Raw genomic sequence first — 72,089 nt, forward strand, 5'->3', positions numbered from 1 at the left:
TATACCTATTTTTAGCTTCTCAGATCATTTCCATTGATCTGTACGCCTATCCTTATAATTTAAAGGTTATTGTTTTATCTATATAAAAAGTCTTGACGTCAAGTACTGAGCATAGAATTCTAGAATTCAAGGTTGACATATCTTTTTTCCTTCAGTATTTTAAAGATGCTACTCTCCTATCTTCTGCTTTCCATTATTTCTGACCAGATATGTGCTGTTATCTTTATCTTTATTCCTATTTACATGATTTTTTTTTGGCAGTCTGGAAACTTTGAATATTTTCTATTTATCACTGTTTTTTAAGCAATTTGATTATGATATAGTTCTCATTTTTGCTACATGTAGAGTTTCCTGGCTTTGAGTTTCTTGAATCTCTGAGTCTAAAGTTTTCATGAAGTTCGGAGAAGTCAAAGCCGTTATTTATATCTTTGAAAGTTTGTCTCTGCTTGGTCTTCCCTCAGCCTTCAGAATGCCAATTATAGGTATATTAGGCTGTTTTATGTTGTTCCAAATCTCTCTGAGCATTATTGCTTTTTTTTCAGCCAATTCTCTTTCTGTTTTGGTTAGCTTCCATTGCTATGTCCTCATGATACTAATCATTTATTTGACAATATCTAATTTGCATTAATTCTCCCTGATGTATTTTTTTAATCTCAGGAGATACGGTTTTCATCCACAGAAGGTCACCTTAGACCATGTTTATACCTTCCATGTCTCTTCTTAAAATGCATCATCTTTCCTCTACCTTTTTGAGCTTACAAACACCTCAGTACTCAAACCCACTGGTGGTCTTCTTTCAGTGACACAGCCAGGCAAGTGACACACGCTGCTATTTGGGAGCACGTCTACTTCCTGGGTTGTCCAGTTTCATCAAGCCACAAGGAACCACTTGGTCAATCCATGAACTAAATACATGGTTTAATGTAGAGCTCTAATTAGGGCTTCAGAAGGTATTATTTGGAGCAAACCAGCTTGATAAAACGTGCTAAAATATTCTCCACATAAAAAAAAACTTAATTTACCCAAACAACTAGTCTCTCAAAATAACCAGCTCATACATTTTTACAAAGGATTCCCATTTCCTGCATCCTTCCTTACCTACTCTCTAGGCTGTTGTTAAGAGCATCGCATTGTATAAATAACCCATATCTCACTGACCACCAGTAACTTCATAACTTCTGTGCCTGGTGAGTGAGTGTCAAAACTAGCACTCAGATTCCCAAACTTCTAGTTAATATTGCTTCTGTGTTCTGGCCAATAGCATCAGAATCATCTGTAAAGCTTTACTTTTCTTTGTTGAAAAGATGTTATTTATTTATTCTAGAGAAAGAAAAAGAAAGAGATAGACAGCACGAGTGGGAGGGGCAGAGGAAGAAGAAGAGAGAGAATCCCAATCAGACTCCGTGCTGAGTGCAGAGCCCTACGAGGGGCTCAGTCTCATGACTCCGAGATCATGACCTGATCCGAAACCAAGAGTCAAACATCCAACTGACTGCACCACCGAGGTGCCCCTCATCTGTAAAGCTTTTAAAAAATTCCCGGTCAGACCCCAGCCCAACTCCACTCTGTCAAAATCTCTAAAGGCAGCTCCGGTGGCTCAGCGGTTTAGCACCGCCTTCAGCCCGGGGTGTGATCCTGGAGACCTGGGATCGAGTCCCACGTCGGGCTCCCTGCATGGAGCCTGCCTCTCTCTCTCTCTCTCTCTCTCTCTCTCTCTCTGTGTGTGTGTGTGTGTGCCTCTCATGAATAAATAAATAAAATCTCAAAAAAAACACTTCACTGAGGAACATGAAGTTGCCAGTTCTACTGCCAATGCTGTTACTCCTTAAAAAAAAATATCTAAGATTGAGACTTGGCATGTCCATTTTTCACAAGTTCTAACATGTAAAAAAGTGAATGTCCCCTCCAGATTGTGTAATGTAAAGCTTATGATCTTTCCATGATGGGAGCTCTATTCAATTCAGATGCCATGTTCAACATTAGCTAATATACTTACAAAGCCATGCATAGTAGACTGGCTTTTTTTCACTCTTCTATGCATCAGTTATTTTTGTTTGCTTATTTTATCAATTATGTTGGATAATTTATTTTAAGTTTCTGGGGCAGTGGATACTCTTTCTATTGTCAAAATGCAGTAAGTGAGCCAATACACATCCATTATTAACATCAGGTGTTAATACCATATGCAATGATATGCTGGAGAATTCTGAATTTTGTAGAAGCCCCCCAAATTTTAAGAGTTGTGGGCTTCCATGTCTCAGATGTACCTGTATCTTACAGCTAACATGGATGTAAGAAGAAACACTACCTGATTTCCTAGCTAGATGGCAAAGAAGTTATCCAAAGCAAACCTCACCAATTCATAGAAATTGAGTAGAAAAGATAAAATTGGAACGATATCAAATGCCTGCAGCTTTAGCATTTTTAAGGATATATAGATGAAAGAGAACACTAACAATAAAACTCTCAGTGGCTAAAAGTTCATGTGCCTAAGAAGATCTGGATGAAACTTGCTTAGAGACATTGGTTGCAGTGATTTGCAGAAAAGCTCATACAATATTCACATGCAAATGAATCCTTCCCAAGGTGCTTCAAAATAGTTTGATCTGCTGAACTGCTTTAAAAAAAAAAATGCCCTCCAATTACATTTACTCTTTTATCTTAAAAGAAGAACTTCAAACAATTTTTACAAGCAATATTATAAATTCCAAATGAGTGAAGTTCACTTGATGGAGGTTGCTGTCTACAACAAAATCTCTTTGTAAACACTTACAAAAGTCTGAGATCATAGATGGACCGGCCTCCTATTAGGCACACTGACGTGAAGTGTGAGCCTTTTAACCAGCATTTATTTCAGGGGCAAGTAGTTAGTTGCCTTTGTGTGTGAGCTTCACAGCCCTTTCGAAATGCGTATTATCCATAAAGTGAAGATTACTTTCTCTACCATCGTTCCTTGTTTCAAGGCATCCCACACTATTACTCATCTATAAAAAGCTAACCTTAATTTTTAGGGCATATGACCAGCCTTCGTGATTTTCCAAACAAAAAGTATGATTTGGCGATCAAGCAATTTATTTAGTAATGCCTCAACAGTCCAACTGTAGCAATTCTGCAGCAAACATTTGTTTCGCTGGCAAGCACTTTCAAGCAGAAGCTTTTCTTTTGAGAACTGCAGGGAGGTAAATATTTGATTTTAGAGAGTTAAGATGGCCCAAGGATTTTTCAAAAGTCTTCTCAGGTCAGCTGATATTTATTTTGGCCATTAAAAACAAAACAAAACAAAAGAAATTCTTGAGCGTTGCGGGGTGTGTTTCCAATCCAAAATTAGTATAGAAAGTTATTTGGTAAATAGATTCTAAACAAGTTTTAACACAATTTTGTTATATATATATATATGTAATTATGTAATATACATGTGTATATCTATCTATATGTATGTATATATGGAGAAAGAAAAAGAAAAAAATAAAAATAAAAAAATAAAAATAAATTTAAATTTAAAAAAAAGAAAGAGAGAAAGAAAGAAAGAAAGAAAGAAAAGAAAAGGAAAGAAAGAAGAAAGAAAGAAAGAAAGAAAGAAAGAAAGAAAGAAAGAAAGAAAGAAAAGAAAGAAAGAAAGAAAGAAAGGGAGAAAGAAAACAGGGAACAAAAAGTCAAAATTTCTAGGACAAAATCTAGCCCCTTCTACAGCTATAGCTTATTTCCTGCCATGCCCTTGCCCTTTTCTTTTTGTATCTGGAATCTTCCCACCTTTCAGAAAAAGACTCTGAGGATTTGTCCTCTGCACACTTCTACTCTCCTCTGGGAACACATCGTATCCCTCAGCTGGAAGTCAGCCTTCTCCCATGTTCTTCATGTATCCCTCAATCACACGCTGCCTTGTGACATCACTTGTCCTGTTGGTTTTGTTTCCTTGCACCCGTGTTTGCCTTGGGTTCCCTCCTGGGTGTTCACTTTTCCTGGCCAATGATTGGCCTTTACAGCTCTGCATTCCATTTCATGAGATCACCCAACAGTGACTTCTACCAAAGAACATTTCAACAAACTTTTGCCAACTAGGAAGTCATACCCACGTTGGTCAATTCAAAGATGGCAAGGTCAAGGGCTATATTCCAGGTGAACTAGCACAATTAGGAAGGGGTCCGCCAACATACATTTTTCTCGAAAATGCACGCAGGAAATATTCTTGCCTTTGCTCTGTGCATCATTTTTCTTCACTGCTCCTTTGTTGTTCAGCTTCCATTAAAAGTCCAAGAACCGTGTGAAAGTAGACATTTCTCAGGTGAGTGAAGGGAAAACAACCAAGTGGACAGGCCACAACCTTTCATGCTGGAAATAGCTAGAAGGTCCACGAACACTCATTGGACTGTGTATGGAGCCCCCCACAAGCCCAATAACTTGGACACTGATGCAGAGTTCTGAAAACTTGCTTCATTAAGCAGAATCCTCTCACTTGGCACAACCCACATCCTCCCAGCCATACCCAGGCTGCATTTTGCAGCTAAACATTGCAGGGCAGGGGAAGAAGTGAGGTATATTATGTAGCTCCTTGGCAGTGATTCCCTGGCAACTCAGTTCAGACTCCCTCCCTGTGACAAAATGAGCTTGTCAACTTCACCTGGCCTGCTACCTCACAGTATTTACAACAGAAGATTTTAAAACAGATTTTGTAAGCTAAACTATGTATCCTGCTTCTCCACCGTCATCTTCGTCCTTTGTTGATGAACTGATTATTCTTCCAATGGCTTCACTCTCACTGATTCTGAAAGACCACAGAACAGGGAAAGAAATTTGAAGACAAATTGGAAACATGTGCAGCTGCCTACCCTTCTGGGCAAAATCCACTGGAGCAGCAGAACCTCAGTTCTCAGCCTGTTGTCTTCAGCCCCTTTGCTCCCCCTCTTAAAGAGCATTAGCATCATGCAGATGATCAGCAGACCTTGTGACATCACCACTGGCACAGAGCTGTGGCTTCAGCTGTTTTGATGAGAAACCTGCCCCCTTGGCCATGTTAGCCTTTACCCTCCATTGGAGGGAGCGGCTCTCCACCCCACTCTCACCTGCCTGGAAGCTAATTTGGGTTCCACACTGAGGTTAAACCCTGTACCAAGTCTCTATTCAAAGGGACTGTCAAAAAAGGAGCCCCTTGAAACCTGGTCTCCAAGATGACCACCGTTTATCTAGCGCCTAAGGATGCTCCATGCCAGCCCCTGAGTCAGGTCTCTCCCCTCAGTGAAAGTCTCATAACAAACTTATTAACAAAGATGCTGAGGTTCACATGACTTAAAGGTCTTGCCTGATTATATTCTATTGGTATTCCTCTATTAAATGGAGCGTCCTGGATCCAGACTTGACCGCCCCATTCAAAAACCTGGCCTCTTTCTCCTGAGCTCTACCTCTTATGAAAGTTGTATTTTGTGGGGTTTTTGGCTTTGAGAGATGCATTTATTTACATTATGTTCTTGTTATAATAGATTTTAAGAAAATAGAACCTGATTTCCTAAAGTGCAGTGCAAGTATTTTTTTATAACCTCCACTTAATTTGAGGTAATACCCATAGACATCCTAGCTTTTATCCAGATTTAAACTGAAATAAAACTGCACATTAAGAATGCATTTTACCAATTTTCCACAATGAACATGTATTGATTTTTTAAGTCAGAAGAAGAGAAAGCCTTGTTTTAAAGTATCATATTTGGATTCAGTAAATATGTTAAAGATATCAGTGACATTCTGGGTGCTGGGTTGATTCCATGCATATATTTAATCTAGTTTATTTTAAACTACAACTCTGAAGCAGATGGTATATACATTTATTTATTTGTTTATTTATTTATTTATTTATTTATTTATTTATTTATTTATTAATGGAGAGTTTGTGACAAGGAACATGGATGGTGCTAGGGCTTCAGGCAGCACTTCCCTCTCGGGACACCACCTTCCACTGAACCCCTGCTTCTCATGCCTGTATGTGCCTAGGAATGAACTGATAATCTTGCCAAATCACAGATCCCAATGCATATCTGGAGCAAGATCTGAGAATTTGTGTATCTACCGAGCTCCCAGGCAATACTACTGGTCTTAAGCTGTACTTTGGGTAGCAACGTGCTCTGTACATTGTTAATTCACATTTTCCAGAAATTTAAGAATCTCTTAATCCTTATTTTTTTGGCAGTACTTTCTGATTTAAATTTTATCATTTAAGCAGCTGAAATGCTTATAGTAAAAATGAGTTCTCGCAGAGCTTCTATTAATATATAAAAAAAAGGAAATGTCTTAGAACTATTCCACGCACATATTACTGACATTATGATGAACTAGATACCATGACCTAAGTGAGTGACATCAACACTGCTTGAGCTGTAGAGAATGTCAGAGTAAAACCATGTAAAGAACTTAATATTCTATTAGTAAATGACTCCACAGGAATCATGTGGCTGCCTAGACACACAAGCAACCTCAGGTTCCATTAAAGAAGAAGGAGAAGGAGAAGAAAGAAGAAGAAGAAGAAGAAGAAGAAGAAGAAGAAGAAGAAGAAGAAGAAGAAGAAGAAGAAGAAGAAGAAGAAGAAGAAGAAGAAGAAGAAGAAGAAGAAGAAGAAGAAAGAAGAAGAAGGAGAAAAGAAAAAAAAAGCATATCATGCTGGACATTGGTCAGAAGCCAATTTGGTGCTGCTCTGGGAGAAAGAGTCAAAGTCATGTTTTTTTCAGAGAAAAGTAACCATTTTGGTGAGAGCAAATAAATTCATGTCATTCACATATTCCACTAATATTAGTTGAGCCCAGACCAAATTCACATCAAATATTGTCTAAATTGTTGAGGCACAAATATAAGTAAGCATACCTCTTAACTTCAAGGATCTCGACACTATCTTCAAAGGACCTGAAATACTTAATGTGGAGAAGTCTTGAGAGAAGGATGAAGACAGGCCTGACTAGCTGACAAGCATCTTGAGGAATTGGACAAGCAGGAAAGACAAACATGTGAAGCTTGTTCTCTGTGACCACATGCAGTGAATCTTTGGCTTATCATATTATCTTCCAAATAACATAAGGAGAATTTATTGTCCCTATTATGGTTAGTTGAGTTATAGATCTAATAAACATCCATTGGAATAAATTCAATCAATACAGAAGAGTCTAAGGCACGCTGTGACAACAGGTATTAACAATTTTGATTTGTTTGATCCACAGTGTTGATACTTTCATATTTTAAGGAAAAATTTAATAGCTTAGATTATCCAACAATGGCTTTTTGAATAACTTTGTTCTCTCTCACTGAGAATCATCAGAGGGTAGTCACATTGCAAAGGAATAATGGTTTGGGGTGTTGGAAATAAACACACAGTAAGGCTCCTCTTAACGGTGAGGTTCCTGATACACACTTATTTCATTAGAACTAACAGTGAAAGGCAATTCTACAGATCCTAAAGCTAAGCAAATATCCCAAAATATTGTCCACAGGTGCTTGAAAGAGAACAGGAGGGATTTGGAAGGTCTCTTGGAGTAGCTGGGCTCTGGGCAATAAAGAAGACTGAAACTTGGTCGATGAAGAAGATTCTCAACAACTGAAGCCCTAAATTTGACAATCTGTTTGTAAGGTACTGTGGAGACAGTCATAATTAGTTCTTAATGAAAGCAGAAATTACAACTATTTGGAATTGTGTTTTAAATTAAGATTTCTATTGGGGTCAACACCAATAGTTCTTGAGTAAGACATGAGATAATAATGTTTCATTATTGTACGTTTGCTGCAGTCTTCTAAACCCTTCTACGAGTACTAGGAAAGCGAGGACAACAAATATAGCTTTTGATCTCCCAAAATCTTATAGATAAAATTTACTCTTACTCTCAATAATTAAGAGGCAAGTGATTCATTAGAGAGACATTTTGCATTGATTCTTTTTTAAGTTTGGATAAATATTGTCATGGACCTAAAAGGATGAGTTAGTTTAGAAATGGTGGTTAAGGTTTGCCTCCTTTCAATTAAAAAAGGAGCAAAGAAGGGGAAATAAGTGATTACCCCTGTGGTTCATGTTCATTAGTATTAAATAGCCTTAATAAGAATGCATACTAAAAAAGTCTCCTTCTTAATACTTGTGAAGTCAATACCTTGAATCGTATCCAAAGGCTTTTTAAGCAACACAAAACTACTTAGTATTCACAGTATGGTCTTCTGTTTCCACAAGGAAACATAAGCTTAAGTCTACAAGTTAGAATACCTCATAGATGCTCGCAATGCAGTTCTCTGGAAGCTACAGTATAGCCTTACCTCATCAACACTGAACTCTATACTCCGCAATTTGGTGAAAAACAGACACATGGATCTGATTCACTCCAACCACTTTTAAAAATTAAGCATTCAAAAATAAATTATGGGCTAAATGTAATTTTCACCTTGTACTACAGAATTATGGAAAAAAAAAAGCAAGAGTTTATCTTTGTCTTTAGGAGAGCCAACGTGAATCCTTAAACACTTGGTAGGTACATCCTCTCTTTCTATCCATTCAAGTGAGCGTGTCTTTGTACCACATGGTGGGTCTAATTTACATTCCCCTTACAACTAATGATGTAGAACAGTCTTCCAGAGGCTTTTGGATGTTGGTGCATCTTCTTTTATGCAGATTCTATTTAAGTCTTATGCCTGTATATGTTGAACTTTTTTCCCCCGTTAATATTGAGTTGTACGAATTCTTTATGTGATTTAGATAGAAACTCCTTTCCAGTTACGTACACTGAGAATGCTTCCTCCCAGTCAATGGCTTGTCTTCTAATTTTCTTAGCTGTGTTGTTTAAAGAGTAGAAGCTTTTGACTTTGAGGAAGATAAATTTATACACTTTAATCCTTTCTATGTTTTTTGTCCTAAGAATTCTCTGCCTCCCTCCAAGCTGCAGATTTTCCTTTGTTTTCTACTAGTCTCTATAATTTTAGTGCTGAACATACATACACCTATGGAAGACATTTAAATGAGCTCAGATCTAATAATCTTTTGTTTATATACCATGGTCTGTTCAGCTAAGCTTGCAGTTCATTCACAAAACTACTCCAAAATATTATGATGACAACACTGGTCTCTTCTTTCACCTCATATTCGTCAGCAAGAGCTGCAAACAAAGTACCATGGACTGGGCAGCTGAAACAACAGAAATTTCTTTTCTCATAATTCTGGGGGCTGGAAGCCCAAGATCAAACTGTTCAAAGGGTTGGATTCTCTCTCTTTGGCTTTCAGATATCTGCCTCTCACTACGTCCTCCTGCGGTCTTCCCTCTGTGTGTGCACACCCTGGGTCTCTCCCTCTTCTCATAAAAATACCAGGCCTATGGGATTAGGACCCACTCTTTTGACCCCACTTAACCTAGTTTGCCTTCTTAAAGGCTCTATCTCCAAATACAGTCACCTCCAAATACAGTAGGACTTCTACTTGGATGGGGACAAAATTTAGTTCATGACAACCACTCAAAATATTTTAATGCCATTCAGAGAGCATGTTCCTAGGCAATATAAAAATTAATGGGAAAGTACCCTATAGTCATAGCTCCATATAGCTCCCTTATACTGAATCTAAGATATCACAGAGCGTAAGTTGTACCCTACTTTCAGAAATAGTAAGATGGGGCAGGAAGAGTGTACTTTTTAATCAATGATATACAGCAGTCTAATGCGAGTGCTTTCCAGATTTGAGATTTATATAGGACCACAAATCAAAAACAAAGCAAAACATTTCAATACCACCAGTTCACACGGAAACTTTAGCATTACAAACTAGGGAAAATCATTTATTTTTTTAAGATTTTATTTATTTATTCATGAGAGATACACAGAGAGAGAAGTAGAGACACAGAGGGAGAAGCAGGCTCCATGCAGGGAGCCTGATGTGGGACTTGATCCCAGATCCTGGGATCACATCCTGAGCCAAACCACTGAGCTACCCAGGTGTCCCAGGAAAATCATTTTAAAAGTAAATAGCAGTTCTTCCAACTGAGGAACACAGGCGCAGACAAGAATGTAGGATTATGAACCAATGCCAGCCGAGAGAACAGAATTTGGGAATCCCTGCTCTAGTTTACTGTGACGGACTGACTCTAAGGTCTCAAGGGCACTAGAGAAAAGAGGGGAAAAAAATTTTTAAGTTCCCACTTCAACAAAACAGACCAAATCCTTTGACTTTTGTGTGTACTGTATTTCCTTTGGGTGAGGATAGAGGGGTCAACCACTTCTGAATTCTTGTTGGTCCCCTGATCATAGGCCACGGTAACAAGAAAGCTAGACCTGTGCCAGCCAAAGGTAGAAGTTAAAGTTCTGCTGTGATGCAGCCCAGCAAGGAGAAGTCTAAGCCACTTCTAACATTCAGCCCTGAAAGTAGATTCCAGGCAAGGCTGGGAGGCTGGGCTAGGAGCAGTTGTATCTGTACAGAGAAGATAGCCAGGGTCAGTGGTGGCTGGTGCAGAAGGGATGCAGCCCCAAGTCACCCAGGATGGGTGGGCTCATTGTCATAAGTAATGTTGTGTGGATTTTTGCACATGGTAATTTCGCTAATTACTCATCTCCATATAACTTTACGCATGGAGCGCTGGTTCTATGTCATAAATGATCAGGACTCCAGGTGAAGCAGACGCAGGCCAACCAAGACTATATCATGTGGCTCCTTGCTTGGAAGGATTCGTAAAACTTGCTCAGATGTAAGGACACCACCTCCAAGAGAATTTGTTGTGCTAACGGATTCTTATTATAGAGAACTGAATCTACATTCATGAGTTTGGTTCATTTCTGGAAATAACTGTCTTAGAGTCCTCTAAGCTTGGGGAATGCTCGCTCTCACCATTCCAGAGCAATCGCGGCTTGGCAGAGGCCGTTCCATCAAGGGGCCCTGGGCCTGAAGAGGACACAAGTTGGGACAGAAAGGCCTGGCCCAGCCCCAGGCCTGAAGATCTATCTCCTAGGCTGCTCTCTGTTCACTGTAGCAGAGTTGGAACCACATGCATGTTATTCTCAATCCCGAGAGACCTCAAGGAGCAGAAGTGGAAACCACCGGCCTGGTAAATCTGTAAATCATTTATCACTGGTTGCCTAGACACCTGGAAGATTAGAAAACCAAAGAGAGCAACGGAATTTGCGCTCGGAGAGGCTGGGGCTTCCGGGTGGAGGTGCGAGGGCACCGTCTACATGTTGGTGAAACATCCTGCAGCTCCGTGCATTCCAGCCCCAGTGGCACATTTAGGGGGGTTTGTAACGCGGCAGGTGTTTCAGGGCAGCGCACACTCAGTCTGTGGACTGCCTTCCGTGTTCTCTGTGACCCTGCGGGCTTACCTCACTTCTCCGTGCCTCGGGCTGCTCGTGTAAAACACCGAGGCTCTACGAGATAACCAGCAGGTACGCTCCCGAGGAGGAAATGTGCTGAACATTGGGCACACATGATGTACTTGCAAATATGAAATACGGATAAAATAGTAAATGAAACATCAGCTGTTATAATTATTTGCAGTATCAACTCGGATCACTTAAGCATAACGACCCAGCGACCCCCACAGGGTGAATATAGCCACTTTTCTAATGATGACATTGGGAGGCTCATTCGGAGTCACAAGGGTTCCAAGGCGGTAGAGGCCGATGTTCCATGTCGGGTCCTTTCCACCATCGTCCACTGTCACAAGCCCCATCTGACCGGCAGGATGACCACGCACGGAGACGGGCAGCGGCTGTGTTTTAAGGTCTGGGAGTGGGAGTGTAAGCGAGCATGTCTGACACACCACGGCCACAGGCCTGTGCCAAGTGGCTGAGAAAGATTCGAATTCAGGTGCGTCAGGTTCTGCAGATGACGGTCTTCCTATAAGACAGAAACAGAATAGAACAGAGATGTGACCGACTAAGCAGAGAGTTCAGGCCAAGGGTCAGGGTGAGGCTGGAAAAAATGTACTGGCTTTTCTGGGGGCCAGAGACCCTCGGAGACCTGCAGCCAACCCTGACTGACATCCTGGCCTTCAGTCCTGGCATGGTGGACCATCCCCCAGAAGGCCGCCTGACACGGTCAGGGTCTTGAGCAGAAACCAGAAAGTCTCTGGCTTCCCCGGCATCGCCCATGATTAAGCAGCAAGGGCATTTGAGTGAGATAGTCGGTGGGGTCCGAGGCCCTCCCATCAGGCTCCGGCTGCCTGCGTGCTCCCATGGCAAAGCCCTTACCTTTATCAGTTGTTGTAAATGTGAGACTAGCGGGAAAAAAGGAGGTAAAAAGGCAGAAATGAAAACTGACCCAAGGCCTAGAACTGTCATATATGAGAGAGAGAATCCTTTGCCTGTAAGATGTGGGTGAGAGGCTTGGCCTTCAGGGGACCGCGCCTGGAGGTGAGCGAGAGCAGCGCAGCAGGTGGCCACAGAGACAACCAGCCTTGGCTTCCCGCTCTGACAGCGGTTCAGGGGCCAGCAGACACGAGTGTGACCCGGTGGGGTGGGGGGGGCAGACACGGTGGGCAGTAGAGTGTCACGAGCCTCACTCTGTAGCAGATCCTAGAAGAGGCAACTCTCAGGATGCTGGGTACATGTCCTCACTTTGTGGGCTGGGCAGAGGGGCGCTCTGATGCACCCTGCTCCCCCCGCCCCATCCTCCAAGCCATCAGATGCAGCGGACCTCATCGGAAAGATGATGAGATGTCTCGGTCCGGATGAGCAGAAAGGCCCAGAGTGAGGGCTCACAGACCTGAGCGGCGTCCCCAGGAGCAGAGACGGTTCCACAGCCCAGAACTGCAAACCCAGCATCACTTTGTGCTGTTTGACGATGCGGCGAAAACCTGCAAGTCAGACCTGAACGTCCACCTCCCTGGGGTGCGGATGGGGATGCGGGGAAGCCAGTGGGCCACCCCACTTTGCCTGTAGAAGGTGGAAGCGTGTGCGTGTGAGGAGGGGAGGGCTTCAGGTAGGAGGTGAGGCACTCCGTGCTGCCCTGAGCAGGGCCAAGGCTCCAGGCTTCCCTTTTGGTGACCTGGACACCTGCTGCCCTACACCCCTGCACCCCTCGCACCCCTGCACCCCGGGGCTCATCTCTCTGCTTAGGATGGAAGGAAGCAAAGGGAGTCACCGCGACGGTCCCTAATATCCCTGCGGTTCTGCAGCCTCTCCAATGGGAGGAAAGGAAATACAGAAGAACAAAGGATTGGGGGGAGCGCAGAGGGGAGACAAGTCCGGGACTCCTGTCCACAGCAGCCGCCAGAGGTCACATGGCCCTCCTGCTCCGAGTGCTGGGAGGCGTCCCGAGGCGAGGGTGTCCGGGCACGTGGTCCCCAGGGGCGGCCACGCCTGGGGGTTTTCCGGGGGGCGGAGCCCAAGCAGTTGGGGGATCCAGACCTCGGCCCTGAGACAGGAGCTGGGGATGCCGAGGGCCGGGGACCCACTCAAGAACGCAGCTGTGCCCCCCTGGAGGGAAGTGGCCGGGCTGTGGCAGCAGCTGCTCCCGGGCCCACCCTGGGGGGTCCCCAGCGAGTCTCGGGCCTTGGCAGCTCCAACTGTCACCCGGCCGCAGGGTTCCAGAATGCATGTCCCACCACACCGATCACCACCCCACAGTCCCCTTCTTCCCCCTTGGGCTCGACAGGAAGCCTCAGGGGCCACTTCTGGTAGCCTGGCACGTCGCCTGAGCCCGGGGCAGGCCTGGCTGGGAGCTCCGCATGTCACACTGCCCTGCTGTCACCGCGTATGGACTCTCTACAGGACCCTTCCCCGCCTGGGCAGGGAGAGGAGGAGGGGGCTCCCTGGCCCCAGTGGGGCTGGCCCTGCCCCACACCCATACATCCCTGCTGGGCAGGGAGGCCTTCAGGACAAATGGCTCTTGGGTGTGTCCCCAACTTGTGTCTACACACGTTGATCAACCAGAGCAGTGCCCTCACATACATGAGGAGCCAGGCTGCCTCAGTTTCTCAGAATGAGCAACATTGGCTCCTCCAGAGTCAACATCCCTGGTGCTGAGAGACGGTGGCACCAGGTCCCCCCTCCGAACCATGGCAGAGGATGGAACCGCAGCCCACTGTTGCGTTGCAGAAGGAGACGATCCCCGGCCTTCACAGGCAGCCCCCGGGGCCGCTCCTCACCCACCCTCCACAGACCGAGCACAAGTTGCACACGTCTGTCCTCCGCAAGCTAAACGGATGCGTTGAGCCAATGGTGACTTCAGTTTCAGGACTTTGTGCAGATGCACACAGTTTGTGTGTGATTCCAGGGCCACTGGGAAGGCCACAAGGGGGTTGGCTGTCCACACGAAAAGCTTCTGGAAGTGTCTGTGGTGGGGTGGCTGTATCTAAAGGAAAGGTGCTGGAATTGTATGCTTTGAGCCGATCTCAAAGGAACCCCTCACCTGCCTTTAGGCACTGAGGAGGGAGGGAGGCCTTGCCTTGTGGGGTCACCCCACCCGTCTTCATGGTTGGCTGTTCTGGAAGCATCACACAGCAAAGAACGGGGCGAAGGAAAGGAGATCTTTGTGAAGTCTGATGCTGAGGAGCAGAAGGGAAGCGGAGTACTGGGGAGACTGGCTGTATGGTTAGCTTTAATACAAATGGCAGTTTATCCAGAATGACCTGTGCCCAGTGAGCTCGGCATCCACCTCCACCCCCCGTTCTCCTGACCGCGGGATGCTGGCTCCTCCGTTGGGGCCCGCGTGTCTCTGTGTACAGGAGGGGGCAGCTGGGGCCCGCACGACAGCCCTCGTCCACCTCAGCCTGCCACCGCCCGCTCTTCCCTGCACTGGCTCTTTCGAAACCAGACTGGCTTTTCCGAGGTGCCATCCCCTCCAACCCCAACAACAGACAGAGCCACAGGCCAGCCGCCGGAAGAACACACGCCCGTTGGATTCCAGCTATTTCCATGCCCTGGTGCCACCCACACAGCCTTGGTAAGGCACCCAGGGACACCTCTGCAGCTGCCGCCAGGGCGCCTGTGGACAGTGGCCTGCGGTGCCACCCGGCCAGAGCCTGGAGGGGAACAGCCTCCCCGCCACCCACCAAGCCAAGGGGTCCCACTCATCGTCACCAGGGGTCTCTTGTCATGAGCCTGGGCTTTGCAGGGGGAGGATGAAGAGCACATTGTGGGCCGGCATCCTGCTGTCCTGGGCACTCGTGACGGACTGCACCAGGGCTCTGGCCCTCCGTGGTGCCTGGGGACCGGTGGTGGGCTCCAACCCACAAACATGAACTGCCATCTGAGTCTATGGATCCTTACCCAGCGCAGGGTTGCCGTGTGGGGCCACCCTAGAAGACACTGGTGATGAAGGAGAACTCGGCAATGGAAAGTGGATGGGGAGGACCATGGAGCCCAACACTTTCCTACCCAATGTCTACTTCTTGAACTGATCAAAGCAGTTTGACTTGTCCAGTGACTTGAAATCCTGAGCTTAGGCAGCAGGCAGGGGCCTCACTGTGGCCCTCTCCTCCTTCCCCTCTCCCCACGGATGGCCTCTTGCTCGTCTACACAAGTCTCTCCATAGTGTCCGGAGACCAGGGCCCCTCCACGCCTCACTGTGTCTCCCTCACGGGCCCACTTCCCCACCTGAACCAGCTGCGTGAGTTCCCTACGGCCACCACGACAAAGCACCACAGAGCAGGTGCCAAAAAACAGCTGAATGTTACTGTCTCACGGTTCTGGAAGCAAATGTCCAAAATCAAGCTGTGAGCAAGGCGCTGCTTCCTCTGACAGCTCTCAGCACTCCTCGGGGCTGGGTGACTGTGGCCGTGTCCCTGCACTCCCATGGCATTTCCCCCCTGCCCCTTCCCTCTATGCATGTCACCTCAGTGTCTAAATGTCCCTGTTTGATAAGAGCACTAGTCCTATCAGGTGAGGGCCACCAAGGGAACTCATTTTAAGGACTCCCTGTTTCCAAATAAAGTGACATTCCAAGGTACTTGGGGTTAGGACTTCAACATATCCTTCTAAGGGGACAGAATTCAATTCCTGACATTATTGGTCACACAGATTCCAAAAATGTTCCCACAACCCTGTGGGTTGTGCATCACTGTCCCCACTGTATGCCAGAGGAAGCCCAGCCTCGGGAAGGGCAGCAAGTGTATTGAGGTCCTAGACATTGGGGAAGGAGGGCACTGAGCCACATCGTCCTGACTTTGAGTGCATATGCTCTGTCCCTTTCCCACTGGGGAAAGTTGGTCACATCCCTATCACTCTTCAAGATTCAATTCAAAGGCCACCTTCTCCAGAGACTGCCCCAGATTCTGTAAGTAACCACTGATTTGTCTGTCTTAGCAAAACATTTTCCCACTTGCCTACATTTAGTCCCATAGACTATTCTATGTGCTAATTATTTGCTCACATTTTTTTTTACCTTTAAGAATGATATACTCTAGAGGAAAACCCAAGCCTGCATATCTATAGGCTCCTATCTGCACAAAACACACCCCTTGGCATGTGTGCCAGAGCCACTGTGTGTGTCTTTTTCACTTGCCCATAATAGAAAGGAACCTGCGTTCTTTATATTAAAGTTCACTGAGGTATGTATTTTCCTAGGTACAATAGCATTTTATTTCTGAAATCAATTTGATTTCTTCCTACTGCTGCTATGGAAACACAATAGTTTTGGTGAGAAAAAGAATGTAGCGTGAGATAATGAGTGGAATGATATCAGGATTGTCAATTCCTTTCCCCAGACTCCTTGTCAATAATGGGTTCTAGCCTCCTCCCAAAATAGGAATATGATCTGTGCTTAAATGTGGTGGCTCCAGAACTATTTAAATTTATCCAGTATGGTTTTCTTTAAGGAAGAAAGTTTATTGTATCTAGAGGGAACTATTCATCTGACCAACATCTATGTGTTACATACTATGTATAGGAATTATGGAAGTGGAGATAAAGATCTGATGAGCCATGGTTTGGATGGTTGAGGCGATGTGATCCAAAAGTGATGACACACTTGAGGACAGTGTGACGGAAGGAAACTTGTGCTAAGTGCATTCATACTGGTGCAACCGGGAGCCCGCAGAGCTCAGAATCTCCACTTAGCTGAGGAAGCGGAGATCCGGTGCTGCAGAGGCTACTGCAGCTAACGCTGATGGAGCAGAAGTGTTGGGGAGGTGATAGCTACACAAAAAAAGAGACCCGGAGGCCTACACGGTCCCTCGGAGTCTCTGGTTGAGTCCAGACCTGTGTGTGCATGACAGGAAACCCTCGGGGACTGGGAAGAACCACCAAAAAGTGGGCAGCTCCCACAAGAGTTGGTGTCCCACAAGCCAGAGTAGAAATCATGAGGGGCATCCAGGAGAATCCCAGAGGGTAATTAGGACTCATCTAAAGCTTTACCAGACCCGCTCTGACATATTGTAAAAGCAAGCCTTGAAATGGTCCAACTGATGTAAAGTAACTTCTCTGTGTCACAAAACAAACCCCAATGCTCTGAAGGATACAACGAAATCCAAGAATCAATAAGACTGACTCTTTCCAGCATCTTATAAGAAATGATCAGAAGTGTAAAAGAAGCAGGGAACTATGACTCATAACCAGGAGAAACAGCAACCGTAGGAAGACACCCAGAAATGACCAAGATTATGGAATCGGAAGACAAAACACAGATGCAGCAGAGACATGATGGGACACTGCGCAGCGAGGGAGTGCAGGAGCTGCCGTCAGAACCTGGGGAGTAGAGGCTCAGAAGCCTCATTTGAAGTCCTTCTGTAGCACTGCCTGTCTGGGACGTGGACGATGTGCATCACTTTCTGTGCCCACTGAGGAAGTGACATCTGCAATGTCCCAACCCTGTCTGTCCTGTTCAGAAGTTGTGTTGTAATTAATTTGGTCTTGGAACTGAAATGCTCTATTGTCTTGACCATCAACTGTTGCAATGATAAGGACTGGTATCAATCTATTTGTGTGTGTGTGTGTATGAAAAACCCAGAGGATGTTACCACTGCAACAAAAAAATGAACACGACAAAAAACTAAAACCTAGCAAATAAATGAAAAACAAACAAACAAATAATTCAGACTCTGTCTAGGCATTATTTTATTGATCTTATCTAAAATATAATAAACCTAATTAATTCACATATTAATTTCTTTGTATTTTATTCTTATATATGAGTATTTTCTCCAGTGATGCCTTTGATTATTTGCTGTACACTGATTTTTCTAGATTAATTTGAATAGCATCATAATTTTAAGATGAGATGGCTAGTCTCTTTTCACCTTGAATAGTGTCTTCTTCATCTTCATTTACTTTTCTTTGGTTTTTCTGATTCATTCTGGAAGGGGTTTAAAATTAATCATCAAATCATAAATTCTATTTTTATATATCAACTCCTTTTTAGTGCACGCCATGCAGCCTTTGGTTCCACTGTTGATTTTTTTTCTCTTCCTTTTCTTTTACCTCATGCATTCAATTTCCTTTTCCTATCTCCATAGGGTCTTTATATTCACTAATCTATTAATTCATCCAGCAAACATTTACCCCGTGCCTGCTATGTGCCAGGTACTGTTCTAGGCACAGGGAATTCAGCAATCGATAAGACAGACAGAGATCCCTGTCTTCCTGGAGCTGATGTCCTCATGTAGAGGACAGATATTTAACCAACCCAACCAACAAATGTATCATCAGATAGGACTTTATCATCAGACAGTGATAATTACCTTGGAGAAAGACATCACTGAGAAGGGAGTAATGAGCGAGCCATGAATGGTAGGCAGAGAGCTCTGGAAAAGCAAAAGTCTTGGCACAGCCCGCATCTGGCTCACTTGAGGAGCAGCAAGGCCAATGCGGTTATAGAAGAAAGAAAACCATGGAAGAAGACACCACAGACTTAGGGGGATAGGGAAGATCAGCTGGGGCCTGCAAACAGAGTGCAGGTGCAGAGGAGCAGAAGTTGAGGAATCAGAGCAGTGATCCCTGTAAAACACGAGGGTGGCTTAGACCATGGAGGAACAGTCAAGACAATGAGCAATTCTGAATATGTCTTGAAGGTATAGCCAGTGGGGTTTGCTGCTGGATTGGTTGTGAAGTGAGCCACGAGAGGAGTAAAAAATGAATCCACAATTTTTGGCTTCAGCGTTTTGGGAAGACTGGACTTCCTTACTGCCAGGGATTGGGAAGTGGACGGAGCAGTGAGAAGGGGCTTTATCTGGAGCTCAGTGGGTGGCAGCGAAGGTTTCCACATCCAGGAGACATCGAGTGGATACTGTGAGCACGTAGATGGAGGTATGAGCAGATGAATATATGAGTCTGGAGTTCTAGAATGGGGCCAGGACTGGAGAAAGGGGTTTGGGTGAGATCGGTATGGAGGTAACATTCAACGAAGGGGATCACCAAGAGGGAAGAGGTCCAAACATTGAATCCTTGGGAATCCCAGTGTTCAAAAGTCAGGGAAGTGAGGAGGTACCACCAAAGACTGAGACGGGGTGTGCCCTCCGCCTGCCATGTCCAGAAGCCAAAGAAGTGAGACTGTTCATAGTGCCGCTGCTGTGCCCCATGGATGAGGACGAGATGGCTCAGCGCTGTGTCTCCCTCTCTGATTTATCCATTTGTCCTTTTGTTCTTTATAAGGTATATAGTTTCTTGTGGGCTACTGGGGATGCTAAGCACATTTTTTATATTCTACCCATATTTTCTTCCTTTAAGTTTTAAAGTCACATCCTTGATCCCTGGATTTTTTTTTTTTTTTAATCAAAACCACGAAGTTGCTTTTCCTTTTGCTGACTCCGAGAGATTAGCTGTTGCTTAGGCTCCAACTAATCTCTCCTTGGTTGATGACCCAATCCGTTCTCAGAGAGAGAGCCACAAGGCAAGTTGCAGACAATATCTGGCCCAATTTCAAGTGTCTGGTAAGATTTCCCCTGGTCGCTTCTGTTCCACTGAGGCTCGAGCTGTGAGTCTCACTGCCTCGCTCCACATCCAGGATGGCAAATGAAATTCAGCCTCTCTGGATGACTCAGCCGGTTCGTCATCATTGCCGGAAAGCATGCTGAGGAGAAAAGGGGGCAGTGAGCCAGGGCCAGGCCGAGCCGGTGGACGTGCAATGGGCAGTTAGCAGCTCTGCTTCGGGCAGAGGGAGTGAGGGCTGAATGCTCACCATTGTATGATCTGGAGGGGAGGAGGTTTTTAAAGAAGATCTATCTGCACCCCTGCTGGCCCACGTTCTTCTTGTTCCCACCTCCCGCCCCGTCAGGAACATACCTGCAAATATGCAGTCATCGTCTGCCTTCTGTCTGTGAGTCCTCAGGATTGTAGTCCTTCTGTGGAAGCACAATGGGGAAACTAAGGGATGTGGGAGGAAAGGGCACTCTGCTCCAAGCCCGTTCCGCTGGTTGGGTTTTCAGGTGGGCACAGAGCTGGGTGCTCTGCCTCAGAAAGGAGATGGAGCCGGTTGAAAAATTTCTTAAATGCAAATACAGATTTTCTGTCTCCAGATCCTGCGTGCATACTGGTCAACAGACACATTTCTCTGCCCTCTTCCACCTGCCTTCGGTCTTGGAAAGTCCCACCACGACGGCACAGGAGGTCACCGTCAGTCTTTGTTTTTGGGATGCTTGTGAGTTTTCTTCCCTGTTCTAATAGAAATTATTGTCTTTCCCCTCCTTGCCACCGCGTCACATCTAACTCACCAAGAAGTCCGGGTTATTAGACCCACAAAGCGTGTTCACTTATTTCTATATCAGCTGCAACTGTGCAGGTCACCTCCATATCCCGTCATCCCTAAGTCAAGCTAAAAAAAAAAATATATCCCAATGGACATTCTTGTTTCCTTTCTTTCCAGATCATCAATTGGTTGGCACATGTCAGAGTGATCTTTTAAAAACACAGAGCATATGATAGCAACCACCATCCTGACACACACACACCAACTTAGAACCTTCAACCTTCCTTTGTTTCCTGCCTCATGTGGAATAAAATGCAAATTCTTCAACCTGGTGCATAAAGCCCTCCTCATGGGTTCCTTACAAGCCTTCTGAGCTCCGCAGAGCGGCCCTCCTGCTCCGGCCCTCTCACTTCCCACTCCAGGCACGCTGGCTCCTCCAGGCACTTGACAACATTACTAAGCTCACCCCCTCCTCGGACACTGGCATTGGCTTTTGCTCTGCCTGGGACTTTATTCGATTTCTGCATGATAGTTACTGTTACGGGATATTTTCCTGGTTTCTTTACAGTCCTTCTGCTTTCTGTCTCACCATTCTGATTTCTTGTCATTTCATTAGCCTGCTTTGTGTGTCTTTTTCAACATTACATCCTAATAGTGTAGGATGCTGTCTGATGTAAAAAAAGAAATAGATATTTGTTGAAAGAGTGAATTGATGGATGGATGATAGATGGATACACGGATGTGTGGGTAGATAAATAAAGTTGGGGTGAAAAATCACCTGGGAGCAGGTTGACTAGGTGTCACATCAAAATGACTACTTAATTGAACTTTCTTGTGGAGAACATTACAACTCCTTAGTTTGGATTGTTTGGACACTCCAAGATTACATATCAGTTTTTATTGTTGAATATGTCACCTCCTCCCCAAAACTCAAGTGTTAATTAAGTCTGAAAAATGGTTTGTCCCATAAAAATCTGCTGATCTGATATTATCATCAGGTAGTTCCGGGACAAACTGATGGGGGACGGAGCACACTACCCAACTACTCACATCTACTGCATATTTACTGCGAATTCGACCTTCTACAGGACTGCCTTTTGCATATGGAAGATACCCGAAACAAAAAGAAATCGAACATATACTATACACGCGTACAGATGCCAATGCCTAGCCTTGTGGAACTAACTCGCAAGGTGGTTGGGGAGGCAGCGCATAAGCTCTCGTGACAAATTAAATTCTACTTTCAATAGTAACATGAGAACAGTTTTTCCGAGATAGAAAGTGTCCGTGTGGACTGAGTTGGTGGAGAAATCCAGAGTGTCGGTGTTGCTGGGGACGGAAAATACTCCAAGTGGGAGATGTCTGTGGGCAAAGACAAGGGCGTCCTTCCCCCTTGCCAGACCTGTCTACGCCACAGGCGATTAACAAAAGATTACCTGGTTTTCTTCCAATTAATTTCACTCAATATGGATTCCACAGCCCAAAGCACATGGTTACCACGATTCAAAAAGCTTCCATCGCCACGGTCCTCTGTCTCACACGCCGTTCCTTACAGGCTGATCCAGCTGCTGTCCCATCCACATCTGTACCAGTTTTAGGCGCGAAGTATGGGATCGCAGCACTTCTGGGTTGCCATGGCCAGACTCAACCCGCGAGCCTCATTAGACCAGAGCGACTGTCCCGGGCAGGGTGACTAAGTTCCTGCTGCATGTTGGAGGCTAATGGCCCTGAGGCGGCAGGACCCGAGTCCCTGCCAAGACCAGCTTCGGGGCCTGGTGCTGGATGGAGCCTTCTGCTTGCCCAACATGGGACAGCACGACCGGTTCTAAGGAAAACGTCAAGACTCGTGTATTTACACACTTTCTCTGCCACTTTCTCTCCGTGTGCCACAGGCCACATCACTTTTCTGAGCTGAGCTCCTGTTTCTTCCAAAGTAGGGGAATTTTAGGAAAAAAAAAAAAAAAGCTTCACAGGATTGCTGTCAGGCTCAAGATCACCGTGAAATGGTATTGAGGGCAAATGCTTGTGGTCTCTGAAGCACCTCCGTGCATGTTAAACCCCATATATACTCTGAAGTGACGTCCACACTCATACCAGATGTTAGGGCTCGAATTTGGTTGACCAGGCTAACCAGCCGCTTGCCTGAACTCCTAGGCTTTTCAAAGCAAAGCCAATTGCTGGTCACTTTCTTTCCATCTGTAACCAGCATATGCAGAAGGCCGGGGGTAATTCCGTTGTGGTCTGCTGGGGGCTTTCTGCCTGCGGGTCTCTCATAAAGCTCGTCTGGGTATCTGCTAGGCTCTGCTGATGGAGCAGCAGGCTTTTTTGAGAGTGAAGAGAGACGCATGATTTATTTCCCTGGTATGTCTGGCATGTGCCTTCAGACGCTGGGGATGTACAGTGCACTATTATTAAGGTACAACTGCGCCCTAGAATTCCCCAAGGAAACACTACCGGAAAACATAGATAATCCTGATCTTCCAAAGGCAAGTGTAGACACATGACAAAGGAGAGACTTTGAGGGAGCAAGCACTTGTAGCTACCTCAGCTCCGGAGGACAGCGTGGCTGCTTGAGGGTGATCTGAGCAGAACGGAGTACTGACTCCGATCAAACAAATCAACAAAAGGCCTAGTTGTGCTCTGTGATTATGGTCCTTGTTTCATTTCCATCCTAGAGACGCTGTATGAGCTGTGGCCACAAATAAAAGGGAAATTAAAAACCCCCACCCCCGCCCCCCAGGCCCACCTGGCTAAGAATCTGCACTTTGCAAACAGAGTAGGATGAGAGGCAGGGGTTCTCGTTCCCAGACACAAGTGTGAATGGATTCTGAGTTCAATGGCGATTGGAATCTCGCATCTCTGGGGCATGAAAGGTTTGGGGAAAGGGCTCCACCAGCCCTTCCTGGGGCAGAAGTTTGGAATGGCATGGAAATAGGATCATATGGGCAATCCAGCAGTGTCCAGAAAAGAGAGATGACACATCTGACCTCTGTCGAGAAGAAGACCAACATGCCCCTGGTCCTATGGACTGCTGGGTGAATGCAGGGGAAGTCACAGTCCCAGCCCAAGGAACACAATTCGGAAATTCCACTTGCCAAACAAAAAGTCAGCAGAACGCCTTAATGTAAAATCATTAATATGATTATCTTTATTTTGAAAGCCTAACTTCAGGCAATATTGTCAAGCACAGATGCCTAATTTAGTGTGGGGAAGTTTCTACAATCTATATTTGTATACAAGCCATATGGCAAGACCAAAGTATTGCCCATCCTCTCCTGAGTACCATCCCACACACACACACTCGTGCATGCACACACGCAGATGCACGCAGGGACGCATACACTGGCAGAGACATACACACAAACACACACAGACGCACAGACACACTTCTGACCTGATTAGTTCTGACCCTTTGAATTAAAAACAGAAAAAAACAAAAAGGCATTTAGCATGTTCTCAGTGTTATGAAAGCCAAACTGGATAAAAGATATTGATAAAAGCTGGCTTCTTCAAGAAACATAATCTAAATCCTTGGGAATTTTGAAAGAAAGAAGGAACTATCCCACTGGATTCAGAGAGCGCTGCCTATTTGCCTGGGCTTCTCTGAGGATGTTTCCATGAGCAGCCTTTCCCAGGAAGCAAATCTCTTTGCAGGTGAGACACACCAGCACCTTCAGAAGCAGCCAGAGGATTCATCGAATGCTTCCGTGTCATGGCTGACCTCTCGTGAAATGATCTGCACCAGTCAGGATAAAGCGGCCCCTGGAAGGGCTCTCCGGGCACCTGTTGGCGCTTTATGAATCTTAGGCTGCAAGACGGAGTGTCACGAAAGCCGCAACCCCTGCAGCACACACCCGTCCTCACCGTCCTCCTCTGTAAACCCTGTTTCCATCTGATTCTCAATTAATTTACAGGTTGTGCTCATTGTCTTCAAGTGGCGGATTTACGGAGCATCGTGGTACACTAACCCATCCTCAAAGCACCGTTCAGACACCTACTCTCAGAATTTGCCCGCAGTGGTGTTCTTGCCTGTGAAACCAAGCTCCAATGTGTTGCATTACACGAGGGGGTTCCAGAATCCGGGCTATGAGGCACACTCGCTGCTCTGGAATAAGGTAACGGGTGCATTCCTCACCTGAACCTGAGTTTTAATGTTTTTCACATTATTAATCACTAAAATGCTTGACGCCCCATCTGATGAATTAGTACAACAGGACGAGGTCTCAGACAAACGCCATCCTTCAAGGACTTCCTATTGTGTCTTATTTGTTTTATTTTACTGAGCATCTGAGCAAGGTGTGGAGAACTGACAACGTTCTGGTTGTGCTGCTCTGTGCGTGGACAGCCTTGCCTCTCACAGTGGTTGTTATCTGGCAGGGGGTGCATGTCACAATCACCTGGGTCTATATGGACTGGGGGACATGGAAGCCCTGTCACATTCGGGATCTCTGGCACCAGGCAGGGCATCGATGGCCTCGGAGGCTCCCAGAGTTAGCAGTGACCGCTCTCCAGGTGGCCGAGTCACACCTCAGTGCCACCTCTTCCCATCAGCCCCGCGGGTGCCCATCCACCAGCCCACGGCCCTCTCAGCCTCAATTCCCTACAACTTCCCTGGGTCTCCCAACAGGCAGGCGGAGAACTCTGTGATGATTTCATAGTCACTGAGCCTTCTAAGAATGTTTCTCATTTCCTTCCTAGGAAATCCCCAACATGTCTCCAAACCAGCTCCATTTCCAGGGGGTGCAAACAGTCGGCGGTGTGTTAACGCTCAGCTATGACATTGGGAGACCTCAGGTTTAGGTTATTTAGACATGTGGGATGAGCAAGGAGTCCCCGCCCATCCGATGCTGGCATCCAGGGCCAGAACCTTCAGAAGCAAGCCCACCCCAGCACCAGGGCAGTGTGGCAGTGTGGGGTCTCCTGGACGTTGGCTGCCCTCTCATGACCGGGATGGCAGTGCTCAGACAGGGCCAGGGTGGCCACACGCCGGGCCCCTGGGGGCTGGAATGCAGTGACCTGGAGGTGGCTCTGCGCTGACACTGACCTCCAGACCTGGGTCACGGTCTGTCCCCGAAGCCACCGCTAACGGGACCACATGTATCAGTCAGGGACGGGGAGCATCAGGGTTAATTCCTGGTGGATGGGAGAAAATCGGACATGAGACAGAGAAGGGCTCAAGCCCTGGGGCCTGGTGCTTGTCGACCAACACTTATTCTGGAGCCATAGCAAGACACTGAGATGTCTTCAACTGGGGAGTGACTTCCTCGGGATGTCCAGTTAGGAAGCTGCCCTGGAGACTGCGTGCGGAGACCAGGGGCCTGCTGCAGAACTGACGAGGAAAGCAGGGAGGAGGGTATGGACAGGGACTGTTTCCCACGGAAGGCACTGCAGCACCCGGCACGAGCCCTTTCTGCCCCCTTTATAAGTTGGCCTGCATTTTTGTCACCCTTGGCGTCAACCCCAGCATCTGAAAAGAGGCAGCTCTTCACCCCCGAGTAAACACGGCTGTGGGAAGTCAAGGTCCTGATCGATCCCAAGCTCCCACCCCGTTTACACCTCCAGCACAGTGCAGATTCCTCTCCCCTGCCCCGCTGGAGAGAGCTCGCTCCCTCGTGTGCTGCCGCAGCCCCACGCTAAACCCCTTCCAGGGAACTCCATCACCAACGCAGCGCTATCCCTCGGCGGGGAACCTCGCAGAGAGGGAAAGGCAGAAAGAGCACGAGCAGGCCCAGAGGCACCCAGGTAGGCCCCCAAGCCCTGCTTCCCAGGTAGGTGCTTGCCCAGTACCCTGGTCCCCACGGGCAAGTCAATTCTTCACTCTTTCCCGGTGCTCTTCATACATCATCTGACTATGACAGAGCTGCTTCTTCTTGGAAAAAAAAAAAATTGCATGAATCAAAAGACAGAACCTGAAACCAAATATTTGCTGACAGCTAGAACTCCTTAGTGTGGACTTGAAGCCCATCTGGATTTTGCCTCAAACCACCCTTTCCTCCTCATGTCCTGATCCTCCCTACTCCTGCAATATCAGGTTTCTGGTCCCACAGGGAGGCATTGGGCCTATGAAGGCCGTTTCTGTTTCTGTAAACTGGGAAGATGAGTTACTATTCTTGTGTGCTTCTTCCTCTAGACTGGGAGCACTTGGAGAAAAAAAAATCTTGTCTTTTATAAAATATAACATATTACCCGAAATATAATAGGCGAGCAGTGACTATTAGTGAATTGAATATATTTGTTTTTAAATCATCTTTGGAGGAATTATTCTTTTCAAAATGCACATGAATCACATACACGCCAAACCAAATCTTGTTATTAATTTCTGATAAAGTATCAGAAACTGTTTCTCTGCTCCTATCTGGAACCAACAATAATTGTTATTTTTCCTTCTCACTGATTTTTTTTTTCTAGAAAACGTGATGCTTGTATCATCACACATTGAACACTCTATCCAAGTACTTATTAATTTTAAAGGGAAGTCATTGTTTTGTAAATGAGGTTTGGGATCCCAATAGAGCAGTGACTCATTTTGTGTTTGGGTTATTAGTTTACCCCACAGATCTGTATTTCTTTATTTTTTTTAATTTATTTTTTATTGGTGTTCAATTTGCTAACATATAGCAGATGTGTATTTCGTTTGTAAATCACATGATGCTGGAGCAGCCGTATGAGGTGGTGAGATGAACTCCGTCCCCTCAGCTTGGGCCCCTCCTGGTGATGCTCCATCTCTCCTTGGGCTGTTTCCGGATGACTCCCCTGCTATACATCTGCATCTGCATTAATCATGTTAGGAAAAGTTTCTGGGGTGCTCTCAGTGCTATCATCTCAAAATACATCGTCAACCATGTGTTCTGAGCACCTACTGTGCTAGGCTCAGGAGCATAGATCAGAATGTTGCAGGAAATGACAGGAAATAGAATTTCTGTTTTCAAACAAGGTAGTGAGCATTAGAAGGAAAAAATAAAAACTGTAACTGTGCAATGATCCACATATCATTGACAGTTGGGGAGTGTCTAATATGTCCCAGAATCAGTGAGGACCAATTCCACAGGCACTAATTCTATCAGCCATTAAAGCATCTATAAGATCTGTAACACTGTCACCATTTACAGCTCACAAAAACCCAAACTCATGAGAGAAAAAAAAAAAAATGATTTCCCTAAGTCTCTGCAATGGTGCAGTTCGGACTTGCACATTGCTGGGCCTGACGTGCAAGCCCGTGGCTGTCCTAGCTCTACCTGCTGGAGATCCTCAGGGACACGCCCATAAACAGAGCTGTAGTTCCAGAATGAAACAGGCCAGAAGATTAATTGTAATTCAGCTTCTATTTACAAAGGGAAGAGATGGGAAAGCTTCCTTTTTTTTTTTTTTTTTTTTTTGGAAAGCTTCCATTTTTTAAACTCAAGAGATCCTCCAGGGCACAGGGATGTTGGAGAAGGAGCAAGGATCCTTGCCTTGTCTTCAGAGGCCAGCGGCCACCCAGGAAGGCTCTGTTGCCCTGTTTCTTTCACCTGGACCCTCTCCTCTGCCCTCCCCTCAGGCCACAGGAGTCCCAGAGCCCCTGGAGGGGACCCGTCACCCTTCTCTGACAGCACAGCACCACCTGCAACTGTGCCGTGTGCTGCGAACCCTGTAACAGGCACCACACTGGCAGGCTGAGGGCTGGGCCAGGAATCAGGGTCCGGAGGCTCAAGGACATGGAAAGGCTTGGCCAAGGTCCATAAGGCTGGGCGTGGTCCTCAGGTGGTTCCTTGCCTACAGAAAGCAATAGTTGGGGTCAGATCTGAGGTTCTCCAAGGGCTTCTTCTATCTAGTTCCAAAGTCTTGACGACCCATCTGCCTGGCCATCCCCATCTCCTCACCCTCCCCAGAGGGTTTTTCCCCGGTGGCCCCTCGTGGCTGGTCAGCAGGGCCCAGCCTGGGGCTGAGGCTGAGGCAGGGGATCGGTGGGGGCGGCACCCACCTTGTCTGCCCGGGCACCCCTCTGCTCTGGGGAAGGGAGCCTCGTCTCCCAGCTGCCCAGGCCTGCATCTTGAGTGACAGCTTCTTCAGGCCTGGGGTAATGTCATCATTCCTTGGCCTTAATTCAGCCCTGGTTAAGTGTTTCTCTTAGAGGAACACATCCAACGACAGGTGTAACAAACGGAAACTTCCAGTCTTTTGAGGCCCATGACAGCTGGTGGCTCAAAGCCTCCTGCAGCCATGGTGGGGCTGGGGGGCTCCTTCTCTCCTCCGTGAAGCTGTAAGACAGCTCAGGTGAAGGCAGCACAGTCCCGGCCCGGTGACGATCGCCAAGCATCCTTCCCCGACACCATCCAGGCCCTTCCTCTCCTGCTGTCCGCCCCTGCGAGGCTTTGCTCCCCCACTTCCCTCCCGCGCACCTGCTCCTGGTTCGGACCCGCAGCCCTCTGCAGCCATCAGGCATGGCGAGCCCGTGGGCAGTGTGAGGTCCAGCTCAGGCTCGCCACCTCTGCGCCTTCCTCCTTTCCTGAGCTCCCCCCACCCCCCGCTCCGGGGACCTGGTCCTGCTGTTGCCCCTCTGTCTCCAGGGTGACAGAATGGCAGGGCCGACGGGCTGGACCACACTCTTTGTCCAACTGCAGGAGGCACCTCCAGCCCCAGGGACCTCATTTTACCAAAATTGGCTCAAACGACCAAAGTTGGCTCAAACGTACACCTGTCCAGTGGGTTTGTAGAAAGGAAGACAGTGGTTACAGCTCTCCTGGGTGGTGGGGTGGCAAGTCAGCCTCGTAGGCCTCATTCGTCCGCCCCTCTCTGGCCTCTCCTATCTCTGTAGAAAGGTAGCAAGACACTAAGGATTTGCCATTTCAGAAAAAAAAAAAAAAAAAGAAAGAAAAAAAATTACCGTGAGCAGTTGGGGACTGGCTGGCCTAGGGGAAAAAGTACAGCTGAATTAGGGGGAATGCTGCCTGAAAACAAAGCCAACCAATATACAAGCAGGAGCGCTTACCTGCAAGAGGAAGGGCGTTGTCTCCTACCACCTGTGTCTCCTCGACTCAGGCCTGCGTCCGGAGCCAGAGAAGCGGACACCGGGCCAAGCATCTTTCTGAAGCAGGCAGAGCCGTGTCACCCACCTGAGAAGGGGATGGAGTGGCCTTCTACCGTATGATTTCACCGTGGTTGGGGCCTCGCCGTCCCCACGGGGAAGCCCACAGCGGGGGAGAGACATGTGGTAGGCCCGGCTTGGTCAGGGAGGCAGACACCCCATCCCCTTAGAACCCGTTTGGACACCTGCTCACTCACCGTGGTCACAGCAGCCGCCAGGGGTGCGGGAAGGAAGAGTCTCGACACCCCAGACGCGGGAGGGTTGAAGGAGGCTAAATAAAATAAATGCCTGGAACATGCTCGGTGACATGGAACTCACGTTTAAGATGTTCAATATTTGGGGCGCACGAGTGGCTCAGCTGGCCACGTGCCTGACTCTTGATTTTGCCTCAGAGTCATGATCTCAGCGTCCCGGGATCGAGCCCCAACTCGGGCAGGAGTGGGGCTCAGCGGGGAGTCTGATGGAGGCTCTCCTCTTCCACCCCTCGCCCTGTGCGCTTGCTCGTTCTCTCTCAAATAAATAAATATTCAAAAATAAACGAAGCGTTCAATATTCTGTTGTGAAACATAAGGGTCTCAGGTATGGGAAATACCGGGAGGTTTTTCTTCTTGTAACACTTGCCCGAGTATAACTTGCGCTTCACCGTGTATAAAGCACCATCCTCCGTGCCCCGTTTTCTCCTCGTGTATCGTGTTGGGAGATAGCTCTGTGAACCCCAGTCTGGGTGCTGGTGAGGTCTTCCACCCGCAGAAGGGATCGGGGTACCCGATCATAGCACCGAGATGATAGAGAAGCCGAGTGGCAGGAAAGCTTTGAGGAAAGGGGGAAATGCAGGGACGGGAGAGCAGCCTGCATGTCATCACAAAGCCTCGCCCCCCACGGGGACCCCAAGAACAGGCTGCTGGGGGGCCCTTGCGAATTGGCATCACAAACGAAACTGCACATTATCTGTTCGGATTTTAAGTGCCGAAGGCCTCGCAGAATGTCATTTTTTATTTGTCCTTACAAATAGGGGAAGGTTTTTAGGGTCTGCTTAAGAGGCACAAATAGCAGGAGGGATGGAGGAGAAAATCCGCTGCAAATGGACGGGCCTGTTAATGAGGGGGAAGAGGCGCCCCACCAGCCCGTCTCCAAGGCAACGGCGAGGCCAGGCCCCTCTCTCTGTTCCCCGTGCCCGGGTCCCTCCTGCGCAGAGGGGGATGAAGGAGCGAGGGTGGTGTCGCTCTGTGCCTGTGCACGGTGGCCGCACCGTGCAGGAGGGACCCTGCCCCGCAGCCCGGATGACCCCCCGCCCCAACGGCTGTGCAGAGCCGCAAGCTCCCCAAAGCCACGATGCTGAATGGCTTTGGCCTTTAGGGTACAGAGGGCATCTCCTCTCACAGCTGATGCACCCCCACTGACAAACCCAAACATTTGCAGATGACATTGCAAACCGCTGCTTCCAGCCTCCCCTGGGCAGCAGGGCTGCGGGAGCTCGGGGTCTCATCCTAGGCCCCTGCGGGGGGCTCCGAGGAGGCAGCCCGTGACACTAGGGAGCCCACGCCCGTGAGAAGCTGGCTTCCGGGGAGAAGACAACATTCCTGGAAACAATCAGAGGGAGAACCGACTGCCACATGAGGGGCATGGGGTCTGAGCAGCCCATTCTGTGGAGCAAGTGCCCGGTTCTCACGGTCAGGACTCCAGATACTTCCAGAAAACACTGGGCCTACACGTAGGATGGCAAATTAAGTGACCAAGAAAAAAAAGGCCAAGGACATAAAACAGAGCAGTGCTTTAGGTACAGAAAGGATCAGGCAAGTGAGCAACACCACGGAAGTATAATGGGCTGGACAAATGTATCGTCTCTTTTGTGCCTTTTGAGAATTGTGATTTTTTTTTTTTAAGTTTAAGACTGATCATCAAAAGCCTGATTGCAGAAGTAATGTGATGTGACTAATGATTCTGCATAATGAATGACCTTGGTATCAATCAGCAGGAAGCCAGCTTTGGAGAAAAATCTTGGAGGCCTCATACACGTGGGGCCCCGACTTCTCATTGCAGCCCCTCCACCCCCTTCTGCAGGAGCCCCTCCAGGAAGCCAGGAGGCTCAGAGGAGACTCGCAGAAGTGGACAGAGAGCCCATGATCCGTGCAAAGCTCGGCTGGCTCATTAAAAGGTCATGTAACCCGCCACGATTTTGCAAAATCTCAACCCAAATACCTCCTATGTCTTTCTTGTTGACCGTCTCCTAACGCAGAGATTTTTTTTTTTCCCCGAAAGTTACAACCTGTCAAAACGCAAGTAGAGGTTTAACCATTCAAAACAGAAAACCACCTTCATTATGCGGGAAGATAATCAGGGGCTTGACATTCAAAGAATTCTCAAGGTTTTTTTATATGTATATTATTATTATTATTATTATTATTATTATTATTATTATTGGAGTTCGATTTGCCGGAATATAGTGTAGCACCCAGTGCTCAGCCCGTCAGGTGCCCCCCTCGGTGCAGACAAAGATAAGAGTCACAGGTGTGGGGGGAAACTGCCTCTGTCCAGGAGACTCCGGGACAACTGCAGACAAGTCGGAAGCGAATTGCTCCCCAGGGCTGCGTGGCCGCTTTCACTGCACAGCGCCCAGCAGCGGGAGGAGGGAGCACTGGCAGGCGAAGGGAGCACTCAGGCCTCGAGCATTTCCAAACTCTTATTCCTAACCTGTACGTCCCTCCAGAAGTCAGACATCACCGCAGGCTCTCTGTCCTAAGCCACCAGACGCGCGACCCTTCTCCACCTGTGCTGCCTCGCCTCCCCCCTGGTGAAGGCCCCCCAATATGCTCTGAAGTGTCCTGCAGCGGGATGAGCTCGCGTTTGGTTGCTGTTTCCATCCTCAGAACAATGCCCGGCCAATTGTTCGCACGCGCATGTGTGTGTGTGTGTGTGTGTGTGTGTTCAGTTTCCCAGAAAAGCAAATGACCTTTGATTAAAAAATATAATAAAATAAATGTTATCAGCTCATGGAGGGGGTGGGTGCAAACATGACAAATGAAGGCCCCGGGGGTTTTCTTTTTTTTTTTCTTTTTTTTTTTTTAACAGTCGTATTTAGAGATCTCCTGTTGCTATTCGGTAGCTGGACTCTTCTAACAAAAAGCAGATGAGAACAGGAGGGGATTTCTCTTTGATCGTGAGCCCCCAGCAGAAAACGGACTTCTTTCTTAAACACCCCCAGTGTAAGGCGTGTGTGCGGCCTCCCTGGGCGACGTTGGCCGGGGCGGGACTCAGCGCCGGATACCACACCGGAGAAGGTGTCTCCCATCCCTCGAGGAGAGAGACGGGCTCCTAGACTGGCTGCTCTGATGTGAATGTCGTCAGACTCCCTTCCTTGCTAAGTGACCTGTTTGAATGCAGTGGCTGTCTGTCCGCGCCGTTCTTTCCTGCCAGCATCTATGGTGTCGGAGCTCATGGCAGCTGGCAGATTGAACACGGGCGGGGGGTGGGGGACAGGGGATGGAGGGCCCGGAGATGGTCGGGGCACTGACCAGCCTGGCCCCGGAGGTGGCCTGTCAGGCCCAGGGCTCCCTGTCTGCCTCTGCAAATTAGTCAAAGCCTGCGAACATTCAGAAATCGTGGCCTCCAACTGTTTTATTATTTCAATTTAGCCCCCGTATGCACAGTAAACTCATTCTTCGAGTTTTCCAAGGCAGTGATAATTTTATGATATTCTTTTCCATAAATGTAACATTTAATGTAATTTAATTTTTCACCTCATTTGTGCCTTTATTTCCAAGCGCTTATTATGTTTCCCGTTGCAAAATACTCAGTGCCATAAATTTGAAAAATAAAGAAAAGCAGGAAGAAGAAAATTTTAAACCTCTCAAGTTCCACACTCCAGAAACAATAACTATTGACGTTTTTGTGTACTGCCACTCAGTTTTATGCGCGGATTTATTGATATTTAATACAGACACCATCATGATATGATTTTGCCTCCTGTTCTTTTATTGTAATATAAATTCTTTCATATTATTATTCTAAGCTCATTAAAAACATTATTTTAAAGACTGTTATAATCATGTCCTATAATTTTCTTAGTTATTCCCCTATTGTTGGACAGTGAGACTGTTTCAAATTTTTCGCTGTCAAACACAATGTTATCATAAATACTGGTTCACAAAGCATGTTCAATACTTTGGATTATTTCTTTGGGTCGATTCCCAGCAGTACGATTATTAGGTCAAAGTGTTTGACATTTTCCATAGATTTTGGTACAGATAGCCAAATTGCCTTCCACCAAGATTGCATGATACAATTTGTATGCATTAGTAGAATTTCTGCATTTATAATTTGGAATCTACCTCTTGTGTCAAATTTGTATCCTGATAACAGTTTTGGAAAATATCATCACTATATCTATTTCATTGATTGAAACTGCCTACCTTATGGTTTTTCTAAAGAAAAAAAAAAAAACATTAGTTAAGGCAGAAACGCTCTTATTAGGAGACTATGTTCTTGGGTTTTATTGGTTTTGTTGAAGCATAACTGAGCATCTGACCTAATTATCTCTAGTGGATCCTATCAAAGCAAACATTTCACTTCTTGAAAATTATCTATTTATCAGGACCCCTGGGAGGCTCAGCGGTTGAGCTTCTACCTTCGGCTCAGGGGGTGACCCCAGGGTCCTGGGATTGAGTCCTTCATCGGGCTCCCCACAAGGAGCCTGCTTCTCCCTCTGCCTGTCTCTGCCTCTCTCTGTGTCTCTCATAAATAAATAAATAAATAAATAAATAAATAAATAAATAAAATCTTTCTAAAATTATGTATTTATTGATTCACTGATTCATCTATTCACTTGTCCAGCAAACACTCGTGGTGTCGGGGTGCTAAGACACCACACCAGGTGCCGTGAAGAACAAGGTATGGCCCCACTCTTCAGTCCACTGGGGCTGTTGACACGATGGAGACAGCAGTCCCCGTGGCTCCATGCTGGCCGCTCCGTAGATGTTTGTGAATTAAGTAATTATCGCACACCAACGCTCAGCATGTGACAACGGTAACGTCCTGACGCAAGGCCCTGCTTCACTACGGTTCACAGAGATGTCGCATCGCAGGCAGGCTGGCGGGGGGAGCTACGGACGTTTAAGGTTGGTTTTCTGTTTTTTTGTTTGTTTGTTTTGGTTTGGTTTGTTTTTTTTTTTTTTGAGTTACGGGATAAAAGAACAATGGTGCCCTTCCTCGCTCAGATGTCCATTCCCCAAAGCTCAGAGATGCTAGAAACCTGTGAAAGTTCTATATCGCCCCACGGGGTTACCCCACCATCCTGCTCAGAGCGGTCACACATCCTACCTACCTTACAGATAAGGTAGACGCGTGTGCTTTGGACAGAGACTTTCCTTCTGCCCTAAAACCACCTATGAGTGACAATTTAGTAGAAATGACAGGAAATAGTGCTCCACAGGGAGCTATAAATTCCAGCTTTTCTTAGTTTCCTTCCTGAGAAGGTGCGTGGAACCACCTGTCGCCGGTAATGTTCATGTCCTATTCCCAGCATGGCTTCAAGGGCAAACTTCTTCGTGTGGAGAAGAAATTCTCCTTGGAATCTGTGATGAGACTAGTGAGGTACTAACTGTTGTGGGTTGAAATGTGACCCCCCCCCCAAAAAAAAAACATACACTGAAATCCCACCAGTGTGGCCTTATTTAGAAATAGGATCTAGGAAGGTGTAATCGAGCCAAGTCATTAGTCTTATCCTATACGACTGATGTCCTTATAAGAAGAGAAGAGACACCGACAGGGAGAAGGTGGCCCTGTGACCGAGGAGGCAGAGATGGGGGTGATGAATCTGTGAGTCGAGGCATGTTGAGGGTTGCTGGTCATCAGGAGAATCTAACAGGAGACTACACAACAGGTTCTCCTCTAGAGCTGCTGGAGGGAGCACACCCCACAACTCCTTGATTTCAGACATCTGGTCTCCAGGACTATGAGAGAATAAACTTCGGTTGTTTCGTGTCCCCAAGTTTGTGAGACTTTCTTCTGGTGGCTCTGGGACCCTATGATACTCACCAAACTGATTTCCTCTTCTTGGGCACAGGGAAAGGAGGAGACTATTTCCCAGCCCCTCCGATAGCAGAGGCGGGATGTTGGCCAGAAGGATACGCCCCGTCCATGCCTATCAACGCTATGCAGCACTGCCTTCCTGGTGCTCGCTCTCTCTGAAGGCAGCAGAGCCACGAACGGAAGAAGACACCATCCTTGATGCAACTGCTTCAAAAGCTCAGCCAAGAAAGGCATCTGACGTGCACGGAGCCGTGACGTGAGCCAGCAAGAAACTTCTGCTGAGGTCTGGTGATGGCCACGATGCCTCCTTTCATTTCTTTATCTTTCCCTGCAGCATTGTTTAGCTGCCGGAGCTTACCATATATCGCAATGCAGTGCTGCCATCATTTAAAATGGGACGTACGTGCCCTTGCTTAACTATTCAAGTAGCAGAAAGTGGGTACCAGAGACCAAAAGACGAGGATAAGCTGTGCGATGGCAGGTTCCCTGGTGAACACTCACCTGCAGCGTGGGAGGCAGGTGTGCGTGCCTCAGCCTGCAGCTCCAGGACAGGCGGTGGGAAAGACGGGAACATTCGTGTGAGCTGCCTGTTGCTGGCGTGTTCACGGCACATGGCATGAGGGAGGCGGGCTCAGGACAGCATTAGTCCAGAGGGGTAGACACGTGATGTATCAGACAGTAGACTGTTAACGGTGGATCTAGGTGCCCAGTATGTGGGCTTTCATTGTAAAAGTCTTCCAACTTGTCCACGTGTTGGTAACATTTCAAACCAAATTTATCATTAAAGAGAAAGAGGGAAAACTTAGTCATGTTGCAGAAGAAATGAAAAGAGTGAGGGAGAATCCAGAAATTCAAAGATTGCAGTTTGGGAAGCTAACGGGCTCCACGAGCTAACATATGAGGGCTGGAACCTAAAAGCTCTGAGTAACACAATCTCAGGAAAACTTCTAAATTGAATACTTGGTGGAAGGTCAGATTAATAATGTATCTTAATCTATGATTATAAGGAACCTTGGAGTGGAGATAGGGACTCGGAAGAGAAAGAAGGATAAAGGAAAGAGGGACACCGGGGTGGCTCAGTGGTTGAGCATCTGCCTTCAGCTCAGGGTGTGACCTCGGGGACCTGGGATCGAGTCCTGCGTCGGGCTCCCAGCAGGGAGACTGCTCCTCCCTCTGCCTGTGTCTCTCATGAATAAATAAATAAAACATTTTTAAAAAGGATAAAGGAAAGAAATGTAGCAGATTTGGGGTACATACCTTGGGAGAATGTGGGCATAGTGATAGACCATTTAACTGATGGGTAGCAAATCAGAAAAGCCAACTGAATCTTTGGGGTCATTTATTGTGAAAAAAATCCATAAGCCCATTTTTTAAAAAAATGTCTTTTACTGTGCAAGACTTGAGAACAAGCCCTTGGACCTCTGATCTTTCTCCTGTCAATAGGCTGGACTTGGAGCCTGTAGAGACCTCGAGGTCAGTCCGGGTGTGGCCAGCAGAGTGGCGACGAGGAAGGGGTTCCTGGGAGGCGAACACCTCGGCCCCAGGCTGGGTGGCCTGTCAGTGGAGTCTCAGCATGTCCTGATGCACCGGTGGCTGGTGTCCCTCACCCCAGCCTCTCCGGTTATCACATCTCTCTCCCGCCTGGGGTGTGCAGAACGAGGTACACAGGTTGGAGTTTTAGTTTCTGTTGCCAAAGCAAAAGGACTGTATATGGGCCTGATGGAAGGGGAGCATGCAAAGTCGGGTTTCTCCCCTGGGGAGGGCTCAGCGTGTTCTGCAGTAGGGGCAGAGGAAAGGCTGTGATGGAGGCCAGGTCGCTGCTGTCCCCTCCACGTCCTCTCCAGGACGCCGAGGGCCCAGGGCATCATGCTCCTACTTCTTACTCTAGTGCTGGGGTGGGAGACCCAGGCCTGGAGCTCAGGTACACCTGCCTGCCGGCTCACCGCTTGCTCTGCCGGTCTGTGGCCCCTGTCCCCAGGGGGGACGGGGTCCCCACAATGCCCTCGGGGGCTCCGCGTGCACCCCGTCTCCTCACCCTCAATGTGTGAGGCTTGCCACATGACTTAACAGAACATGCATGCCGTTGGATGTCCTTCAGGTAAACGCCTCTTGCTGTATGCAGTTTAACCATTTTTAACATTGCTCTTTGGCTAGGAGCCAATCTCCTAAAGAGTAAAATATTAAACATTTTAAAGAATGAGCTATAATCCCTGGAAAACAACATTTCCAATCCTTGAGAGGAAGGGAAGTGTGGGAACAGTAGCCTGGAAGTGGCCAGCCACGTGCTGGAGTTGATGAATTAAATCCACGACCGTCTCAGGTTAAGGCCTGACCTTCTGCTGAATTTCACCAGAAAATAGGGAAAGGAGGCACAGAGAATTTTTTTTTTTCCATAAAGAAAAGAGGAAAGTAACCTATGTGAAAATCATAGGTATTTTGTTTTTAACAGTCTGGTCACCTTAGGCCGAACATCCTACGCATCTGCCTGGAGCCTGATTGGGTCACCATCTGTGTATATTATTTTACCCACAATTTGGGCTCAATGTTTTCTCCTTTGGGAGCTACAACCCAGGGTAGGCCTTGGGGGTTGGCTCCCCTCCCGCGTCCGGGGTCTCGCGTGTGACTCTGTTCCCTCAGCCTGGCCTCCCTAACGGAACAGCACAGACAGGTCTGTAAGCAAGACACCTAACCTACTTCTCACAGGTCTGGAGGCTGGAAACCCCAGACCGGGGAGCTGTCGGATTTGGCTCCTGAGGAGAGCTCCCCTCCTGCTTGCAGCCTCCTCGCTGTGTCCTCATGTGGGAGAGACAGACAGTCAGACAGAGACAGACCTGGTATTTCTCTTTAGATGGATGTTCGTCCCATCACGGGGACCCCACCTCCAAGCCCTCACCTGCTGTGGGTTAGAGTTTCAACATATGAGTTTGTGTGCGGTGGGGGATGCAATCATTCAGGCAAGACAGCATGTGACCCCAGCCCTCGCCCGAGTCACCGTTCCACACGCCGGCTTCCTACAAGCAGCGGGTAGCACCGAGCAAGGCCACACCGAGCTGTCCGTGCAAAATTCTACGTGCTTCTTACTCCCGTAGAGGGAAGCACCAAGCCTCGTCTGTACCATTAATGATCTTTATCTGCACTTGTATGTCTCTGGAGTTCAGGCTACAGCATAATGTGTGGCTACTTTTGTCCGGCCCAGCCTGGCAATGCCTGCACCCCCATCCGGCCATCCCCAAGTAGGGCTTGCATCCTTGCAGCACGGACTTCTATTACTGGTCTTTAAAAAGCACAACCAAAAACTCACGAGTCATCCTTTACACTGACAGCCCCTCACACACTCTGCCCGTGTTGTTTGATGTCGTAGGTCCCTGTGGCTTGAAACTTGACAGATTGGCTCTACATTCTGTGTAGAATGCAGGCTCTGATGGTTTGGGATTTCCTGCTTATCACATCATGAAGCATCTTTTAGGTACCCGTGCATGATTTTGAGAAAGTAAAAATCAACCACTTGCCCCTCCCCCAAAATTAATTCATTCATTAATTACAAACAAGGAAGGAAAAGCATCCAGAAATTTCTGGATTGAGTTCTGATCCTACATCCGTAGTGCAGGAGGAAGGAGGTGGGCAGACGAGCAGGTGAGAACGTTCATTCATGCTTCCTGTCTGGTGTTGCCCTGAAATGAGCTCTGTGGGGTCAGAGGCCCCACCTGCCACCCTTCCCTGACCTACCCCCAGTCAGAGCCCCTCATGACCCCACAGAAGCACCCACAGCAGACTCTTCAGAGTGAAGTCAACAGGAGTTCCTAGAGGCCAGAGAACAGAACCACTCACAGGAGCATTGGTTGGAATTTTGTTTAAAGAACTAAAATGCAAGGTAACCAAGTGATGGAAATAGCCTGCCAGGCATGTAAGAGCCCTCGTAAAAGGCTATTTATAGAATCGTAATTCCAGAGGGGCTCCCTCCCTCCTACGAGCGAGAAGACCAGCCCGGCAGGCTGGGGTCACTTACCAAGGACACAGCACAGGCCAGTGGAGGAAGGGAGTCCCGACTCTCAGAGTCCCAATCTGGCAGCTGTAAAGAGTTCTTGAGCAGAAGCTGTTCAACAGATAGGTTAAAAGGCTAAAAAGTAGAATTAGATATCTATACGGCCATGGAAAATAGCAAGATGGTCAGATGGGGTAGACCGCAGGTGCTTCTAAAAGCAATCGAATTAAACAAAGACCTACTATCTCTGATGACCATATCTGGAAACGTCATGACCACACTTGTCTCTGGGATCATATCCTTCTCTCCCCCCCAGCCCCCAGCTTCCAATCTCTATGTGAGAAGAAATGGGTCAAACACACCTGTTGGAAATGTTCTATCTTGAATGAATGATATATGAACATGGCTTGATGTTTTTAGGGAATATTTCTTGTAGGTTAGGGTATATTCTATTTATAAGGAATACAACGTGATTTCTTTAAATTTGGATGAGTTTTCAATATAATGGATAAATGCCACTCAAACTTATGTAAGAACAAAACTTTTGTCAGGAAAGTTCATCATTCTTTTTTTCTCTCCATAGGACCAAGAGTTCAAGGTCTCTCTAGTCAAGGCAGCTGCTTACCTCTCCAACCTACCTGTCCGTGTCAGACAGGTTTGCCTGGAAAAGGATTTTATGGCCTCAGAGATGTATCTGGAAGTATGCTCTGACAGTTGTGTCTTGTGGATGCTGTAGTGGTCTGTGTCCTTTCTGTCTCAGGGCAGAGGTCTGGTCTGGACCGTGGTTCCAGCTCCTGCCTGGAGTCCTTCATATGTGCCCGCCTTCCAAACCTGGCTCTCCCAGCTTCCTGGGCTTTTCTGTGAGCCATTAGGTACCTATTCACTACAGCTCCTGTCTGGCTACATCTCATGTCACCAGTTTCCCTTGGATGCCATCAAGTACTTTGCCAGATACAAAAATTGGTACCAAGGGAGTTTCTAGACAATAGACTAGAGAAATGACAAAAATTAGGAGTTGGTATTTGGGCCTGTCGTGGTTAGCTAATAAACAGTCTACCGGTGGGGGGCCTGGGTGGCACAGCCGGTCGAGCATCCGACTCTTTGATTCCAGCTCAGGTCATGATCTCAAGGTCGTGAGATGGAGCCCCTCATTGGCATCCACGTTTAGCAGGGCTGCTTGAGATTCTCTCTCTCCATCTTGCTTCTGCTTTTTCTCTCTCTCTAGAATAAATAAATGATTAAAAAAAATTTTTTTAACCCAAATAGTCTGTTGGTATTGCAAGAGGACTGTGACAGCACATTATAGAGCACCTAGAGAAATGATGAATTGTAGTCACCTAGAACGAAATGCGTGTCACGGCCAAGGCTGTGGGAGAAACAGAGGTCACTGTGCAGGTGTATTTGAGAGCACAAGGAGTTCATCAGAGGCTGCCTGGATGCTCATAATAGTGTTGGTTAGTCTCATTCGCTAAAAGAGAAAGAAAAGTCCACATGCATAAATATTTTGGTTAAGACATGGGCAGAGTACCAAGGCCTTTAAACCACTAATCTGACAGAATCATTGGCCCAGTGCAGCCGCAGGGACGTGTTGGCTACCACCCAGCACACTTCAGTCCAGCAGGTGCCAGTGGGCCAGACGCTGCATTGATGTTGATGTCGGGTCCTTCACATCAGTGGCAAGACATGAACTGGGAAGCTACGAGACTTGGAGAATTGGAATGAACGCACCCAAGAGGATGCGGACCACTCAGAGTATCTTCAGCCCTTCCCCTCCCCTAGGCCTCCCCTGCCAGCCAAGTTGTGTCCTCCTAATCATTTAGGGGGACCATTCCTGCCTAAGTTGAAAACACTGGAAACACCTCAGCAGAAAGAGGTTCTTTGCAGTGGGATGACACTGTGTCTCACATCCCAGCATCGCCGGCACTGTTTGTCTACAAATCTATAACAAGGGTCAGATCCCAATCAGCTCCAGGGCAGGATGACTATAAACACAAATTCTGGAAGAAAATCGTCAAAACTAACGTAATTGCAAGTCTTGGCTAATTTATTTTGGTGATGATAATTTGCCAGTTTATCCTCTGAGAGGCTTAGACTATAAGCCAGCAAATACTGTCTGCTGGCCAAGACTGACCTGTTGCCTGGTTATATAAATAAAGTTTTACTGGAACACAGTATGACTTTTTGTTTTCTTATAGTCTGTCCACTTTCATACTAAAAAGACGGAGTCAGGTAGTTGTGACAGAAATCACATGGCCCGCAGGACCTAAAATATTTCCTGTCCAGCCCTTTACAGAAAGAGCTTTGATTCATCCATGGAGAGAAGAGTGTAATTGTGTTTATCACAAGGGCGCAGTAGTAAGAGTCTAGTCCCAGTATACTATCCAGAGCAACTAGAGGTCGCTCTAATTGGTTAACCAGTTGTTTTATAAGTCTGGGGCATAATTAGAGCCCACCCAAAATAAAGCTGAGAAGTCAGGATTTCCTTAGGAAAATGCAGAAGAAATCAAAGATCTAGGCTGGCAGGATTGCCGACAAGGGTATGTCATATGCAATCTGTCCATCCACCACCAAACCATGTCTTTAGGAAACCCTAAAACCATTTACCCCACTAAGGCTTTGTGGAAGCCATGCATTATGAAATTATCAGCAGCTCTGCAAATTCCCTTAAGGGTTGGCCTTCTTAGTGCACAATACCCTTAGAAAAGAGACCAGATTGTGTGTCACCTAGATGGTCACCAAAATCTTTCACTACAGATGACACTTTTAGTAATCTTGAAAATGATATGATCTCCTCTGTAAAATATCAGGTAATTCACTTTTCCGGCCAGTGAGTGATGGCTCAATAGGCAGAAGGGAAAGGTGATGACCAGGGCCTTGGCAGAGGGGATGCATGGACCCAGCAATGTGAGCACCCTCCACTAAAGCTGATTTGAACATTGCTACTTTAGAGTGTGTAATCTGCCAGCAGTAAAGATAAACTGTGAGCTTGTGACCTCTCACATTCTGGGGGAGTGGTCAGTGATAGGCTGATCACACTGAATTCTTTCTTGTGCAAAGAGTGGAGACACGTCTTCAGTTGAATAAATACTTCATCTGGATAAGCCTGTGCTTGCCTTTTTATCACTGTCCGTAGATATCTGGGACCTTCTGTGTATCATCAGGGTCCACTGAAGTTTCTTCCTTGAGTAGTTCCAACCATTATTTCATGGCTTTATTTTTTTTCTTAAGAGCTTCCAAAGAACAAAGAGAAGTTTTATTTATTTTGAAAGATAGAAGGGGCACCTGGATAGATGAGCTGGATGAGCATCTGAGCCTCGGTTTCTGTTCAGGTCATGATCTCAGGGTCTTGAGATTAAGCCCCATGTCAGACTCCACACTCAGTGGGGAGTCTGCTTAAAGATTCTCTCCCTCTGCCACTCTTCTTTCATGGTCTCTCTCTCTATAATAAATAAATCTTAAAAAAGAAAAGATAGACTAAAACTCATTCTACCCTACAATTACCATATGGGTCCTCTGGATCCTTTTATAAATCTAAAATACAGTATGGGAATATAGTCATTTGATTTTTCTTACATTATGAAACATGTTATTCTTTTATCATCCTAGGAATCATTTTATACTTTTTCTCATAAATTATTCCCAACTAGGCCAAAAAAAAAAAAAGAAAAAAAGAAAGAAAAAAAGAAAAACTAATATAATAAATCAGTAGAAAGAATCACCTAGAAGGATGATACAATGGTGAAAGAAATTGTCATCTTTCATTTTTATTTAGTTTTTAGTTTTTCAAAGAATTGCACCCTCTTCCAAGAAGAAATAAAATACACTGGAGATACCAACTTTATAGTCCATTTATAACTTTTATTGAACATAGTCGATAACCCAGAATTGCTCATTTTTGCCACCAATGAATGTCAAAATATAAAGGGTCCAAGACTTTACTACATTTTTGAGCTACCAAGTTGACTTACCAGCATTGTATGGCTGCTGGCAGAAGCGTGAAACTCCAAAGTCCACTCAGCACAAGCTTCATGCTTGCGTTGGTTCCTCTAGCTCCTCGCATCTCACAGGAAAGATGTAGAAGACCTCACCTAGCTGGACACTGCTCCAGCAGGGCATTTGCAACAGGATTTAGGAAGCCCAAGCTTTGGGAAACCAAATCTTTTATAACAGGCTCTATAAGCAAACCCACCTTTGGCCCCAGAGTGAAACATTACCTTTCTCACCTGGGACAGCAAAGAAACCTGCCTTTTTTTTTTTTTTTTTTTTTTGAGAGAAAAGGGTATCTCTGTCTTTCAAGGTCATTCACTATAAACATCTCTTTGAAAAAATTAGACCGAAGGGAAGACAGGCAGTGTCTTTGCTCACAAGCCTTAAAGAAATCTGACAGATCCATGGCATTTTCTTCCATTGATGGCAAAGAAAAACAATTGGTGAAGAAGACATTTCAAAATCTTTAAGCAAAGCAGCAAATGAGTGCAACACACAGGCAGCAGCACCCCTCATCGCAGCTGTCAGCAGTGCTCCTGCCATGGGGAAAATGCTGCCTACCAGCCCCGCCCCTGCAGTAGCATCAGCCACCCAGAGCTGGGACACTTCACATTTGGTGAATGTGACCAAGGAAATGACTTTGTATTGCATTTACTTTTACATAATTTAAATTTGAAGAGCCATGTATCAGTAGGGGCCACAGCTTTAGATTCTAACGTTGATTATGAAGTGGATTATAGAAGTGAAATCTCATAGTAGGGGGTTTTAAAGGGAGAAATGATATCGTTAACAAATTATTTGCCAACGGGAGGACTTTCCTCACTCTAGATTGTGCACCAAGAACCTGGGCCACCTCACTTTATCAAACAGACATGGGACAGTATTCTTTCTTGTTTATGATATTTGTGTGTCAAAATTTATCTGGAAAAAGAAAGGCAGGTCATGTTTAAATTCTTATTAAAATTTCTAGTAAGATTGGTTTTTCCCCATCTCTGTATTCTTACTTCTGTGAACTCTTCTTTCTGACTTAAAGATAATATATATTTATTTAAAGTTCTGTTGAGGGGCACCTGGGTGGCTCAGTTGGTTGGGTGTGGGACTCTTGATATCAGCTTGGGTCTGGATCTCAGAGTCATGCATTCAGGGCCCATGTCAGCCTCCACACCCAAATTAAAAAAAAAAAATCCATTGGGCTCAGATGGCAAATGATAATGACTATTTTTCCTGGTGTATAAAGTGTTTCACACCATCCTGGTAGGCTACATGACCTATCTTTAACCAAAAAAAAATATATATACTCCAGGGGCACCTGGGTTGGTCAGTGGGTTAAGCTTCTGCCTTTGGCTCAGGTCATGATCCCAGGGTCCTGGGATCCAGCCCCACATTGGGCTCCCTACTCAGCAAGGAGTTTGCTTCTCCCTCTGCCCATTACCCTCTGCTCATGTTCTCATTCTCTCTCTCTCTCTCTCTCACTCTCTCTCTCTCTCAAATAAATAAAATCATTAAAAAAAAAATGTACTCCCTAGTGAGAGACAAAGCAATGGGTTGATGCTCATCAGGTTCACCAGCATTATTACCACATCCCCCATTCCCAGGAGCGGTTGCTCTATCAAACCAGAATGAATTGTTGAAGTTGCAAACCTGTGAGGTTGGAGAGAGGCCCCGACACAAGCAACATAGCCTCTTCTCCCAGTGCATATGGTTCTAGAAACCTGGGAGGGGCGGCCCTTCATTCACAAGCTCAGTGGTCAACTCACAATGTTTGATTCCTCACTCTGCGACTCTAGGTTCTGCTGAGTTCAGGATTTTAGTACCCAAAGGAGGGATGTTTCCACAAGGAGCAACAGTGATAGCTGGAATGAATTTTTCGCCAGGTCACTTAGGCCTCCTTGTAATGCCGGATGAAGCAGCCCCAATCCGCCAGCGCTGTGTTGGCTGAATGTTTGATTCAGACTATCGATCCAGCATTCTTTCCGTGGACTCCTTTTCTGCTTCTGTCAGGTAGGGCTGTTCTCTGCTGCTTTTAGCTAGGGACTGCGACTGATGTAATCTTCTAAATAAAACTCCCCGCATTTCCCTCGTCTGGTGCTGCCTGGCAAGACAAACTAGAAACAACAATGAAAATATGTATGCATTTCCAATATAGTATATCCTACATGTCTGTTGAAAGCATGTCTTTTTAAAAACCTAAACTCTACTCTGAATTTTGCATTTTCCGTGTTTATTTTACTCCAAGAATCCAAGTCCATATTTATCTGTCTCCAAGGAAAGGCATGAAATGCTTTTCTCCTGCTTTACTTCTCGGCCCTTTCCTTGTGCTGGTACCTTTCCAATCAATCTCTCTAATCAATTGATTATATAAACAGAGTTTTAAATTCTCCCTGTGTATATTGATTTAGTTTTTTCAATCTCCCACCTATTGATCAAACCATTTGATCAATTGAATAAAGTAACAGCATCATCTGGCATATTCCACACTTGGGCACTTCTGTTTGAAGGAAAAGAATGCAGATGTTTGTTTTTATTCTCTAAATGATTACAACCTTAAATGCCGCATTGGATATGCACATCGATAAACCTTATGAAAGCATTCCTGTCTCTTCTCTTGGCTGTCTCCAGGGCTCTGAGGCCCAACCAGCCTGAAAACCAAATGAAAATAGTTTGCTATTTACACAGAGCCTTTCATTTTCTAAGTAACAGGCTCAATTTTTAACCTTTTATCTGCCTGTACAGCTCCTATCACGCTGTGCTCTGCACTTGGCTCTTCTATCCCATGCCATCACGAGCTCTTTAAGATGTACAATGTATGGTGTGTGGAGTGAGTGGTGTATAAAGAGGAGAGGAAGAATAATGGGGGGAGGAAGTATGGGGAGAGGAAGGAATTTATCATAAGAAATACATGGCATCTATACTGATCAGTCACATCTAAGAGCATGGGAGAGCTCTTAAATGCTATTTAAATGTGAGCTCTTACCCTTTGATTTTAATGCTTTCATTAATGCTACCGTGCCCTTCTTCCACATAGCACTCCCCTAGAAAATACTGGACAAATATTAAGAGAATATTTGTTAAAGAGGATTCCTATTATTAGCACACATCTCATTCTAGTCCTGGCTCCAGTTTCTCAAAAGAATGTGGGTCAAGAATTTGCTGGAATCTAAAATGGCCATTACTAATGCCTGTCGAATAGTATTGCTACTTGGAAGGCAGAGTTGGTTGAGACCCATGGAGGCCTCTTCCCTGTAACTCTCAGAGTTCCTCCAACAAGACGAATCTTAAATCCCAAGATGCCTCTATAGTGTCTGGAAATTCTTGGGTTGAATCTCAAATGCTCAGTGTATGGATGAATGCCTAAGAGTCAACAGTCAGTATTCCAGAAAAAAAAAAAATTGATTATCTTCTTCCTTCATTTACCCAGCAAATATTAACTGAGCCCCTAGTATATTCTAAGCACCAGAAAGGAGAAAAAAAAAAAAGACATTAAAATCTCTGACTTCTCAAAGCTTATATTCTATGGGAAAAGACAGTCAATAAAGAAGAGTAAATAAAGTATACATAATATTAGATGTTGATCATTTCTATAGAGTAAAGCAGAGAAGGGTTTCAGGAAGGGTGAGGTTACTGTGTTAAGGAGGGAGGTTTGAATGGAGTAGGAGACCAATGCACCTTCCGTGTTGTATTCTGTGAAAGACCGCCACCCTTCTCACAGCCCAGAGAGGAGGCTCCACATTCACTCACTCAGTGAAGATGTGTTGAGTCCCTGTCATGTTGCACAACTGGGCCAGGCCTGGGATATAGTAAAAAGAATAAAGTCCAGGCTTTGCTCTGAAGGAAGTCAGTCTCTTGAGAGGAAAGACGTGCACATGGACCAGATGGTGCACAACGCTCGCTGCGGAGATCTGTACTGGGGACAAGGGGTAAGAGGAGGAGCCCCTGACAACGTCTGCAAGTTCTGCTCATCTTCAGGGTGGATGGAGATGTCTCTAGGCTACCATAAGGACTCGGAGGCTTCTGAGTTATTCTAGGGCAGTCTTTTCGAAACCTCAGGCCTTGATTCAGTGGGCCACGAAATCGGCTTACTGAGTTATCGCCAGCATTCTTGCAAAATAAAATAAAATAGAGTACAACAGAAAAAAATACAAGAAGCAGAAGATATCAGAGTGGGCCCGAGGATTGTGTGCATACGTGGGAAAGCCTGGTTTGCATCTGTGTACTATGGGTTAACCTGTCACAGTTTTCTTACTCTGGGTCCCCAACAAAATGAGTTTATGTAGCAGATTGCAAACTTAAAAAATTGCAAGGAGGCAAACAGAGCATCCAAAAGGCACTCAGTCTCCATGAGACCTGTTGCCCAAGCCTCAGAACGGGTGAGCAAACGATTGATCCCACTGGAGTTGTGTAGAAGGTCCTCACCCTTTTTGGCTTCTCCAGGGCCTGTTCCCTGGTGTGGAACAGTGTGGTGTGGCTGGGCGCACAGGGCACCACTTCACCCCGGAGACCCCTCGATGCTGGCCTTGCGGGCGTCCCTCACCCTGGGAAGAGCTCTTTGTCACTGGGACATCTCAGTTGGGACAAAGCTTGTCTATCAGAATGACCTTAGGGTTTTTCTGCTAGAGACAAGCTACAAAGCGAAGAGGGATGGATCCTGATACCCAGAGGGATGGCATCCGTCACCTTGTTAACCACCAATGCTCCCTGCAGGTTGGAGGCCCTGTGAACACTGGAGAACACCCCGAGTACTAGTTACTTAACCTAGTCTGAAACTCTGCTCCCCTCTCTGGAGCTCGTATGGCTTTGAGCAAAGTACTCAGTGCTCAGGCTCTCCAGGCCCCAATCATTTCATCTTGTGATGTGGTTAATGATAACTAGCTCCTAAGATCTTTATGAAGATTTTAAAAGATAACGTCTACAAATCTCTTGATACGGTGTCTTGCAAAGCGTGGGCATACTAATTTAAGTCTCCATGGAGTTATTTCGGGTGCATTTTCTTACCAAAATAGTAATAGTTGGAGTCTTGCAAAAACTCAGATTTGAGATAAAAGGGAGCCAGGACACCAACTGTTCAGGACAAAGATCCTCAATACTATTCAACATGAAGGTGACAGGGCACAGAGAACCCTCAGCTGGAGTTAATTGATTTGAACAAGTCAAGTCCAGCAGGCAAACCTGCCCGGGACGACTGGCAGAGATCGCCTTCACCACCATGTCCGAACGGCTGTGATGTCAGGAGGAGAGGCGCAGGCCCCACACCAGCCCACTGTGGATGTTCTGTGCGGAGGTAAGTGCCTTTCCTGTTACTTCTTGTTACTTGGGCTTCACAGCAGGAAGTATTTAGCTCACATTCAGGCAATGGCATCTTGTGCTGTGGTTACTGTCACTGGACGGGGGCTGGCCCCAGCATCCCAGGCTATGAGAGGCTATGAGAGTCCTCACACTGCACCTGGTACCAGACAAGGGGCTTGTGTTGGTTACCCCACTGCAACATCACGGCCCATCTTCCCCGGGGCCAGAAGCCCAAGAGGGACAGGTTGGGGGGAGGTGGGAGACACGAGGAAAGGATAGTCAGCCACTCTCAAGGGACTTGCCCAAGGACACATAGCATGTAGGTGTCAGAGCAGGATGTGAATCGCTTCCCAATGTCTAGCCAGGGCTTCCCAGGTGAAGCTCTTAAGAGACCCAGACAAAAATTAAGGTCGCAAATCCTTTTGGGGTTCTCTCTTTTGTTGTCATCGTTGGCAAAATAATAGGGTCTCCAGCAAAATCAAAGAAGTTGGCATTTCCTGGACATGTTATACTGTGCTCTTGCCCTATTTCCTTTTCGTGATCAGCCCCTTTCCTGAAAGGCTTCTTTCACCCACCTTGTCCTGGGGGGCTGCTCCTCTTCTCTCCTCCTCAGGATCCAGGTTGCTACTTCTCGTCCCTAGGAAGTCTGCCTTCTTCCTCCCTATGGACCGGGTGCTCATCCTTTGTGCTGGAAGAGACATCTCTCTCCATCCGGTCATTTGCTCTCGGGGCTCTGTTTCTGTGGTGTGGCCTGCCTTCCCCAGTGCACTCAGTGATCTCCCCGAGGACGGGCCCACATCCCGTTCCCCAGTTCCCTACTGCCTGACTGCTGTGCCAAGCACATAGTAGGCAGTGAATAAATGCTTGTCGAGGAAATGAATCTGTGTTCTTCCATCTGTGAGCATATTTAATACACAACTCAAAGAAAATCAAATCATTTGAGGTGCACTGAAAGCAAAGAGAAACAGAACTGCTTTTCCCAATATTGTGTGTCATCTTGACCTAGAAAAACTCTAAAATGTATTCTGAATCTGTGGCTCTCTGACTTCCAGCAGAGGGAGAGACTAGCCTTCCCAGTTATTTAATGTGATGGAATTGGGTTTCTCACCATTTTTAAAAGAACCAAAGACTCTCTAGACTTTATTAGCTTACTGAGTTGGTCACAACGTTATAAATTATGGAAACACAAGGCAAGCAATTTGTTCCCCAGTGACAAAATTATATAATATTGTCTATAATGCACACTTCTGAAATTTCAAAACATTTGCATTTTTGTACTTTTTAATATACACTATCACATGCACAAAAATACATATATTACATATTACTTAGGTACAACAGGAAATGCAAACACTTGAGAAATAGCCAACACGAAGTCTGAGAAAAGAAATGCAACCAATGATTTTGAAGCATCCAGTTGCCACTTCCCAGTGACAAACACCATCTTCCCAATGGATTGTATTTTAAATCCCCTGCTTTCCTTCATAAATTTATTATCTATCATCTATCTGCCTAGCTGATATATTGTTTAAATTTACATTTTCGTAAGTTGATTATACTGTTTATGTTACTCTGCAACTTACCTTTTTCACTAGATATTGTTTTTGAGCTTCATTCATGTTGATGTACGTAGCAGAGTTCTGGTCAGATTGACTGATGTACACGGTATATCTATTTTGTGACTATCTCACAACGCATTTATGCAATATTCTATCAGTGCTTGTGTAAAGATCTCTGTTCGTGTTTTTCTGGCTCATGAACAAGTATTTCTGAGGCAGATCCCTAGACTAGGAGTTGCCTCGTTTAACTTTCTAGACAGTTCTAGAAAGCCTTCTAGCATGATTATATCAGTGCACATCCCACCACCTGATGGAGATGCCACTGCTTCATAGCCTCCCTGATACTCGATTTTGTTAGAACTGCTTTATTTCCACCATGGTTTTAATTTTCACTCACTGTACCACCAGCGGATGAGTCCAGCCCACTGTCAGGTCGTGGAACAGGAATGGACCCCAGACATGTCGATGGCCATGGGCCTGAGGAACTAGGTGTCCTTTTCCCACTGACTTTTTATAGATGAGGAGATATGTGTTTGAATGAGGTGGGCATGAGTTTGCCAGCTCTGGCTCTCACTAGAAATGCAATCTTGGCACAGCCCCATCTTCTTCCTAAGCATGAGAAGCTAGAAAATGAGAATAATAATCCCTACCCTGTGAGATTGTTTTGAGGACAATCAAAATGAAATGCTGTGTGTAGAGCATGTGATAATTGCTGTTTCTAGATGTCACAATATTTTGTATGTCCCTCACCTTTTACTCCACTCCCCTAATTCAGAAGCAGTCTTGTCTGATGGATGGTGCTTGGATGTCCAGGACAGATGTTAAAATGTTTTAACATCTACCAAAATTTCCCCATTTAGAGCTTGGGTAGCTCAGCCTCAAGCTTGGAACTTGCCATGAGTTAACTAACCTTTCTTGGCCAAGGGAATCTTAAGTAGCTGCCAGTGTCTCATCTAACTGTCAGGGTACAGAGCAGAGATTCATGGAAAGAAGGGAAGGGCTAGTAACTCAGGAGGAAGAATTGTACCCAAGACCTTGTTTTCTGGAGACACAAGCAAGGTCCCCCTGACAGTTGGTCCTGATGCAAGAAAAGCAAAGGTGAAGACAGGAGTGGGCAAGGCCAAGCATCATGGCAGGTGTGGATGAATGTCAAAACCTAGTAAATTAAACTAAAATGAAGGCAGAGGTGGGCAGGGGTCAGATGTGAAGTCAATACAACAGAGACAGCAAATCTGTCATGGGACAGGCTCAAGAATCTGACACCGTGAAAACTGCCAGTCACAGTCAGCAGAGGCTGACCAGGGGCAGGACAGAGAGTCAGCCAGGAAATAGTCTTCGAATCCCAACTGTGTGTCAAGTGTCTTCCTGGGGCCTGAGAATATGAAAACACTCTCGATCCTGCTTTCTAGGACTTAGGGAAGTAAAAATCAAATGCCAACCAAACAACAGCAGAGAGTAGAGCGTAGATGCCTAGCCACATAAAATGGTCAGAAGACACTAGAGGATTCTAGAAGAGTGTTGAAGAGAAGTGTTCCAAACAGTGTAGCCCCTTGTAAGGATGGACAGGAAGAAGCCACATATCAAGGAACATTCCAGGGAGCAGCCCATGGACAGTAGGCATGATAAGAGAACTGAAAGCAATCAAGTTTGAATAGAGACAAGACAGCAAACGGGAGCCTAATGTTCGAGAAGACTGAGAGGAAGCTAAAGCCACATTGCACTGCACCCTGTGGGCAAGTACAAAAGGCCGGGCTTTGTTCCAAGGAGATGGAAAGCACGGGGGATTTTGAAGTTGAGAAGTCTCATACTGTGGCCGATGTGCCTGCTAAAGTCCAGGGAGACCCTTTGAAAGGCTGAGGTAGTTATACAAGGGATTCCGGGTGGCAGCCTGAAGTGTGATGGAAACCTGTGGTGAAACTATGTTAACATTTCAGGTAGGTCACAGAAGGTCTTATGAATGCAATTGTGTGATGTTGTTACTGAGCCATTGGTTTATTGTTGTACCTTTAAGTTGAGGGAACTAGGATTACTAATGTTTATATGTTTTCATCCAATCTTCTATAACTGTAAACATATATGGCTAAACATTGGGAAGCAGAGTGGAGAAGAAGGGAGCATTGGTCTGGTACCGAGGATCAAACGTTTTGATCCTAAATCCACCATTTCTTTTCTGTATCATTTCACTTATTTAACGTGCTGTGACCCTGACTCTTCTTTGTGAAATGATGGTTTTCACAAAGTTTTGCTTTGTTTTTTTTGTTTGTTCAAATTCTTTGCAAATGTAAAATTAAAAACGGACTCAGAAATTGTGCTTGTTCTGACATAAGGAATCATTGAAGTAGATGTTTTCTATGTTCAACCAGAATTATTCAAGGTTATTCTAAAATCAGGAAATCAGTAAAACCAAGACATAGATGGCTCCATTTATGAGTTTGTTTGATCGTAGAGTCTGGGTGAAATGTGAAGGTCATCTAATTGTTTTCAATAGGGTAGGAAAAGAAGAGAATTTTTCTCCTAATGATATAGGCCACAATCAAAATACTTGTCAACATTCAGTCCCATCACTCACTCACAGCTGGGTCCCCACAAGTAGCTCACTTCTAGACCTCAACCACCTCAGCATCCAGGTGCATGGATGCAGGACACGATGCTCCACCTATTTCAGGAGGAGCAGATACAGTCCTGCCATTTTGTGGAGAAGCCCTCCGAGCTTCAGCATGAGGAGGTTATTTAGCTTTCTTGCGTTTGAGGAGATTGTAAGAGGTGGAGAAATGGATCTGTGTCTAGGGCTCTTTGTATTTATCACATGCTTTGATGGTTGAGTTGGCAAAGAAGGAATACAACCCCATCCTTAGAAAAATAAACCTCACTCAGGCATATGCACACACTTCTATGGACTGAATGTGCCTCTGCCCAGATTCATGTGTCTACTCTCTGCCCCATCCCCAGTGTGATAGTGTTCAGAGATGATGATGGAGTCATGGAGTGGAGCCCCACGAATGGGATTTGTGCCTTTATAAGGAGAGGCATAAGAGAGAGTCTTTTCCCCCACCCCCCATGTGAGGATAAAGCGAGAAGATGGCTAACTGTCTCCACCAGAACCCCACCGGGCTGGTATTCTGACCTCGGACTTCTAGTCTTCAAACTTGTGACAGAGATATGTTATTTATTTAGGCTACACCCAGTCTGTGGTGTTTGTTATAGCAGCCTGAACACACACACACACACACACACACACACACACACACACCCTGAAACTTGGCAATAAATGTAGGCAATTTTCTTTGAATACACCTTAAGCTTTGAAAGTTGAAGTGTTTTAGTGGTTCCAGGGATGAGTCTCTATTGAAAGAAATATTCCGGATCTCAACTTGAACTGACAATATCTTTTGATTATCTCTGTCACTGGCATAGACTCCTAAGGCATCTGTGGAACCTCTGCATTCAGAAGGCTCCACCTAAAATCTCAGTCATGCTAGATTCCAGACATTTGGCCTTTAATGACAGACATTGCACATGGCTGCAAACAATTGCAGAGAAAGCCTGAGTACTCAGTGTTTATGGCCTGAAGGCAAAGCAGAGTGAGAAAGACAGACTGAGGTTCTTTGGGACCAACTGGAGCAGAGGTGCCCTTGGGACCAGGATGCTGGTGGCACATATGAGGTCGGGGGAGCAGGTGGAGGCAAAATAGGATTAAATCAGGAGACATTGATTAGAAAGAGTAACAGGTGAGCGATGACAGGAAACGGGAAGAACATGAGCTGCTGGCGGCCAAAGCTGGTTCTTGTAGAAATTAAGGAAGTGCTAGCATACATAAATAATGAGTAAGACAGAAACACATGGAAATAGAAAGAATTATGCTAAATAGATCTGACCAAATATAAGGAAACTGTTGCAGTAGTGACATGTTGGTGCCTCTGGCCATGTGGTTGGTGGCCCCCCACCCAGGAGGCAGGAGTGGGGAGAAGGAGAGGGATGGATGCCAGGACAAGGCCAGGCTTCCTGGGTCTGTGTGCACAGGAGGTCCACACTGGGCCTCTCAGGCTCTATGGAGGGCAATTCTAATGGTAATTGGAGTTCCAACAATTCTCAGGGGTGCAAGAGAAATATGTTTTCCAGCTCTTGTTTTGACTGTCCGGGCAGAAATGGGTATTAAATCCCTATGCTATTTTGGCACCCGGTTTTTCTGTCATGATTTTGTAAGCCTGAGGCCTGTTGTTCAGGCAGCCCATTCATATTTTATCCATTGAGACTAATCGCTTTAGCTCAGTTACAGTGCCCCCATCATCTGAGCGCCACTCTTGGCTCCTTTCTCAGCCGAGCTGAAACTCTGTGTTGATAAAACACCCAGGAGCTGGTGAAGCTCAAATGCATGTGATCTATGCCTTCTACAAAGAGGAAGTTCCTGTTGTCTGTTTTCTTTCTGACTCATCCTCACTGTTGTCAGATCTACTCATGGGGGATTATTTCGCATTTCTTCTGGGTCTTCTTTGGAGCAGGCTAATAAATACCTTCCTTTCTCATATCTAACTTCCTAACCAGGCTGAAATGTTTAGGATTTCCTCCATAGACCAGGCCTCCTTTCTCTTTGTTCGTGTACCCTATGCACCAGGCTCGTAATTCAAGCTCTCTTTTGCTTGGTTATCCTGGCTCCCAGGAATACATCATGACTGTCTTCTCCTCTTCCTTCCACTGAACTGATGCTTCCATACGTTCCCTCACCATATCTTTATAAAATATTTTATTCTTTCACTTAATCTTTCACTCACTCATCCATTTTAGCATATATTCATTGAGCACCCAGCGATGCTGGATTGTCAATGTGATTAAAAAATATGTTCAGTCCTACCTCTCATGGATTCCACAGTGCATATTTATTAAGCACTTACTAAGTGTCAGACATTGTCCTCACCTACAGAGAAATAATGGTCAATAAACATTCTGCTTTCATTAACTGCTGACAAGAGATATGTGATGATTTCTCATATAGATAGATACTCTAAAGAAAAATAAATTTTCTGTGAGATCTTATTACTAGTAAACTCAGAAGTCAAGGAAGTTCTCTCTGAGAAGACAACCTTTGAGCTGTTGTCTGAAGTTTTCAAAAAGCAGGGTTAACTAGACAAAGTAGTTGAATAAGAGTCTCCTAAAATGTGGGGACAGCATGTTCAAAGGCCCTGTGGTGAGAAGGAACTAGCACATTTCCATACCTGAAAGAAGCTCAGGATGACCAGACCAAAAGCAAAGAAAGTGGAAAGCATGAGATCCGGAAAGGGAAGCAGGTGACAGTCAGCAGAGCCAGGTTGACTCTTAAGGAATCTGATTTTTTATCTTAAAAGTGGTAGAAAGACATCAAAGTTTTCTTGCTACAGGAGAAAAAAAAGTCAACCAGAGGGAACCATAAGATGCTGGTAAACTAGTTACAATTGAATGTAGGTGAGAAAGGAGGAGAGCTTACACTGGGAGGTTGGCAGTAGAGAAGGATACTTAGTGAATGGTCAAATTTGGAACATTTGTTTATGGATATGATATGAAAGAATAACAAATGGGAGTATTTCAAAGATCATTACTAGTCTCCCAGTTTATGCAGCTGGGGGATACTGCCTTTGCCATGAAGATGGGAAGACAGAGGAGAGCAGGTTTACAAAAGATTACAAGGACAATATCAGATGCGTTGAGTTTGAGATGTCCTTGAGATATCCAAGTGTTGACTTTTGTTAACACTCAGCAAAGGAAGTGGAGGTTTAATTCTGTTCATATTGAATCAGGCCACATAGTGGTTAGGAAGTCCACGGTCTATTAAAAATAAAGTTCATTTATTCTTATTGAAGTAATCAGCAAGTGCTGGTTTCATCTTGAAGAGCTTCAGGGAAAACCAACCAGTTCCATGGATCCTTAAAAACAACTAGTTTTATGTTTTGTTTTGTTTTTTTTCTTTAAAGTTCATCTGTCACTAAAGAACAGTAATTCAGTATTGGTTTCAAGATTGGTTCAATATAACAGAAATAGAGAGAGAAAGAGGGTGCTGCTAGAAGGGATCATCACCTCTTTTCCTGATTCTAATCATGAGTTTGCTCCACATGGGTCATCGAGTAATTGCTGATTTGAGAGGCTCCTGGGCAGCTCAGTAGGTTAAGCGTCTGACTCTTGATTTCAGCTCAGATTGTGAACTCGGGGTCATGGGATGGAGCCCTGGGATGGATTATCTTTCTCTCCTTTCCCTCTGCCTCTGCCCCTACTCTCATGCTCTCTCTCTCTCTCTTTCTTTCTCTCAAATAAATGTTTCTTTAAAAAAATTTGCTGATTTGTTCTATCTCTCTCTCATCACTGCTACTAATGCACTCTGTACTTAGTTATCTACAAGTTGCATTAATTAACAAGTAGAAAGTCAGGGACTCCTGGGTGGCTCAGCAGTTGAATGTCTGCCTTTGGCTCAGGACATAAACCTGGACTCCCAGGATCAAGTCCCATATCGAGCTTCCTGCATGGAGCCTGACTCTCCTTCTGTTTATGTCTCTGCCTCTCTCTCTTTGTGTCTCTCATGAATAAATAAATAAAATATTTTTTAAAAAAGTAGAAAGTCAGATGGGATACAAGGAAAAGTCTCTGAATCAGGTTTGGATTTCAATCCAACTCACTTCTTACTGACTGAGCATTCTGGATACATTCCTTTAAATTCCCTTTACCTCTGATCTTCTACATGCAATAAAACAAACAAACAACAAACAAAATGAGCTTGCAGAGGACTAGATATATTATATATAGGTCAGCCACGGAAGCATTTGACCTACTATGGTAATTCAATAACTGATAGCCGTTTTTACTATGCCTCTCAAGGATCAGGCTTCTGAGAAATTGCTACCTTAGAGTATGTCATTTTTCTCCTCCAGGACTTCCATAGCTGAAGCTGTTTCAAGCAAATGTTATCATTGCCTTTGTAGTAGGAATCTGGATAAAAGGCAAAAAAAAAAAAAAAAGATTATTACTTGGAAGTAAGAACGGTGGATTGACCACATGCCTATCAATTTTTGCTTCTTCCTTTTCCTCTTCTAAAATGACATTGAAAGTATTTTCTAAAAAGACATAGATCCCCAAAATAGGGGGAATAGGAGAGGAGACAACTCCACATTTTGGTAGCTGGAAGGCAAATAGATGAGGAATAACTGACATAGCAAATCCAACAAAGTGAATCTTAGAACTGTAGTGGAAAAAGAGAAAAACTAACTTCATTGACTGCAAGAATCCTCAGAAGGCTTCATAACTCACAGCACCAGGCACTCCCCCTCCCCACACCCTAAACTGCTGTCCTTCTTCTCCCATGGAGACTGGGGGATTTTACTCTCTGAAGAGGGTACCAGAGGATTTGGGGTGCCAGAGGCACCCTTCCAACAAGAGTAATGAGTGGACATCAGCCTATAGAGGACTGCAGTCTCAGAGTCCCAGCTCTCTCATCTCTGTAGCCCTGTAACAGCCTCTCTTCCCTCTCCAGGCAGAAGATTCTAAGTCTTCTTTAAAACCCCAGTCAGACTAAGAAGAAAAACCTAGAAATACTGACATCAGGAGGTTTCCAAGAAATGGCCCACTCAGGCCCACCCTGTTGACAAACCTTGCCCAAGCACCCAGTATCTCCACTCAGCTTCTGAATACTCTGTTTTAAATTATGTGCAGATAGTGCCCACTTCGGCAGCACATATACTACAATTATGTGCAGATGACCAAGGATTCTTGAAAGAATCCTCTAGCGTGAAAGAGACCAAAACACATAGAAAGCACAACTTAGAAGAAACAGATACTATGCAGAAAGAAAAATTAAAACAACAAACAAAACTATATTATATCTTCCAAAAAAGTAAGAGAAGCATTCAAGAACAAAAGTAGAGCTCTTGAAGAATAACATATGTATATAATGTATATGTATATACATACTTATGGACATAAAATAATAAATGTGTGCATATATGTACATGATTAAAGAAATGGAAAAGGCTTTTGATGGAAGAGCTGGAAGATAAAAGTGATTAGAAAAGTAGAAAAAGAATTGAAGAGTTGTAACAATAGGAAGGAAGAGAATGCAAGATCAAGAGGTAACGTGTTAGGAAAATAGGGATTCTAGAAATCAAGAATAAATAATATCAAGGGGAGGAAATTATGAATAAAATTATTCAAAAAAACTGCTCAAAAGTGAAAGACATGAGTTTCTCCACTGAAATGGCCTGTCATTATCCATTCACTGGATGAAGCTATATCCCCACGGTGAGTGATAGTAGTAGTATCCATTCTTCTTCCCTTTCTTACCCAGCCTTGCATCACTGTAGGCAGAGAAACTTCCTTGCTCTATTGACTTTGAGTTTGGTCATGTGACTTGCATTGGACAATGAAATATAACTGAATTTAACAAATTCCATATCTGAGCAATGACTTTAGACATGCGTGTGTCATTTGACTTGACTCCTTTTACTCCTACTTTGGGCCCTAAGGAGATTATGTGTCAGCAAGCTGATATTCCTTCAGCCTGGGTCCCAAGTGAAAACCACAGTACCTGAATTTTACCCATAAACATACACAGTACCACAGATAGTTGACTTGCAGACCCATGGGTGAGACAAAGTCCTTGATATGAGGAGCTATTTGTAATGCAACATTATTGCAACAAAAATAATCTAAAATACCTACCAAGAGGCATTATCAGGAGCAGTACGAACAACAACAACAAAAAAACTCTAAAAGAATTCACAGAGAAAAAACAATTTGTTTATAAATAATTTAAAAACCAGAATGAGTTCAGATTTCTTGAAAGAAAGCTAAGACTTTAAAAAAATAGAATAATGTCTTCAAATTTCTGAAGGACATTCATTTCCAGCCTAGATTATATACAATGAAAGACATTTTCAGACATGCTAGGTCTCAGAAAATTTACTTCTCACATTCACGTCCTCATAAAATTGATGAGAAAAGCAAAACAAGGGAATAAAACAATAAGAAGGAAGACATGGGATACAAAAAAGAGGAAATCCAACATAAAAGAAGAAAAATGGTTTTCTAGGATGATGGTAAAGGAAGACCCCAGATAACAACTGGCCAGTGGAAGAGACAGACCAACTGAGGATGTTGTCACTATGCCTTTTACATTAACACAGCAAAAGATAGGAGACAGGAAAAGAAGAAGAGGAAGAAGAAGAAGGAAGAAGAAGAAGAAAGAAGAAGAAGAAAGAAGAAGAAGAAGAAGAAGAAGAAGAAGAAGAAAGAAGAAGAAGAAGAAGAAGAAGAAGAAGAAGAAGAAGAAGAAGAAGACGACGACGACAAGGACATAAGACGCAGAATGCAGGAATCCAGAATCAGAGCTATGCAGGTATTCTAGAGAGCATCCAGTACTGAAGGAAGAGAACAAGGTCTCCCAGAGTGTCTCCAAGAAAAAAAATATGACCTGACAAATTACTTGATGTGACTAACTTTGCAGAAAATGCTATAAAGAGGAAAACATTGCAAGAATGAGTGAGGAGTACAAAAATCCAAAGAAATAAAGAGCAAGGATTAACTTCAAGAAAAACATAAAGGAAATATAATCATAATACACTACAATGCTCAGCTATGAATATTTGCATAGCCGAATAATAAAAACATTAAATATTGGTCTAACCAAAATTTTCAAAATTACAATTTGGATGGCCTGGGGAGTGAAAAGAAGAGAATGATTGTATAGGAGAACTAAATTCTCATCCACTATAATAGAAATTAGATAGATAAATATCTAAAATTGATTAGTCAAAGGATAGAAGGCATATAAATATTTTTAAAGACTCAGAAAAATCTAAAAAAATTGAAACTTTTGCTCCTGAGGAGAAAATGAGGTAAAATTAGGAACAGTAGAATAAGGAACAGTTGTATTTTATCATAAAACCTTTATTAATATTCAGTAAAATATTATTTAATCATAAAACTTTTTAAAAAGTCTCACAGATCCCAGCTCTGTAGTTCAAAGGCACATATGACATAGTGTAATGAATCAAAATTTCAGTCTAGAAATTTTGTGTAGGCTACAGACGCTGAGTTAGTTGTCAAGTTTGTTTGTTTGTTTTAATTTACTGATCATCTCAGAGCTAAGTAAACAATGAAATTGGTCCCAGAATCCCCTCAGTCTCCACAGCACAGGTGGGGTCTCCTGCCATGTTGTTACAACACGGAGTTGATGGAAATGAATGACTAGCACAGGGCCAGGCCTGAGAGCGGGCATATTCCGTGTGGGTTTTGAAATGGTTAGCGAGGACACAAGGTCATGTTTTTCACCTATGGATTGAGCCCTGCAGCTCCATGGGGCCTCAAAAATTCCCACTAATCCCAAACAGCTGCCTTGCAAATGTATCATGAGTTCTTTATTAATTCTTTCATGCAACAAGTAGTTATTTAGCACCTGCTACTTTTCAGGCACTTTTACTATGGGTTGGGAGTTTCAAAAGGAGAAATGATTTGGTTGCAGAGAAAAGGGGGCTTTGGGGGAGGGAGTGACTTGGGTGGGGGGGTGGGCAGTGGGAAATGGTTCTCTATGAGAATGGGAGAAATATCTTGAAATTTATAATGTAACAAATGGCTTTTACATTTACTATTTCATCTGATTCTCACCAAAAATACCCAACCTATATCATATATATTTGCAACTCTCCTTTGACAGATATGAGATCCAAGTCTCCGGGAGATAAAGTAACTGTTAAGTTCACAGAGATCACATAGGACAAATATCTGGCTTTGAATTCATCTTCTCTGAGGCCAGGTCCGGGAGTCTTTAAATGACACAATGCTGCCTTTGGAAATGACTCACCCACCTTCCTCAGTCAACACAACACAGAATAGCTATAGCTCGTCCCACAATTGGCAAGGGAAACTGAGTCTAGCTGTTTAATGACTGCAACACAGCTCCCTTGATTGCTATTAGCTGTGTCCATTGGTTGGTCCCTTCAGTGGCTTCCCAAGATTAACCATGAGTGGTGAAACGGGATCTTAAATGCCTTCCCAGTCTGCTGTGCCACTCCCCAGTGATTTTTCCTCAAGTTAGGATACGATGACAGCATTGGTTTTCACTTTAAGCAACCCCATTCTTCCTGGAGAAAGCATGGCTAAATAGGCAAATCTTGACCCAAACTGGTAAACTGATGTAATTGGAGTGACACCTGTTCTGTGGATGGGCTTTCTGAATTCAAAGGGAAGTATGACTCAGTCCTTATGGTGGCCCAGGGAGTTCAGGATGCGGAATGAAGGACAGACGGGTCACTTCAGTACAGTGTGATGGCACTGTGCTAGAGATGAGGAAACGACCTCATGTATACCTAAAGATCGACAGCATGCAGATAAAGGAGCAAAAAGGGGGAAATAGATGCTCATCTTCTCTAGTCAATTCCTGTTTGTTTGAAATCTGCAACTGGAGACTGGCACATTCATTTTTAGCGTCTGCCATTCTAAGTACAAACACTATCCCTTCATAGCACTTAGCAGAAACTTAGTTTCTATATAATTTGTGCTTATCTAGTTAACATCTTTCTTTCATACTAAATAGAAAGCTGCATGAGGGCAAGAATTGGGTCTGTTTTTATTACCCTCTGTATATAACTCCAAGGCTTGCTCGGTGCTAGGCATGAGAGTTTGATGCTCGATAAATATCTGTTTGGTGAGTGGACGGATGCCTAAGAGTGACTATGTGTGTTTCTTCTGTCTTGTGAAAATGTACCTTTTCAAGCTTCGGGATTTTGAACCTAATTATTAGGATTACGAGTTAAATATTTCAACCACACAGAATTACTTTTTTAGAAGACAATCCCAGGGGTGCCCGGGTGGCTCAGTTGGTTAAGTGTCTGCCCTCAGCTCAGGTCATAAACTCAGGGTCCTGGGATCAAGTCCCATATCAGGCCCCTGCTCAGTGAGAAATCTACTTCTCCCTCTCTCTCTGCTCCTTCCCCTGCTCATACTCTGTCTTTCTCGATATGCTCTCTTTCTCTCTCTCTGAAATTAATTAATTACTTAATTAATTAAAATATTTAAATATTTAAAAATTAAAAAAAGAGACAATCGCAATAGATAATTCATGGTACAACAAACTTTACAAGCCTCCAAATATTGTTTCCAATGAATTAAAAGCCTAATTCCATCTCCTCATGCAGGAGATCATCATGCACATCGTCAGCTGCATGAGATTGCCATCATATCTGTCTGCACTGCTGAAATCCTTCAGGGCTTAGGGTGAATTAAAACATTTGGTGAAAACAGTAAAATCACATCCCCTGAGGTGACTTTCTTGACCTTCCTTGTACATGTACTGGTTTTGCCATTTACTTAATTATCATGACTATTTCAAAGGCACACATGGCTTGCCCAGATCCAGGAGGATGAAGGACTCATCTAATAGCTCCAAAGTTCCCTTGCCCACCTACTCAACAATCTTCAGAAATAAAACAGAAAATTGCATCAAACTGGCCTCATTAAATCCCAGGTTTCACAGATTAACGCAAGAATGAGACAATGCCTCAGGAAGCTGTAGTAACCCTAGATCCTTGGATAGATATCTCACAATGAAATCCAGGTTGCTGTGCAGTGGACGATCTCCTTTAGCAGGAATTCCTCTGGGGCCTGTTCCTGGACTGGTTCCCCACCAGCCACACCTCTCTACCAGACTGGTGACAGGAGGGAGGTGCTAATGATTGGTGAGCATGAGCTCAGCCCCCAGCGCCCCACAGTTTCTCTCATCCTTCCCAGTATGGGCAGTTAATCTGCTCAGGGCCTAGGTCTGGCTCAGGTGGGCTGCAATAGGAATATGGTTGAGGCCAAGTCTCTCTTCCAAGACCTGGAAAACACAGAAAGAAAAGAGGCTGAAGATGGAAAGGTTTTCAAGGAGATGGGGAATCTAATTCTAACTCTGAAAGATCATCTATTTAAGCTAAAGCCTCGAGACTTCTGGTCTACCTAAATTCAACAAATACTTGAGATGTCAGCTATGAAGAAGGAAACTTCTGGAAGGAAGGGACACTGATTCTGTTAAGAGCGGCTCTGGCTCCCCTGGAGCACCAGCCTAGGGAAGGGTGTGGCACTCTGGAAAACCAAAACAGCCAGTGATGAATGCTAAGTAGAGGGATGAACTAGGCTGAGAACACAGGGGGACACAAGGCTGACAGGAATCAGGATCAGGGGGTCTGGTCAGATAAAGCACCACGGAAAAGCCTCATTCATATTAACATAGATGCTGAGCACCCTTCCAAGCCCTGACTGAGACAGTACAGAGAATGAGAACAGATAGTAGGATCAGCAGTGAGTGCTCATCGTGGGTGTTGGGGATCAAATGGTGGAAGAAAAGCAAGGAAAGGTTCAAAGTTGGCAAGTAGGCATAGATGCTGGCCCCTAGGAAAGTCATAGGAATGTAGCGAGTCCGTGTCCTGCTCTCCCAATGGAGCAGTTTCCATTTCTACTTAACTGAAAGAAATGCACGCAGATTGTTGAAAGCATTGCCCAGGTGGAAGGCAAGCCCACGGAGAGTGGCTGCCCAGGGACTGAGCTGTGCATGCCCTCTACACCGGCCCCACAGCCTCCTGGGCCAGCCTATGCAGCCCCAGAGCGCACATGCTCCACCACATTGAACCGTCCCTCTTGGGACATGCTCCTACCCCATCCTTCCAATGAGGAAATGGACACTCGGGGTCATTAGGTAAAAATTCCAATGTCACACACACATGTGGTGACAGAAATAGAACACAAATCCATGATTTCATGGTGCCAAATCTTACGGTTTTTAATTAATTATTTTTCCCACTAAGACCATGCAACTAGTACATCGGTCTTCGAAATGTTACTGGCCCTAAGAATTATTCAAAAGTATTCTGTCCCCTTAGTGGTCACTGGGGGTTTTGTTCTTTTATAATATTAACTTTTTAGCTCTGAAATTAAAAAATGATGAAAATAATGATTAAAAATACTTGTTCTCAGTTTTTCTGAGAGACAATACTATACTAATTCATAAACGCAAATCTGGAAACCTACTTGAAGTCATTGAAAGTCGAGTACTTGAAATCAATGAAACAGACCACAGGATACAAAAGGGAATTTTAATAGGAAAATCGGGTTTTACCACATTTGAGCAGCTGGAATCTGAAGATTATGTGACCTCCCTGTGGCAGTGAGAATGTTTGGCTAGTATGTCTCCCTTTGCACATTGTCTTTACTTTGTTCATAATTTGCTCTTCTGCAGGAAAAAGAGACATCTACTAAATGCCAATCCCAACTTGGCCAAAGAGAAGACATGCTATTTAATGCTCGTTCACTTCAAAAGTTTCCTGCGGAAATGACCAGCACCATTAATATTAATTTAAAATGTTTTCAAATAAATAAATAAATAAATAAATCTCACACAAGGCTTGAAAATCTATAATTCCCTACTTGACATGATAACATACAATGTATTTCATGGGACTAAGCATTCCGGTTTAGGGCAGTGAAATAGCATTTGGTAAATTACTCTGATCTCTGTGGACAAAATCTTACCTTAGCATATTCAAAACGGTGAATTCATGTCAGTAGTGGAAAAACAGCCTCATGTTTAGATATCTCAACAGACAATGCTTCCGGGGGAGCAGCCAAATGTTTAAGTGTGAGGTTACAAACTCACCTGCAAATACGTCATGTTGAGCTCATATCGTTATTGGCATTATTGCTTTGTATTTGAATCAGTTGCCAACACTGGAAATCAGGCTCAGCTTGAAACCTAAAACGGTCTGGCTGCACTGCTCTGACATCCCTCCTTTGTAGCAACTGGCTGTCCCTTTAGAAGGAACTTGTGATCCTTGGTTGTTCTCGATCTCTGCTCCTCTCTGTCACCTTGTAGTTGGACTACATCACCATTTATCTGACCTAAGTGGCCCTGGGAAATGCCAAAGTCTGTCACCCCTGGGGTAGGATCCACCACCCTAGGAAGAGCCGCACCGTATGGGTGTTCTGAGGTGACAACAGTCAGGAGGTGGTACAAATTCACAGGAGAAGACTGGTTCCTGAGTATGTGAAGCATATCCCAAAACATTTTATATAGGAATGAGCAATCATGGGATAAACTGTATGGATGAGGGTGCTGGTGAACAGGTAGGAGGCAAGAGCCCGTGAAGTTTACAGCACGCAAGTATTTCCTGAGAACCTAACATATAGCTGTGTGCTGGGTATGTCCTGAGAAGGAATTTTCTATCCTCTGCTTGAACACCTCCAGCAACAAGAAACTCACCACCTGTCAAAGCCCCCTTTTTCCATTTATGAACATTTATTGTTGCAAAAAAGAAAAAATGCATGTCATTCCTGAGTATGTGCTAAGCTAAGAATTTAAACATATGACCTAATCTAAATATTCAGAGTTATAATATACATTAAATGTTTTCTTCTTCATTTTATAGGGAAAAACCGGGGAGATGGAGAGAGGTTTAGTGATGTGGCCAAGAACACAGCAGGGAAGCAAGAAAACAAGCACTTCGTGGTTATCTGACCCCAAAGCCTCTATGTTATTGGTCTGAAATCCATGGACTCATAATTACACCAGAGATTTACTAGGCTACCAGTGTGTTAATTCCTAACAGACCAATTCACATTAGAACGATAACAAGTGCATGGTTTATTGGGTCACTCGCAGAGGGATTGACATGGCAGGAGGCCTCCTGGATTCCCTGAGCTTTAAGCACAAAGAAATGTTTCTCCAAGAACAGGGTTTCAGGCACTGGGGTCCATGCTTGACTAAGACGTGCAAACCCATAGAACTTCATTCTCTTTGGTCGCTAACTGACATGTGTCCTGGTAAAATAGGCCTCCTCTCTCAGGGTCCAGGTTTCTTCTTTGTGTTAAACTAGAAAATCGTTTTTGATTATCTCAGGAAGACTTTCAACTCAGAGTCTATGAAACCACAAGATCCTATTCATGAGGGTTCACCTTCTTTGATCCCCTTCCCATGATGACAGCCGAGATATCCAGAGGGTCGAGTGGATGAATGAATGAATAAAAGGGCGAGTTGGTGAATATTTGGTGAGAGGTTCAGGTCATGGATCTCAGGTTCAGAAGTATGAGTTTTTTCACATTGTATATAGGTTCCATTTTGTCTGAGAGCAATAGTGTGTCCATGAAACCACCACCGTCTTGCCTTGGCTCCATGCATTCAAGACCCTTACTCTGGGCAAGAGATAACATCCTTAATCCGTAAGGTGCTGCCTGATTTTAGAGTTGGCTTCATGCACTGGAGACAAGATGGGCTCTGGAGTAAAACTGGCCAGCTTGAACCAGGACACCAGTAGTGTCCTTATAAACTTCATGACGGAGCATAACCCCACGAAGCCTTAGTTTTCGTCATGTAATAACTATGCATTTTCAGAACTGTTGTGATCATCTAATTTGCTTTGTAAATAATGGAAACAGTAAATGCAGAGTATGTTATACAATAGAATGTACGTCTGAGGCAGTATTTGATGAAATTCAGAGAAATAGTCATATTTTTAAAGAGATTTATTTTATTTATTTTAAAGAAACAGGGACAGACAGAAAGACCTGAGCTGAAGGAGGGGCAGAGGAAAAGGGAGAGGGGAGTCTGCTTAGCATGGAGTCTGATGTGGGACTGGATCTCATGACCTTGAGGTCATCACCTGAGCTGAAACCAAGAGTCAGGTTCTCAACTGACTAATCCACTCTAGTGACCCAGAAGTAGCTATCATTTGAATGAAAAGAATGAACAGCAGTTAAGAAAGGCAACTAACACTATTTTATGAGATCACATATACGATATTGTTCTATTCCAGGTGCCCACTAAATGTTAATGGAGACTCATGTATGTGCTTGCATTATATTTTATTCTCCCAATGATTACTGTTGCATTTATAAAATGCAAATTCAATATTTTTCTCAGTAGGTACCCAGTGAGTGACTCAAAGTCCCCATCCCTCTGAAAAACAAGACAAAGGTCTTAGAAAGCTTGATTAACCATCTACCTTCCATGTGGCTATAATCTTAACCTTTTTATTTAATCTTAGAAATCACACCTCCAAATAAGTTGGTTAAGCCAAAACTTATTTACACCTTCCAACGTGTGCACATGTACTGCTGTGATTCTTGCCATTGCTTTGCATTCACACTTTGCACTCAGTTACTGCTCGCTGAAGCGGATCCTTCAGTAGTAACTTCACCAGGCTTTTGTGAATGGACTATAAACTGTCTAAGGCTCGGGCTGTTTTAAGCTGCTTTCACCCACTATTAGCTGACAGTTTGGCTAGTTATACAATTTTGACTTGGCTTTGTTTTTTTTTGCTGTTCCAATCTTGAAACCATGATGCAATTTTCTTCTTGCATCTCTTGTCCCTGATAGAAATGCTGTTGCTGCTTTGAGGATAATCTGTTTTACCTCTTTCATGTTTTTTTAAATATCTCTCTCTTAACTATGATGGTTTTATGTTTACCATAGTGAACTAGACATGTGACTTATTTTTTTATTTAGCCTATTTGGGACCAGTGGTAGTCTTTGCAGCCTGAAGGACTTTCCTCCAATTCAGGAAAATTCTTAGCCATTGTGTTTATTAATGTTATCTCTCTAGCAAAGACTCCATTCTTTCCTGCTGTTAATGGCCCACCTCTCCTTTGGCAACCACCAGTTTGTTTTCTGTATTGAAGAGTCTGGTTTTCTGTTTGTTGGTTTGTTTGGGTTTGGTTTTTAGATTCCACATAGAAGTGAAATGACAGGTATTTATCTTTCTCTGTCTGACTTATTACACTTAGCATAAAATCCTTTAATTCCACTCATTTGGAACAGCAGCACCAAATGGCAAGATTTCACACTTTCATTCACTCGATCCAGTAAGTCTTTCTTCAGCTGGGTTGGGTCAGCTGTTTACTCCATCCTTTGAACATTTTTATTTTAAATTCATGTCAATAACTATGTTTTTCATTTATGAAATTTCTGCTTAGGTGTTTTGCAAGTGTGCATTTTTATAATATCCTCTTCTCCTTTTTTTTATGAATTCTTTTGCTTCCTTTACCTGCTAACTTTTTTAACACACCTTTAAAAAAATTAGATGATGTTATTTATTTATAGTTTATTTATTTTTTTATTTATCCTTTCTGGGGAACCCTATGGCAGTGAAATAAAGGCAGCCACAAATGTATTTTGAATCCTATCACTAAGAGATGGGATCTAATCCCTCTTCCCTGAATCCAAATTGCTTCCTGACTTGATTTGACTAATGAAATGTGTCAGAATTGATAATGGACCAGTTTCAGACCTACCTTAAAGAGTCCTGGCAGTTTTAACTTTTCTTCAAAGCTGCCTTTAACTTTGCTTTAAAGCTTCCTTGCTTTATATATGCTCTCACTGGACTGAATGGCCTCGCTTTAGAGGAACAGGGAGAAAATGGTCCTGGAAGATTAGAGACCATCTGGGCATCCAGTCCCTATTGATCCTCAGATGAATGCAGCCTCATACAACACTTCAGCCATATCAGGGAGAGCAAAAACCACCCAGCTGAGCCCAGTCAACCCACAGATCTGTGATAAATAATAAATCATTATTATTTTAAGCAACTCAGCTTTAGGATATTATCTTATACAATAATAGATGACTGAGACTCCAGGGCTTGACCACCTATCACTGTCGTGGCTTCAGGTTTCCGCTATTTTCCCTTTTTCCTCTAAGTATTTATTAAACTTTATACAGTGTGTTGTTCATCTTGTATTTCTATGGATTGAAGTGGTTTTGTATAGGAGGTCAGTTGGTGTATAGTTCACATTTGTTCAGTTCTCAATTATGAACAAATTCCATCACCTATCAGACTTAGAAAATAATCCATACACCATGCCTTGGCTTCTAAATCTTAAGTCTGTGGGGTGATGTCTGCCTGACTTTTGAACATCATTATTTACTATTCCTGTACTTTCTCATCTCTTAAACCTTTTAATTACTGCAAGATACCTTGGTTGCTTTTGCTGCAAGACCACTGTACATCCTGTTCCCTACCAAAATGCTCCCCAACCCAGCAAATAATCTGTCAATCTCTTTAATCCCTCAGTTTAAATTCTTCCTTGCCATTTTCTTAATAAAATTTGCCCAATCCTTCCCACAAATAGGTCCCTCTTTTATTATTTTTCTCAGAGACCCACTAGATTCCTTCAGAGCACTGGCATTTTTAATTATTTCTATTTATTGTCACTACTTTCCTTATTAGACTGCAAGCTCCTTGGCGGTAAGCATCTTGTTCAGCCTGCACTCCCAGGGCCCAGCAAGTGGAGTGTGGCCCATGACAAAGAGTTGTTGAATTAACTAAAGATGCATACAGTTAACCAATTCAAGGCAGAAGGACAGGAGTATTATAAATGTCAGAAAAGAGTAATTCATGGGAGTTCACAGAAAACTAGTAACTGGTAAGTGGATGGTCCAGGAAGCTTGTCTGAGAAAGCAGACTTCATTTTGGACTGGGAAGAAAAAGAACAATGCAAATGGTGGAGCTGGAGAAGAGGAATGTAAAGACATAAAAGCTCTGGTGTGGTGTGTAGGCTTGCACCCTGGCTAGGACACCGTTCATGAGGATGCAAAGACATGCATTTGAAATGGTTAGTATGGCATGAGAGAGGCAGCCAAACGTGTGGATTTGGGCTAGAGAGCCAAAGGTCTAATCCAAGCAGAGTGTTACACCCTGACACCTGTTTGGCATGGCTCCCAGATGAGGCACCCTTCCCCATCCCCACCCCCCAAAGTAGGAAGCAAATTTGCACCTACTCTTACCTGTCATTTCTGTCATTTTAGGTATCAGCTGGTGGCATCTGAGCAGAGAGCATATATACTTGATGGAGGTAAATACACACAGAGAAATGTACACGTGCACCCCGCAAACCCAGCCCACAGCTCATTATCCACAAGGCGCTTTATGGGATTTTTTACAGAGTAAGTAGTAGATGAGGTGGCAAAGTGTGTCCAAGGGATGTCACAGAAATAATTGGGACAAGAGCTGGCAGTTGGGAAGCCAGACGTGTTATTTAACTAGGCTCTGCCACCCGGGAACTGCCTGATGAACCCCACTTCCATCCAATGCCCTGCCTGCACCTCGAATGTCGGCAGAGAGCCAGCTCTCCCCAGACGCAGGAGCTGGAGGACCTGTTAGAGCCTAATGACCCCTGAGGCCCTGCTGTGCTGCTGTCACACAAGGAGGGTTATAGCAAATATTTAAGCAAGGAGCCGGGCCACACTCCCGGAGGAGGGTCTGAACCGTGGCCTTGAACTTCAGCAGCCTGACTGGCTGCGTACTTACCAACAGATCTTCTTCTATCTTTCATAGGCAGGCTTTTAGAAGTGTTTCAACTTAAATTTTCCTTCCAAAATATGAGTTCTTCTTTCAAAAATTATGTTTTGGAGAAAACTTCTTGGTTATTATCCCCCCCAACTCTTTTCTCATCTTTTGCTAAGAAGACTGCTGGCCAGGCATTCACAACCACCTCAGATATTTTTTAAAGTACACAATTTAAGAGGTGCCTGGGTGGCTCAGGGGGTCATGTGTCTGCCTTCAGCTCAGGTCATGATCCCAGGGTCCTGGGATGGAGCCCACATCTGCCTCCCTGCTCGGCGGGAAGTCTGCTTCTCCTTCCCTCTGCTCCTCCCACCACTTGTGCTCTCATTTGTGCTCGGTCTCAAATAAAATAAAACCTTTTTTAAAAAGTAAACAACTTAATATCATGAAAACCTGTGTATCTTATATTCCAACTAAGAAATACGGTGTTGTAAATAGTGTTGGTGGCTCCTGCCTGACTGTTCCTGATTCTGTGTCTCTCCCCAGTTTCTTGCCATGGGCTGCTGGTGTGCTGAATTCGATGCTGACCTTTGCCATGCATTCCAGTGTATTTGAATTACGTATATGTCTGTTAACACACATGCACACACACACACACACACACCACCAGCCTACTTATCTTCTTATTTATTTTTTCTTGACACACACACACACACACACACACACACACACACATTTTATGAATTGATTTGTGCCCTCCCCAAAATTCAATATTGAAGCCCCGATCCCCAGCACATCAGAATATGACTATTTGGAGACAGGGCCTTCAAAGAGATGATTAAGTTAGAATGAGGCCATTAGGATGGGCTCTCATCCAATATGACTGGTGTCTTATTAAAAAGAGGAAGAGATTCCAGGAGCATGCGTGCAGAGGGAAGGCTGCTGAGGACACGGGAGAAGGCGGACATCTGCAAGCCAAGGAGAGAGGTCTCCAGAAACCAACCCTGCACACACCTTCATAACAGATTTCTAGCTCCCAGAACCCTGAGAAAACGCATTTCTGTTGTTGAAAGCCCCCAGCCTGTGGTGTCTTGCTATGGTAGCCCCAGCAAACTAATGCAATTCACCAACTAGGTATTGTCTTACTTTCAGATTTTAGCATGTGGATGTTTAATTAAAAGCACAGCATTTGCATCAATACCCTCAAATCAAATATTTATTAGTTAAAGAGGAATATTTTAACTTTACAATGGAGGAAACTAGCAGACACCACCTTAATCAAGTGATCATGGTTAGTAACACCAGTAGTGGGTCATACTGGCATCACGGACCCCTGACACGGTGCATCATCTCTGGGGTATATTCTCCGATAAAACGCAAT

At 44.9% G+C, this 72,089-nt stretch overlaps 1 long non-coding RNA gene across 1 annotated transcript; it reads left to right on the forward strand.

Annotated features, from left to right (window-relative positions):
- Positions 1-25,253: 25,253 nt before the first annotated feature.
- Positions 25,254-41,757, forward strand: LOC144281314 (uncharacterized). Its single transcript, XR_013349884.1, has 5 exons — positions 25,254-26,290; positions 34,443-34,726; positions 35,674-35,922; positions 37,083-37,299; positions 40,205-41,757. It is a non-coding gene; the product is annotated as an uncharacterized LOC144281314 (long non-coding RNA).
- The last annotated feature ends 30,332 nt before the right edge of the window (positions 41,758-72,089 follow it).

The sequence above is a fragment of the Canis aureus genome, chromosome 12, assembly GCF_053574225.1.
Source record: "Canis aureus isolate CA01 chromosome 12, VMU_Caureus_v.1.0, whole genome shotgun sequence".
Lineage (NCBI taxonomy): Eukaryota > Metazoa > Chordata > Mammalia > Carnivora > Canidae > Canis > Canis aureus.